Here is a 72,089-nt window from a genome sequence, read left to right as displayed (position 1 = left end):
TCGAAATTTCCGGAGTTCTCCACTACGGCGTCTTGTAGCCTGAGTCGCTATGGGACGTTAAATTCTACAAGCCTGTAGACTGAAAAACAAATCAGGAGGTTCAGAGCCTAGAAAAATTTATTAAACGTTTGCATGTATAAAAAAAGAACGTTTAGGAAAATTTTTCTAGGCTCTGAACCTCCTGATTTAGTTTGCGCGTGGGAGGTGGTGAAGGATAGCTGTTTCTGGCCCTACGGGGCTGGGCCTAGTAGGTCAACGCCGCTTGCGGCAGGGACTAGCCTGCCAGCGAGGTTTTTTGTGTTATAGTCCGTCCTTGCACCTGCCACCGCTTAGATGGTGAACGATGGCTGTTGCGGCGCTCGTCTTTCTCTCCCTCTTCTTTGTCTTTCTTCTCTACTTTCTCTCTTCTGTCCGCACGAGGCAGCGGAGGTGGCTCAGCTACCGAGCCAGTAGCAGGCCCGTGCATTTTGTTTCGTTCTTGCTACAGCCACAACCGGTGGCTCAGCTACAGAGCCAGTAGCAAGCCCGTGCATTTTTTTGTTCTTCTTACAGCCACAACAGGTGGCTCAGCTACAGAGCCAGTAGCAGGCCCGTGCATTTTCTTTTCCGTCTTCCTACAGTCGCAACAACGCCGACATACAGACGTCACCGCGTTGCACCTCCACCGAAACGCAGCCGCCGGAAGAGCGTAAAAAGTGATTGATTTATTGATTTATAGGAAGGAAAAGGCGCGGTAACGGCCTCACTTGGTTTCTGTGGACACCTCAACCGCGCCGAAAGGGTAGGGAGGAAAATGGCAGTGGAAGTGAAAAGGGAGAAAGAAGAGTCGTAGTAGAGTGCTACTGAGTAATTTCGGCCACCTGGGGATCTTTATCATGCACTGACATCGTACAGCACACGGACGCCTCTTCGTTTCGCCTCCATCGAAACGCAGCCGCCGAGGTCGGGTTAGAGCCCGGGTACTCCGGCACAGTAGTTGGCCGTCTTAACACTGCACCATGAGCGGCCCATAGTACCAGCAAAGCGAGAATGAGAGTGAGAAGGCGAGGACAGCAGCGGAGACGCCCGACCCCGAGAGCGGGACGACTTCTGAAACAGTGATGTCAGACTGCCTAGCGTAGTAAAGGAGCATAACCGCCTGGATAGGGCCTATGGAAGAGTTCAGTCAATGGGAACCAACTGAAGGGAATCCGACTCATCCACCCATTTCCAAACATATATAACCACAACAAGCTGAGCTAGAGAAACGTCCCTCTCGCTGCGTATATCCTGGTATAGCTGAGCTAATCTACTCCCAAATTTTGTAGTTCAGCGGCCTTAACTGGATCTGCAGTTTTTTTATATGATCATTTTCATCACCAAAATTTCTTTAAGGTTAGGCTGCCAATAGTGAAAACGACAGTGTAAGCCCTGCTTACTAGATCCCATGCCTGGAAAACTTCCCCGCAATTGTAACGCAGTGGTTATGGGGCTGGACTACTGCTCCCAAGGACGCGGGATTGAATCCCGGCTGCGGCTGCTTTTCGATGAAAACGAAAAGCAAGACGCCCGTGTGCTGTGCGATGCTAGTGCACGTTAAAGAACCTCAGGTGGTCGAAATTTTCAGAGCCCTTCACTATACGGTGTCTCTCATAGGCTGAGACACTTTGGGACTTTACACTTCACAAATTAAATGGCATGAAAAAAAAAATTGGTCATACGTAGGAGTCGAAGTTACCGGCCTTAATGTTATTGACTATAATGGGAGATCATTGTGGTGTCTGTCGTATCTTGGTAACTTGGTAAAATGGTACCTTCCATATAATTTTATCCTATAACAATGTACACTAGATACCCCTTTCAAACAAAAATGTTCATAGGCTTTTGCTTAAACGTGTACTTTAGTTGATTTGGCAACACAAACTCTTTATATGCTTGGTCTCAAAGCTATTTCATATATAGCATCACCACCATATTGTCACCAACCCGCCTTTATCTGCCATTTTTTTTTGTCTTTGTCTCGATTGTGCAAGCTTTCTGCAACATCGATTGGTGGGTGTTTCGGCTAACGTACTCACGAAGGACGGTCTATGTGCTTGTTGAAACGGGAATTCATTAGGAAATCACAAGGATTAGTCACCACATTAGCAATGAATAGCTTCATCACCCCTTTCTTGACCAGCTTTGCATGTGCCGAAGCAGAGATCAGAAAAAAGGTTTTTTTAGGTTCTTACATCCATCAAACTCTGTTCGAGGTAGTTAATTTGAGGTCTAGATAATAATTGAGTCTGTGTGCAGGTGAAGCAAATGACTAAGCGTCAGTGGCCGCAGGATCTTGCAAAGGTGAACGCCGTACTCTCTGCTGCTCCACAAAAGTATTTAGTACTGCACCATAGTACGACCATGCACTCATCCACAAATCTGAAACTTCTTATTACATGCCTACTGCCATGACTTCAGTTAAGCGGGAAGTTTAGCTAGTTGCTACATATTAGCGGACAAAATAACGCAGAGACTAGGGACAAAGTCCTCCTTTATCATTTTCTTTCTCCCTCTTTTGTCCCTCTTCTCATTTGGTAATTCCCATTATTACTGTTAAGATACCTTTAGGGCCCATTGTGCAGGTTCGCCTTGTGCAGGTCAGTAGGACAGTAGCACTATAGAAGGCAATAGACAAGTCATGCTTTTTTGCACCAAGGAATTTATATTCCTTTCTATACGGAACATTGCACAGACGGGTCATAGGCAAAATAACGACAGATAACGGCCAGGCGACGAAAAATTGCTTGTGATGCCATACATGCACACGCTGTTGCATGCACTTAAAAATATTGCCAGAAAGTGGGAGCCAACACTGTAACGTCTTCTCTAGAAAGTGTCACGTGTGTGCAGGTGGCGCACCAGCCCTGACATCTGCCACCAACAGCGACGCTCATTACGGCATCAGAAGTCGATTGTTTGCATGGTCGGTAACGCAGTGTAAACAACCATACCGCTTTCATGTGGCAAGTTGTATAAATGTAATGCAGGGCTTTGCTGAAATAGGCGCAGAAGTGAGCACCGCAGTTATTCGAAGGCAGGGCACATTGCCGTTGACAATTGTAGCTTTAATAAATATGCACGAAGGTAGACAGTTAGGCTGGTTGGGGGGAGGGGAAGGATCTTCTGTTGTCTTTCTTGTCCCGTTCTTTGCGCTGTTTGTTAAGATGATCCCACACCAATTAGTCCAGCTGTCTGCCCTCATGCATTATAAGTCTCTTACATTAGGCCCTTCACTTCGGTCCTTTCTCATTTTTCTGAAACCAGACTTTGTGCACAGAGCTGCTGGTTAGCGCCAGTCTTGTTGCCTTTCTGGTCTCATCCTTTGCCCTGTTTGTTATGGTCAAAAGATATCTTCGGATAGGAAAAAAATGTAATATATAAACATTAGCAGGGCTCAACGCTGCTGAACCAGATATTGAGCGAAAGAATTAGCTGCGGGTGACCGAGCGTTCTTCTTCTCGTTTTCTTCTTCCTCACCCCACATATAAAGCCCCGCTTTAACCAAGCCGTATGAACGTCCCTTAGTGGCCTATAGAGGTAACGTGAATGCCAGGGTCCTAGCAGGCAGATTCTGACATAAAAGTCCCATGTGAATATAGAGACCCAAGTTGGCAGCTCCTACCAGCCCACATGGGGTGTGACGGCACAGCGTTACGTGGGTAAGACGTTGCTACCGGCAGCGCTATGCCGAAGGCTCGAGACCTAGAGTAGTATTGCGTTCGCAATAAAGCAAGAGAGAATACCGAGGCCGCTGCAATGCAGAAATCTGGAATTGGAATTGTGTTTGGGTTACTTTTTTATCACCAGATACCAAACACAATACCAGATAACGAATGCAGGGCAGTATTAGAATTTCTGACAGAAGCTAACTAATTTTATAATGTATTTCATTTTCGCTCGGATATGTGTTCATCTATTAGCCTCATTACCATCGAGGGGTTTTCCTCCCCAAATCTTGTTTGTTCGCTCATAAAAAAATAAAAAAATCTTAACAAAAATTTTTATTTCAGGGAGTATACTGCGGAGACAGGGACTAAAGTATAATATTGCCAGATGAGGCGCCTGTCCCTGATAAGCTCGTATGGCATTCCTCCTTTAACACATGGGGTCCACTCATACAGAAAATGCGAATTTCATTCGATATACAACAGAAAGGTGTTACAGCACTAGAAGTAAAATACAATAAAAAATACCTAGAACATGTATACATAGTGTTGAAACAGAAGGCATGCACCCAGATAAAGTTAGTCGACATCTTTGAATGAATTACAGTATTTAGAAAATAGTAACGGAGCGCTACATAGCGCGCATCAAAAGCAAAATATAGTCAAACAAAAAAGGAGCACTTTGGAGCTGACTACATTATATATGGTGTTGATACAAGAAAAACTTTACACATTCTTTTGAGTTTGCGCGGGCTATCTGTCCAGTTTATAATACCTCACATGTTTGTTCAGACGCTGTATAACTGGGTAGTACAATGACTGTTTCCCTTAAGTACTTCTGGTTTTCACAAGCCTCCTTGACTGGCGCGGGAAATCGTACTGGTGATCAACCGCCGTGCAGAAATCTGTGTTTGTGGCACTTATATGTTCGATAAATTTGTACAAATAAATCTGACTGTTCATGAGCATGTCATGTTTCGCGTATAGCTCACTGACATGTAAATCACGGACATCTACCCAATTTTCTAAAATACGTAGCATTCGCTTTTGTAGTACCATTACTCTGTTGTAGTTGCGCTGAGTAGTAGTGTCCCATACTAGCGAATAGTAGGCGAACTTTGAATAAATTAAGGTATAATAAACACTTTTCTTTGGCAAAAGAGGTATTAGTGAAGAAATACTTCTAATACGTTCAGTTCATTGGGCTATATCAGTTACTGGGTGCTCTACATGACATGTTCATGTCAGCGTCTCTTAGAACCAAACACCTTGAAATTTATGCTCAGATGCTTGTTAAATCATGTGTGTCTTGTACATAAGGCGCATCACGTACTGATCATGCTTATTTGAAGGAGGTGATATGATATACTTAGTTTTAGAGGCGTTCAGTTGTAGATGGTTTTCATTTAGCCATCGAGAAAGGTTTTGTAGATACTTATTGGCGATTTCCTCGAGTTCGCGTTTTTTACGTGAGGTAAAGAATACATTGACATCGACCACTAACATTACTATTTAGGCAGTGTTGGTAATTTCAACTAGGTCGTCGATGTATAGCAAGAACAAGGTAGACCCCAATACTGATCCCTGAGGTATTTTATTAGTTACGTTTAACCAAGGGGAGAAATAGTTATTGACATTTGTACACTGAAAACGTTTTTGAGGTAGTCCTTTATTAGATACAGTGACACGGCACGTATTCCGCAGCATTCTACCTTACGGGGAAGTATACTGGGATTTAAAGGGCCAAACGCCTTTCCTAGTCTAGAAACAGTTCTAATGTATAAGCCTTGCTTTCAATACTTTCTATGATTATCTGCTTCACGCGAAGTATCGCTTGTTCAGCTTATTTCCGTGTTTGAAATCCAAACTGAGAGCTAGATATAATATTGTACTTCTCTAAAAACGTTTCACATGGTAATTACTTGCCATCTCAACAACAATCAATAAAACAGGTAATATCGATATTGGTCGATAGTGCTTATGCGCTTTTTTGTCTCTTGATTTGTGCATTGGAATAACCTTTGCTATCTTCAACTGGTCAGGGAAGACGCCAGTGTCGGACATTAGGTTAATTATATGTGCAAGGACAGTTTTTAGTAACTAGGTTCCATATTTAATTGGTTCAGGCTTAATTTCATCATGGCCAGAAGCAACATCAGTCTTTATTCTGCCAAATAAGTGTTCAGTGTCTTGCGGCGAAACATGGTAGAGAGCAAAAACAATTTGTAGGGAGGTAATGTGTCTCGTCTGCAGTTCACCGCCGGCCATTGCTTTATCTGGCTTTCCTGACAGCACAAAATACCCATTTATTGTGTCAGCCAAATACTTCCCGGCTATCACATTCCCATTTATCTCAACCTCTTCTAGGCTTGATTTTGCACCTTCCTGCTCATAAGTCTATTAACAGCTTCCCATACCTTTTTTGAATTGTTGTCGTAGCGGTTGAGCAAGTTTTTAGGCCTCTTTTGCTTTCTTTAAGACTGAAGTGCGTTCATTTCGGACCGAAAAAAAAAAAAAAAACATTTCGTGGAAGTTACCGTCTGTGTCTTGTCGTCGTATGGTCCGAGCTTTGCATCCTAAATATAGAAAGTTAAAGCAGCCTGTGATAGCATGTCTTTCTATAAAGAGTACTTTGGTCGAGTGAGTCGAGGACTGCGCCTTGACTAAATAGAAACAAAGCTGTCTTGGGCGGTGTCCGCATTTGCCGCTGGAGATCCTGATGTGCTTAGGAATAAGATTTTCGGCCCAGATGGAGTACGCTATTTTTGGAAAAACTCAAAATAGTATTCAGAAAGCACACGGAAGTCGCAAGCTTGCGTGCAACGTTCTCAGCTCTATGATCAAGCCAAGTGTGATTAAGGCACTAAAAGCGTGCGAGGGCTTCGGCCTTAATTATTTACAGCACAGTGCGCGCGAGTGGAAAAGGCGTTTATACAAATATTATAGATAACAATTTTAAGCGGCTTGAATCCTATGATGAAAATATCAAAGGCGATATAGAAAGAAGCAGGGTTTCTGCAACGAACCCCCCTGGTTTCAAGCGGCGTGAGGGAAATGGTCATGGTCTTGTGTGGAGTCACCCTTCCCGTGTGAAGGTGTTGTTATTCGACCTGCCCCTTCGTCTATGAGGAAGTACTCGGCTAAAACTCCACCGTTTCTTGGCGAGATCAACGTGTTTTTAGGTGCTTTCGGGCGACACGTGTGTTAAAGTTTCGACAGAGCGTCTTGTGATTTTAAAAACAAACGTTCTTTCACAAATGTGCTTTTTGCAGCCTGAGCAGCATTTCCTAAGCTTAAAGGTGGTTCCCATGGGAAACCAGCAAAGGGCCGAGGAATATAAACCTCCACAACATTTGCAGGAGTGCGACGCTATGCTTTTTAGGCGCTGATCTAGACCATGACAAGGAAGTGACTCGAAAATTCAGATTTTGATGAAGCAAATTTTGAAAGTACGTGGAGGTCGTGATTATCAGCTCACCTGTATCGCACAAAGGAATGTATACAGCTGGACGTTGCCGGCACTCACCTATGGGGCGTAAATGTGGATGCTGACGAAATAGGCTCAACTTATGGCGAGGAAAAGCAGACAGCTACGGGCTATGGGTAAGATGCTATGGGCAACAATAAGAGACAGCCAAGATACTTTGTTGGGCGAGTTGGTACACATTCGTTATTAATTTAAACAGTGCGAACAAGAAGACAAAGGACAAGATCTTGTCCTTTGTCTTTTTGTTCGCGCTGTTTAAATTACTAATGAATAACAGACAGGTGGCATACTTAGTGAGTAAAGGTATAAACTCGAGTTAATTACTTCCTAGCACAAATCAAGGAGGAGGAATGGGCATGGATAAGACATGTAATGTAAGTGGAGGAACAGGAAGTCATGGAACAGGATTTCATGGCAAGCTGAGCATAACTGGAGGCTGCAGAAGGTATATGGAGGGGTTAGATTAAGACGTTTGCGGGGACCTATTAACACAGTCCTGTGCTGCTAGCACAGGACTGTGTTAATTGAGAGAGGCCTTTGTCGTGGTGTGTGTATAGCCCGGCTGATGGTGATAATTGTTTTTGTTTTGCACATGCGTGGAAGTGTGGTCAATAAATAAAGCATATAACATGTTAACAGCATACGGCCGTGAACATGAATTGAACCCATGGCGGAGCGCGCAGGTGTGCTTCTCTAGCCGCTGCATTAGGCAACTAAGCCATTGTCGCATTCTGAGATTGCACTTGTTAAAGAGCCATTTTCTCCCGTTGTGCGCCGCCGCCTTCATCGACTGCCACTGGTACTTAAGTAAGTCTCGAAAAAGGACTCTGTTGTCTCTTGCCCGTGCGAACCAAAATTTGAACTAGTGGTCGCCTCCACTTGGGCAGCCAAGCCACTCCACACGCGCTCACTTCCGCACTGATCTCTGCCGTTGATGTGGGAAAGAGTAAGAATAGAGGGCAAAGCCTGACATCTACATTTTACGCATAGATTCTAAGACATTGACGACTCCGTACATTTCGGCGGCAAATGGGAATTAGTTCACTCACACTAGTTAGTAGATTAGTTACGCTGAGCCACTAAACGTATACCTTTACCATTTTGGACAGTGTTTTTGTCAGCGGAATATAAAGCGCTGTTTGTGTTGTGTTGAGTTTAATGGCGCATAAGCAACTGAGGTTATCATGCACCAAGATGGAATTTAAAAACCAGTTTGGTGTATCTATTGATTGTAATTGTGTTGGGCTATACTATGTGTATGATATTGTCGCGTAAACAGCGACCTTTACAGTTGCGTCCGAGGTCCAAGACGTGGCAAAGGTTCTACAAACAGCGTCAGAGTTCAGGCTCGTGGTTAGCACACTTCTTCCTCTCACACTTCTGCGCTTCTTTGTCGTCAACGCATGCTACATTAGCCCCCCCGTGCGAAAAGCATCGTCCCGATGCTATATTGAAAGAGGGACAAAGTAAAAGGGGCCGCTATCTGGCATGAAAAGGCTTCAAGCGGACCACGTGGACCACTTCAGAACGCTTGGGACGCCGGGGCTCTGGTTCCTTGTGCGGAACGACTTCATAGTCCAGTTCACTGACGCGTCGAAGAACGCGGTAGGGGCCGAAATAACGGCGCAAGAGTTTTTCGCTAAGTCCGCGTCGTCGAATGGGGTACCAAACCCAGACAAGGTCACCTGGCAGATAGTCTGCAGTCCGCCGCCGCAGGTTGTAGCGTTGTGCATCTCGGCCTTGCTGCTGCTGTATTCGCACCCGTGCAAGTTGACGGGCCTCTTCGGCACGCTGTAGAAAAGAGGCGACATCATCATTTGGACCTTCGTCTATGTGGGGCAGCATGGCGTCGAGCGTGGTCGTCACTTGTCGGCCGTAAACTAGGCTGAATGGAGTCATGCTGGTAGTTTCCTGAACGGCGGTATTGTATGCGAATGTTACATACGGCAATACTTCGTCCCATGTCTTGTGATGGACGTCCACATACACTGACAACATATCGGCAATGGTCTTGTTCAAACGTTCTGTCAGGCCGTTTGTTTGCGGGTGGTATGCAGTCGTGCGACGATGATTGGTGCGACTAAGAACAAGGATATGCTGGATGAGCTATGCAGAAAATGCAGCTCCTCTGTCAGTAATGAGTACTTCTGGTGCGCCATGTCTCAGGACAATTTGAAGAACGAAAAATTTCGCAACTTCAAAAGCGGTAGCACAAGGAAGAGCAGCGGTTTCTGCGTAGCGAGTCAGGTAGTCAGTAGCTACTATAATACACCTGTTCCCACAGGTGGAAGTAGGGAACGGTCCGAGCAAGTCCATCCCTATTAGCTGGAATGGTCTGGACGGTGGCGTAATGGGCTTTAAAAGACCGGCTGGCCTCAGAGGCGGAACCTTTCGACGTTGGCAGTCACGGCAACTTCGAACATAATGCGTTACATCGCTTGGCAAACGAGGCCAGTAATACCGTTCTTTAATTCTGGATATCGTCCGAGTGACTCCCAGGTGGCCGGATGTGGGTTCGTCGTGGCAGGCTTGAAAAATCTCATCCCTTAAGCTTGCTGGTACAACGAGGAGGTATTGGCGACTGTTGGCTGTAAAATTCTTCTTGACGAGAACGCCATCACGGAGACACAGAGAAGACAAAGTACGACGGAAAGGGCTAGGGACCATGCTGCCGGCACCTTGAAGAAAGTCGATTACCTGGCGAAGTTCGGGATCATTCCGTTGGGCATCGGCAAAATTGTCTGAACTAATTGCACTCAGAAATGCGTCGTCGTCACCTGAGGCGTCCGAAGCTGGTTGTACAGGAGCACGAGACAGGCAGTCAGCGTCTAAATGCTTACGACCTGACTTGTAGGTTACAGTGATGTCGTATTCTTGAAGTTGTAGGCTCCACCTGGCGAGACGTGCAGAAGGATCTTTAAGGCTTGTCAGCCAACAAAGCGCGTGATGGTCGGTCACCACTTTGAAGGGTCTGCCGTACAGGTATGGTCGAAACTTCGAAATAGACCACACGATGGCCAGGCATTCCTTTTCAGTGGCAGAGTAGTTTGTCTCAGCCCTAGACAAAGCCCGACTAGCGTAGGCGATCACACGTTGTTCACTGTTCCGTATCTGTACTAGGACAGCGCCCAAACCGACATTGCTTGCATCCGTGTGGAGTTCGGTGTCTGCGGTTTCATCGAAATGTGCTAGAACTGGAGGTGACTGCAGGCGACGTTGAAGCTCCTGAAATGCGTCCATTTGCTGGTCGCCCCATGTGAACGGCATATCAGCCTTAGTAAGAAGTGTAAGGGGGGCGGCTAATTTAGAAAAGTTTTTCACGAAACGTCGATAATATGCACATAGTCCAAGAAAGCGTCGCACCTCTTTCTGGTCCCGCGGCGTCGGAAAATTGGCGATGGCAACTGTTTTTTCAGGATCCGGCAGAACTCCCGCTTGGTTCACGACATGGCCCAAAAACTTCAGCTCTTCATAAGCAAAATGGCATTTTTCGGCTTTCAGAGTGAGGCCCGACGTTTGGATGGCGTCTAGTACTGCGTCTAGGCGACGGAGGTGCTCCTCGAAATTCGGGGCAAACACAATTACGTCGTCCAAGTATACAAGACATGTCGTCCACTTCAGATCTCCAAGAACGCTGTCCATGAGTCTCTGAAAGGTTGCGGGCGCGGAGCAAAGGCCGAAGGGCATGACCTGGAATTCGTATAGCCCGTCAGGTGTAATGAAAGCAGTCTTTTCGCGGTCCCTTTCATCGACCTCTATCTGCCAGTATCCAGACTTGAGATCCATGGAGGAGAAGTATCTTGTGTTGCACAGACGATCTAAGGCGTCATCTATTCTGGGCAAAGGGTAAACATCTTTTTTCGTAACGTTGTTCAGTCGGCGATAGTCTACGCAGAAACGAAGTGTGCCATCTTTTTTCTTCACAAGTACCACAGGTGCAGCCCAGGGGCTGCGGGAAGGGCGAATGACATCGTTATCGAGCATTTCCTTCACTTGGTCTCGGATGGCAGTACGTTCTTTAGGGGAAACTCGATAAGGCGACTGGCGGAGTGGTCGAACAGTTTCGTCTGTAATGACGCGGTGCTTTGCAAGGTGGGTTCGACCGACGCGTGATGATTTGGCAAATGCATTAGAGTAGCGACGGAGGAGGTGCCGTAGTTTCTCTCGATACTTTCGAGGTAAGGCCGGATTTATATCGTACAGAGGTTCAGTGTTGTCGGAGGGTTCTGTTGCTGAAGCGCTGGTGAAATTGCATTCATAACTAGTGTCAGTTATGGCGTCGAGATATGCGACAGTTGTCCCTCTGTTCAGATGTTGATGTTCATTGCTGAAGTTCGTGAGAAGAACATCAACTTTGCCATTTTCAACAAAAACAACTGCCCTGGCAACGGCGATGCCTCTTTCAATAAGCAGTTTCTGTTTTGTCTCGACGACGCCTTCTGTATCTTGGATTGGGAGGGAACCCACGGAGACCATAATGCTTGAACGTGGGGGCACACTAACATGGTCATCAATAATGTGGAGTGCAGCGGGGAGCAGGCTGTTGGATTCGATAGCATTCTCAACTGAAAATCTCACGGACTTATTCTGCAGATCGATAATGGCGCCATTTTCGGTTAAAAAGTCCATACCGAGGATGACGTCACGGGAACACTGAGCCAATACGATGAACGTCGCCAGAAAAGTTTGCCCTTGTACAGTGATCCTCGACGTGCACACTCCCGTGGGCATAATTAAATGTCCGCCAGCTGTGCGTATTTGCGGGCCACCCCATGATGTTGTGACCTTTCTGAGAGCTTTGGCGAAGTGTGCACTTAGAATTGAATAATCAGCGCCAGTGTCGACTAGAGCAGTGACGTCTACGCCATCAACGGAGATCTGTAGGTCGGCAGTTTGTTGTGTCGGGCGGCGACAGCTTCGTGGGGTTCGGTCTCGACTTCGATGCTCTGAAGGAGTGGTGGGGCAACTGTCGGCGTCGTGGTTACGTTGAGGATCAGCGGAATTTCGTAGCGGCGTCGATTCTGCTGGTGGCCGTATGTAACGAACTGTAGTTTGCAGTGAAGAACTGTCGTGGGTCTGTGGAGGATCTTGAAATTTTCGCACTGTAGCAGCCGCACCTCCAGAGGCTGCTGCATCTAGTTTCCCCTATGGGGACTTTGGAGTTGCTCCTGGCGTCCAGGAGAGCTGTAACGGCGAGGCGACGGCGATCGGAGGCGGCTTGGGCCTGTGTTGGAACGCGAAATGTATTCTGCGATTTCGCGTGGCTGCTGACCAGGCAACGGACGACGGGCATCAAAAGAAAACCCACGGAGGCCGAGTTCCCTGTAGGGGCAGCGGCGACACAGGTGTCCAGCTTCGCCGCAATGGTAGCACAACGGTTGGTGATCGGGCGTTCGCCAGATATCGGTCCTTCGGCGGCGTACGCTCGGCCGTGAAGACACATGGGCGACCGGTGCGCGAGGCTCGTAGGATGCTGTCGAAGGCGGCAGGTAGCGGCTGGTGACCGCGGCGTAGCTCAGGGTCTGGGGCAGCGGTGTAGCTACGACGGGTTCAGGCGCGGCGACGGGTGCGGGCCCGGTGACGGGTGCGTGCACGGTGACGGGTGCGGGAACACCCAGCGCCTGTTGTACTTCCTCACTGATGATATCGGAAACTGTGGCAACCTGTGGCTGTGGAGGAATCCGCAGGTATTTGGCCACCTCTTCCCGGACTATCGCCCGGATCGTATCACGCAGCGATTCTGACGAAAACTGTACGGCTTCACCTGCACTCGCGGCGTTCATAGACACTGTAGTGCACTGGTATTGCCGGGCGCGCATGTCAAGTGCCTTCTCGATGGTAGACGCCTCACTTATGAATTCGGCGACAGTTGTTGGTGGACTTCGCACCAGGCCTGCAAATAGCTGCTCTTTAACACCTTGCATCAAAAAGCGCACTTTTTTCTCTTCCGACATGGTTGGGTCCGCGCGTCGAAAGAGTCGCTTCATCTCTTCGGCGTAGGCCGTAACAGTTTCATTCGGATGTTGTATACGGCTATTTAAAAGCAATTGCGCTTTTTCCTTGAGAAGCGTGTTGGTAAACATACGCAAGAATTCTGCCTTGAATGTATCCCACGTTCGGAGTACGGCTTCTTGATTTTCGAACCATGTCCTCGCAGAATCCTCCAGTGCGAAGTAGACATGGCGAAGCTTCGAGTCAGCGTTCCAGGCGTTGAAGGCAGCCACCCGGTCGAACTGCTCCAGCCAGTCTTCAGCATCCTCATGTGGCAGACCGTGGAAATGTGGTGGATCCCGCTGGTGGTTGAGCAGGACAGGAGTTGTCAATACCGGGGGATTCATCGCGCTGAGAGAAACGCTCCTTGTTGGTCTGTGGTCAGGGAGAGGACCACACTCGGGAGGCAGACCTTGCAGTCGGCGGCTGCTCTGGTGTACTGGGGTCTCCACCTTAGGGGTGCGTCCTGGGCTTGTAGGGGGCGTCCGGCTCATGAAAATCGTACCCGGCAGCTCCACCAGATGTCGCGTAAACAGCGACCTTTACAGTTGTGTCCGAGGTCCAAGGCGTGGCAAAGGTTCTACAAACAGCGTCAGAGTTCAGGCTCGTGGTTAGCACACTTCTTCCTCTCACACTTCTGCGCTTCTTTGTCGTCAACGCATGCTACAATATTAGCTTCTTTTAAAAAACTACTTATATACAAAGGTTCATACGTAAGTATTCGCGATTCAAAAAAGAAATATTGCGCTTTTTTTCTTTGTTAGCAAGCACTATACTATAAGCTCTGGAGACGGTTCAGTGGTTATAGCGGCAGCGACTGAACCCAAAATGTACTAGTTGGAAACCGATCGTCGGTGACTGCTTTTCGAAGGAGGCAAAAAGAAACGGGGCTCGTGTGCTAGCTGGGCACTGCCTAACGTTAAGGAACCTCATGCAGTTGAAATTTCAAGAGCCCTCTATATATAGTCCCTAATAACCTTAACCGCTTTGTGAAGTGAAACACTCTAAACCAGCCACATTATTATGGTGCCTTTCACTTAACTTGAACCAAGGATTTAAAAACAAAGCGCTGAAGTATAGCTTGGGAAAACCAACGGGATAATTCTTGATATCGTTTAGTGCTCCTTGGAGTATATTTATATTCAGCTCACTTAGTTAATTAACTGTGGGTATTTACGCATTAAGTAAGGTTATTTACGCAAAATTATTATTATTTACTTTAGGGTCAAGCTCCTTTCATTAAGTTCTGGAGGAGGCTCAGACCCAACCGGAGACGCTTTTTCTTTGAACGTGCTTCCTACGTGATAATTACTACTAGAATTTAAAGAAAGCTCACGAGATATGCAAATAAATACCGCGTGACTGCTGGTCTTGCGCTACCGTATTACACTGCAGCCAAACGCGTTTTGATTCATTCAAGCGCGCACGCTGGCCGTCAGGAAAGAGCTGCTGACGCTACCGTTACCATAGGACCATAGGACCATAGTCTCAAAACTGCGTCAGCACATTATGCCCGTGCTCAGAAAGCCTGTGCGATCAGCGATAAGCGACAGGCAGTCACCGACAGCCAACTCGGACGGAGCTTTTATCGAGTTACTCTACTGACAAAATTAAAACTAAAGGAAGGTGCTAAAGTGTGCGTGTGTATGTGTTAGTGTAAACTAGCCTAGTTTCGGCGAAGAGGTTGCCCTAACAGAAAAAAAAGAAAAACCATAGCCTCCTTTATATAGCGGCTATGAAAAAACAAAGATAGGTTCGCGCCGTATATCCTGACTTCAACAAATCGTTCGACCTAGTTAGCAATGCGTCCCATATAGAAAGGCTTTAAGTGGGCGCGAAATTGCCGTACTCCTTCGAACATGCCCATACTTACCTTAATCGGTCCTATATGAGCATTTAAAAATGAATTCAAATCTAACTAGTTACCTTATCACTTGTTTCATACCGCAAAGTTTAAATGGGCCGCCGGTGTCATCAAGTATTAGTGATGAGCGACACTGTTATTGCAACAAGTAGATGCTGCAGTTTGCATATGACCCGAAAATATTTCATGCAGCTGATTTAGTTGTTCTTTACGGAATGGAAAAAGATTTTGTGGGCAAACACGGTAAATGCATGGACATATTTATTCATGTTATCCAAATATAGAGCGGATTTTTTTTTTTTTAGTGAACAAAATTACAAACATTTTTCAAACTCTGTCAATAAAGCTCTTATACGGAGTTTCAATATTGTTCACGACTTGAAGGCCGATGAAAAGCTCTTTACAAAAACAGTAAAATGCGCAGGAGCATTAGGTACCGCATCAATCTTCTCTGCAGTGCAAAAAAAAAAAAAAGACAAGCTAGCTTTATTAGCACCGAACATGTGAGCGATTGAAAATAAAGCGCCTCCTCGCCCTCCTCAACTCAACTCACGTGACGCGAAAGAAAACAAGTCACGACGGCGCCTAACCACGCTCCGTTCTTGCCTCGTAACCTGGGAACGTCCAATGAGCGGGCGCATCCAGCAGCCCCACTGACGTGAGTGGGAAGGTTTGTTGCGTGAAGAGTAAGACAGTAACCCCGTCATGAAGAGCCAGCCAGTAAAACCGAGCTCGAAACATGCCTAATACATTTTTCTTAGTCATATAGCTTGTCACATATTTATCGTCAACGACTTCAATACGCGGGATCAATATCTTTGTAACAAAACTTGTCTCCGATATATCATACATGCTGGGGCGTAGATAAGAATACGAATCACTGTATTCCCCTAAAAATGTAATAATGCTTTCTTTATCTGATATAAAAAAAACGCTGCTTGTTTCTCCGAAAGAGCGCTACCGTTCACTAGCCGCAGTACGTGGAATAACTGCCAATTTCGACTAGCCAACGAGCTAAAAATATAAGTACCCAATCGTGTCTCGTTTACTTCTATCCAGCCCTTTAAAATGGTGTTCCACAGGACATTGTGTTGTGCTGTTTAAGGGAACCCGGAATATGCAGATATATGAATAGATTACAAGAAACTATTTTAATCAGTACAAATTTGGCAGGCACGAAGACAAGGCAGGAGGAGGTTGTAGCAGAGGCATATGCGAAGACATTAGAAAATTTCCATACCGGCTGTACCGTCGCTGCCGGAAAGAGGCATTACTTCTTTAGCAGTATTCCCTCAGGGATCAGAACTGGGAAGAGATGGCGATAAATGCAAACAGAGGATAGGTTGAAGTTATGAATATTTTTATTATTTGCGAATTACATCACCATCATTATCATCACCATCATCATCATTATCAGCCTGACTATACCCACTGCAGTGCGAAGCCCCTCCCCTCCCCCCCCTCCCATGTTCCTCCAATTAACCCGGTCCCGCGATAGCTGTATCCACTTGACCCCTGCGAACTTCTTAACCTTATTCGACCAGCTAACTTTCTGCCGCCATCCTGTTGCGCTTTCCTTCCCTTCGAATCAAGTTTGTTACCCTAAAACGACCATTGGTTATCCTCTCTTCGCACTCTTCCGACATTTATATACGACAAAGATTTGCTAAATAACTCAAGGGAGTAACTGAAAAACACTCGTGGGCATAGAAATGCGAAAAAAAAAATAAAAGCTTGACTAAAATTTAGTAAGCAAACAAGAAAAGCACCGCTCAGAAGTTCCAGGAAGGAAACAGTGTACGACGATAGACAGTGAAGCGTTAGAAGTGCTAAGGGGTGTAAGTTTTATTACTGATTATAACTTTCCGAATATAATATGGAACACTCAACCTCCGTCTTTGCATTCCTTCTCATCACTAGCCGGTGAATCTTTGAACATCAACTTCTTCTATTCATTTTCACATGTCAAATTACTTAGGAGTACAATATCTCCCGCGAATACCTGTTACCTTGCATAAACATTTTGGCCTGATCTTATTTCTGTTATCGCGTACATACACAGACTGAACGATCACTCGGTTCTGTCTTTGCACGTTAATCTATTACAGCCAAAAACTATTTAAATATTTGAAGCGATTCTAAACTATGCAACTGCAAGCTTTGAAGCCACTGGCTATGAACTATGAACATTTTTACGTCTTATAAAATACTTTCGGTGCCGTAGCGTTCCATCGAACTGGAATATATTCACTACTAAAACTGCAGAACTAACAAATAAGTACATCCCACTTTACACCATTGTATGAAACCATAACGCTTCGCAGTGTAACTCCCGCTTCAAGTGCCTTTCTGACAAAAAAGGCCTTTGTATAAGCCCGCTAAAAGTTCTTCTAACCCTTTTGCTGGACAGCTTATATATTGAGGCTCGATCAATACGTAGCAGCACTTACACAAGCCAAGGATAATTTCCGTATTACTAAGTTGACATCTATGCTGAGAATCGACACTAAAATTCTGGCTCGTCAATTACCGAAAAAGGATGTTTTTATAACACTAGAAACACAGCTGGAAATGTTATTGCAAACAAGCGAATGTGCGTCTGTACCCAGGAAGTTTAATATCCCTTTAAGAAAGAAACTTATTTACACATTAGAAATGGTACAGAACAACTCACTGCATTTTATTCTTTCTAATTATAACCCAACTACCCGCATATCTGCTTTGAAATGAAGCCTTAATCTGCCACCTTAGCATCTTGCCATAGAAGCCTTAGAATTTCATTTTTTTCATTAGGTATTGGACCATACCTCAATTCATGATGAGCTGATCTCACTCCCAAAAAACTGATAATCGAGATTAGATCCCGTCAAAAGAGTCCGTAAGCCATTATGCCCAATTAACGCTTTATTTCACTCGTTCCTACCACGCACACTTGTTGAGTGAATTTACCTTCCCACTTCAATCGCTGATTTAGTTATTTATTTTTTAGTTATTTATTTATTCCAGTTATCTTCTTGGCCCGGTGGGCATTATAGAGGGGAGTGCGACTTGGCAAAAAAAAAAAAGGAGGGGAGGAAAGAACATGGGTACATGGCATTGTAGGTTATGAAGGCAAAATATGTTTACAATGCAGAATTCACACAATAAAATAATAACAGCAAACAAAACAAATTATACAGGTTGCAAATTATTGAATGCATAAATACAAGATAAAAAAACAACAAAACAATGACGCTCACAATATCGCACACAAACAGCAGCACTCGATAAAAGAAAAGGGAAGCAGATAAGAAGTCGCGTACAACGCACAACATGATCGCTGGAAGGCCAAAGTGCACAACTTAACCTATAAAACTATGGAACAAAAATAAATACTACTATCAATCGTTGCTGCACAATACACACAGCTTTCTTTTAAATTCATCGACATTGTCAGCAAGCATTGCTGATAACCAATGTTTCAGAGCCGTTTAAGATAACTTTGTTCAAGTAGGATTATTTGTGTTTGTATTACCAATTATTATGCTGTATTTCCCACTTGACGCCTTGCATTGCGTATTTTTAACGTAATTTCAGTAGTTCATTATAAAGTACTGTGTAAATAGAAGCCATCTATTTTTTTAACACGAATTATTTTGCTCCACTTTATGTTTTTCTACTTTTTGCAAGCACTTTCCTCTCTAATTCCTCTGGCCCTGACGGAATAGAAAATAAAAAATAAATAAATAAGAGAATGCTCACTGCAGAGATGAGACTAAAAGCTTATTTTGACCGCAATACTGAAATCAGCAGTAAAGGAAAAATGAGGCGAAGTGCATTTGACTGCTATCAGATCCTGAGCGGTAGTTTCCCAATATAGGAGGAAACTATGTCACGCTCTATGACGGGGCCAAACCAGAGGCATAACGAAAAAAACAAAATGATAAGTGACGCGTGACGAATGAGGAAAACACCAGACTAAGTCACGGAACAATCGATCGGTAATAACTGCATAGTTGAAATAATGACAGAATGGCTAGCGGCAGGTTTGGTAGTGCGGAGGAAGGATATTCGTCCTACTTTAAGGGTAACTGGTTGGATTGCAAGAGAAGCCAAGTGGAGGAGGATAAAAGTCTGGTTGGCGGGTGGCATCACGAGGTTTGTGTGTATAAGCACGCCGGTGTTGGGATGGATAAAACGTGGGTCATTTGTTTACTCATGCGACATCGTTAACGGCTCGATTCTCTAAAACGTTCGGCGCGCGCTGTGAGGGAAAAATCCAAGTTTACATTGAAGCTGGTAGTTGGCAGTGATGTAGCCGGGTCCTGAGAGGTCGGCGAGTTCTGGGACGCCACGAAACCATGTGACATGGGCGTATTGGCAAGGGTCGAGAGCAGAAGAGTTGGAAGAAAAAGGGAATCAAATCATGGACTCTATGATCCCGAGACTGACACGCTAACTTTCGGTCATGTAAGCACGTTAGCACGAATTGAATAAAGTGGAGCTTTGTATCAATTTTGGCGGTCTTGCACATAATGCTGTAGCTTATGACTGTGCGCGAATGCGTAAGTGAGAGATCATAGAAGGGCCAATTAAGGGGCTAGTGACTAATCGCGTAAAAACTGCATAATTTGAACCAGGATCCAAAAATTAAACCGCAGAAGGGTAATATTTATGCGGTTTCGTAGTGGTTAAGATGTCCGACTACTGTGCTGGCTTAACCGGGATCGAACCTGACCCCCGGCGGCTGCGATTAGATGGAGGCGAAACGGAGAGGCGTCCATGTGCTGCACGATGCCAACGCGCAATAAAGATCCCAGGCTGGTCGAAATTACTCCGGAGCCCTCCATTACGGAACCTTTTTCTCTCTTTCCGCTTTGACTCCCACCTTCCTCGTTTTCTTTACGGTGTGGTTAGGAGTGCACAGATGGAGGCGAAACAAGGAGACGTCCGTCGCTGTGCGATGTCAGCGCACATTAAAGATCCCCAGGTGGTCTAAATTGCTCAGTAGCCCTCCACTATGGCACCCCCTTCTCTCTTTCCGCTTTCAATCCAACGATCCTCTCTTCCCTTACGGTGCGGTTCTGTGGACAGATACTGCGCCTCTGAACCGCACCGTAAAGGAAGGGAGGATGGTGGGAGTGAAAGCGGAAAGAGATAAGGGGGTGCCGTAGTGGAGGGCTACGGAGCAATTTTGACCACCTGGGGTTCTTTAATGTGCGCTGACATCGCATAGCGTACGGACGCCTCTTCGATCCGCCTCCATCTGTGCGCTCCTAACCACACCGTAAAGAAAACGAGGAAGGTGGGAGTCAAAGCGGGAAGAGAGAAAGAGGTACCGTAATGGAGGGCTCCGGGGTAATTTCCCTTCCCTTACGGCGCGGTTGAGGTGTCCACAGAAAACAAGTGAAACAACGCGCCTTTCCCTTCCTATAAATAAACCACTGCGCCTTTGCTTTCCTGCGAACCAATTAATATTATTAGATCTCTGAGAACACCCAGTACCTGAACGAGTTTTTATTTCTTTAGCTACGAAGCTGTAACTTTGTTGTTAAAAAAAATTAAAAACTCGTCCAGGTGCTGGGTTTTCTCAGGGATTTAACTACAAAGTGTGTGACGAAGCTGTATAACGTTCCGTTGTATCCATGTGGCTGCGCTTGGTTGGATGACAATGAGTAGAAACTACATTCACAGAAAGCTGTATAGATCTTTTTTGTAGCCGTATGGTTGCGAATGGTGGATGTCTAGGAGTAATCATTGGTTACTCCCTGATTATAAAACTATTTTAGAGGAAAAATTCTTTCTTGTCTGCGGCTTCCTAAGTTCTTTTCTTTACTACGATATTTCTCAGAAATCTCTATATATCTTTCCTTAAAAGCCGTGTGGCTCCGCTTGGGTAGACGTCAATGATTAATTACTTCCTTTTTGTTAGTGCAAGCGAAATCCAGAATAGATTGGATTGTTAGGCAAATGTTTAGTACGTTCACACATGCAGACACCCATACGTCGCTGGTCGGCTCCACTTTTCAAATTTTTCAAAAAGCGCTTCAGTCCGTTGAACAGACAGGAAGGCATCGTCATCAAAATATTTATTCATCATGCATATGAATAGTTTTTATTCGTTTTTCTAAAAAGAAAAAACGAACAAAATCACCTATTCGTCTCCTGAGTTGTATGGTACGCATTTCTCCATTAACAGGTACGCAGCTTTGGCTTGTCTAACCTTGTGCGGCACGCATGCAACTGAGGCCATAGCATTCCTATAGAGTCTGGCGGTGAACTTTTAGTTATTAATAATGGGTACTGTCACTCAGATAAAATGCGACAATGCTCGAGATATGCCTTTAAGGGATGATTCTGCATTGTAAAAGACCCCTGAAATGGTACTTGCTCTAATATTTTAGTAGACGAAATATATTCCGATTAACATAGTGCATATTCGAGACAGATTAGAAGCTTTGCGTGGATCTGCTAATTTAAAAACAATTTTTAAATCGTGCTCCTGGTGACCGCTCACAACCAATTACGGGATATGTTCCCCTAAGTAACCCCCCATTACTATGCAAACCTCCCAAATTGCGTCATCAGGACTTGCTGTGTTTGAAGCTCCGAAGCGACTAGGTCGGAACGGAACGTGGTGGGACGCTGTCGTCGATTCTTTTCTTCACTTTTTTGTCTTCCGTCGCGGCATGCTTTGAGTTGAGGGAGAATAGGAGGAGGGCAATTTTCGATCGCCTATATTTTTGGTATGAGTGACGCTAGCTTAAAACGTTTGGCGTTACGGAGAGGACTGATGGGATATCCGTTAGTATGTGCGTTTTATAGGTTTAATAAATAGGTTTTCATGGGCCCTTAAGGTCTCCACCTTGCGTTTCTTCGTTCGCGTACATGCACTTTACTAATCCATTTACTCACTGGTCCCTTAACCAGCACCTCTATTATCTCACACATACTCTTTGGTATAAAGTCATAAGCTCCCATCTATCTGAAAGACCACCTGACTTAGTTATCGAACCTTTCTTCAGCCAAGCCGCGTGAACGTTTCAGTTCAAGGGAATGGCCTCAGATTGCAGCTCGTGCCTTCACAGCGATGTCGTGTGATCTCGCTACGGTGTACAACTAGCTTATATGTCGGTAATCTGCCATGAGACTTGCCACCTTTTAGAGGCATTGTCGCGTTAATTCGCTTAACGTACCGACGGCGTTGACGTCGGCTGTTCTAAAAAAGAAAGGGAGTACATAACGTTCTCACGTTGAACCAATCGTTCTTGCAGAGCTTCATGCGGTTCGTGTCTGCAGAGAGGATAGCTGAAAAGGCGCCCTCAAAACAACGGCCAAATCCAGAATTTCGGCCAGTACTTTATGGGACCTGACTTAGAAGAGTTTGCCCATATCCAAAAATTCACTGTTTTCGCCTTTTTATTTAATCAAATATGACATGAGTGCTGCTTTTCCCGTTCTCCCTCTACTGCGCCTTTACTGCTGCAGCGAAATCTGAACAGAATATAACGAAGCGGAGATTTCGAACAAATTATTTAAAGGTGCAATTTTAATAGACAGATAAAAGCCACAGCTACCTCTTAAAATGGCAACGTTTTAATTTATGCCTCGAATAACTCTTCCAAAGCATTGCAGAGGGCGGCCGAGCAAATGCAGTCATTGACATATATGCATTAAGCCAGGCAACTGAGTTCCTTGGACACGTGCAAAATGGAGGGCAAAAATTGCTCCTAGCTCCTGCGTACCCTAGTGAAAATCACTGAACGTTTTTCTCCTATTACGTTCTAACTTTTTCGTCTCTATATACATATATACTAGACTACCCCCTCCCTCCTCCAAGGACACACACACACTCTGTGGTTGGTTTCGAGTCCCTCCTCGAAATATATTTAGTATACGGCCAAGGTCACCAGCGCCTATTTTTCTTTGGTCACTGCCCCTTCTCCGCTCTGAATGACCAAGCAGATTGTATTACACACAAAGGGGGGCTTTAACGCGAACAAATGTCTCGGTGTACAATTTATTGCGCCATCAACCTTGTTTGAGGCGCTTGCTGTAACAATAAAGTGGTCTCGAATTTGAGTCCGCTCTCTTCCTTCCCGCTCCGTACTTGTCTTGTTGCAGGGACCGATCATCAGTTTCGCGGCAGTGCAAGGTTACAGGCCATCTGTCCTTGTGCTTTTCACGTCATATAAATCACTTTATGTTTTTCAGTACCGGGATTTGACCGTACATACGGGGCTAATAACCTCATACGCATTTTGCCGCCCTGTAAATGACTTGGTCGTACCTGCGTCAGAGGGCGGGAGAGGCGAACTTCAAGGCCATGGCAGCAAATTTGGTAGAGATCTGAGAAAACGCATCCGCCTTTGCTTTATATGAGCCATGGTGTGCGCGAGTTCTATTTTGTTGCGAAATTGCAAAAAAACATGATGCGAAAGTTGCCCAATATGAGTTTCCATCTCAGCTCTGTACACGCCTTCAGAGTTCTACTTGTGTTATTTGCACGAAATAGCAAGAACAGAGCAGAAGACGCATAATTTTCAACGAAGTTACATAAGTCAACTAACCACAGCACCAACACAAAAACTGGCAAGCCTCTTAATTGGATTAATTGGTTGCTAGGTTCAGACATGGTGGCTAGGGCACAATGTCACATGCTAGCGGGCATCGGTGTGTGCTGCGGCGACAGGACAGCACTAGCGTGTGTCCTGTCTTGATACCTTCTGTGTGCGTATTTGTATTAACCAAACGTGACCGACAAAGCAAAGTGAATTGACAAGATTGCTGCCACCTCTTAACTTGTGCGGAGCATTCATGTGCCTTGGACACGAGTCTAAGTTAACTGGGGACTAGAATTACTGTATTCACTAGAAGACATCCTCAAATATCGCGTTGGCAAGGGGTTCCTAATTTGCTCGATATCCAAATCAGCGCATTCTCATGAATGGATCAAGGCGTTGGTTGGAAACCCTGCAATAATCATTGAGACTTACGTCCCTGGCTGATGTGTAGGATACGTTACCATGGCAGGATGTTGGGCAAGGTAATAACGCCTAGCACACCTACAAGCTTAACTTTAACATTCACCTTACGTCATGCTCTTGTGCTGGGCTGCCTCCACGCTGCTGCATTTTTTTATTATAAAGTTCTAAAGCAAATAGTGCGGGACATATGTAACTCATTAAATGAATGCAATGAGAATATTTTTCAACTCCGAGAGAAGGATAAGGAATGCTTCCTTCTGCTGTAGCATAGTTTAGTCAATTCCTGTACAGACATAAGCGCAGAAGACAATTGGGCAAAATAATGCAATAAATTGATGAGATGTGCACATTCAGTACTGCTCAAACCAATTTGTGTAGCTTAAGGTCGCTTGCTGACGCGAATGCGCCTATTGCTGTGGTAACAATGGTATTTACAAAATGTGCCACAGGACGGCGGGAATGTAGGCCACATGCGATCGAAAATTGCGGGAATTTACTGAATGATGGCATGATGGTTGTTTAGAGACAGGAGTGAAAGTCGGATATGTTACGGTAGCAATTGTTAGATTTAGTCATTTCTCACATGGCAATTCTCGTTATTTATTTTTTTAATTTGTTCTTATTTATACACATTACAGCCTCGGCGAGGCTGTTGCAGGAGTGGGCAGAGAGATAAAAGGCATAAGAAAAATACAAACATATACAGATCAAAGCAAATCAAAATGGCACTAAGAAGCGGTGACCATCAGAAACTCTTTCATGTGTCGCGGGCGGACGTTTCCAGGCATCGAATTCCAGAGTTCGATGGGCATAGAAAATAAGCTGTTTGAAAGTTTCAGTGATGGAGAAGAGGAACAATGTTAGGCTAGGGGAACTTCTAGTGATAGAAGGCTTGGTGAAATTCAAATAGTTATTCAGCGAGGGAACGCACTGAGAATTAAACAGCATATGCAAAAATTTAAAACATTCTAATCGTCAGCGAGTTGATGGTGCTGTTAGACCTAAATCTACATAATGAGAAGGAGAAAAATCACGCCAGAGCTTCGAAAAATGAAGCGTACTGATTTCTTTTGAACTCATTGTAAATTTTTAATATCGGATTTCGTATGAAGATTCCATACAATACAGTCATAATCAAGAATTGGGCGGATGAGAGTTTTATATGTGAGGAGTTTGTTGCCCTTTGATGGCTTGCTCAATGAACGATGGAGGTACTCGTGACGTTTAAAAGCTTTGTCACATGTGATATCAATGTTCTTGGACAATGAAATGTCATGAGAACATTGAAGACTGAGGTATTTGAGTTTCGTGACACATTTAAACTCTTACTGTGAGCAGTGTACGTGAAAAGTGAAGGATATGTACGTCTAGAAAAGGCATGAAAACAGTCTTAGGGAAATTGATATTTATTTGCTTTTCTTCGTAGAAAGTTTACTAAATGAGTTATTGAGCAATTCATGGCCGAGCGGTGTGTTAATGCAGCGATACAGAACGTAATCATCCTTTGAAAACGAATTTTAACAGATATTCAATGTGGCAGGTCTTAAAAATAAACCAAGAAAAGAAAAGGGCCTAAAACAGAACTTTGTTGAACTCTTAAATACCCACTAAAAGGAGATGGAATTAATGAATTAAAGTGTACAGACTAAGAACGCTGGGTCAGAAAGCTGAATATCCCATCAACCAGGGAAGGGTTATTTAAAATAGAGTCAAGTTTGGGGAGAAGTTCTGGGTGTGGGACAGTGTCAAAAGCTTTGAACAAATCAACGAAAATGTTGTCAAACTGGCCACCTAGATCTAGTGACTGACAAATATCGTGCGTAAATTCGATCATTTGGATAGTCGGGCTTAATCGTTGACGGAAGCCATGCTGGCAATTGTTTAGGATGTTGTGGCTTTCAAGAATTTCCATGACGTGCTAAAAATAATACGTTTGAGTAACCGCATCAATAGGCAGTTAGCGAAATAGGTTTGCAGATCGGCAGTTATTCAGTGCTACCGAATTTGAACAACTGGATTAGCTTGCGAGCTCCCAGGAGGGTGGTATAGTGAATTTGCGTATTATTACTGTAAGGTATCAGCTTGTCTGAAGCATGTACCGAACAAGAAAGGAGTTATTTAGGCCGCCTGGACAACAGCTGTTTTAGTGTAGGATTGGAGGATCATGTTCAGAACTCCTGCACAAAAGACGACGATGCCTTCAAAAGGAAGGTATGAGACATAGGTAAAAGGAGACACTGAGGAATTACTGAATGTGAATACGGACTAATAATATATAAAAGCAGAAACAATTTCAGTGAATCTGAAGCAGTTTAGTCAATTTTTAAAAGCTACTGAAATTGGAGTTGATGGGTAAAATTGGTTTCCAAAACTTGCGAGGGATCATTCTCATTAATTTGGCAATGTAAAACCATAGTGCAAATCCTTGGAAAACGTCAAATTCAGGTGAAGCTCCTCCTTGGCATCACTGAACTATATAATGTTCACAGGACGGCCATCTCGTTTCGCCTGACGCAATATAGAAACACGGTGTGATATATGAAGCAAGTCTCTTGACACCCACGCCAAAAATCTTTGTTTTCAGCGGAGTAAATCGATTACTACATGTTTTAACAATTTAATAAAACACTCCTATACGGCATCAACATCATTGCTCGAAGATAATTCTTCAAACTTCTCAAACGATTCATTATTGTGTCAATAATAGCAGCATCATTGGCGCTGATGAAATCCCGAAACGTGCTGTACTCAATCCGGGATTTTGCAACTATGCAGCTAACCGAGAATAATACACCCTTATGGTCAGATACGCCACCAACAATGGATCACTACTCTCGGATAAACTAGAGCTGTGAAAAACTAGATATAGGACCGCCGTCTGTCTGGTATTCACATGGACTATTTGTTATGATGTTTAGAAAGCTGCAATGATGGTTTGAACAACTCATGGCCGGTAGTGCTAAGAGCAGGCCAGTGAACGTGGGGCGTAATGAAATCTCATAAGTATTATTTTGTTGCGCTGAAATCATCTAAATGTTTGCAGAGAAAAATAACTGATGAGAGTACGATACTGGAGGCAGGTATATTAACCTGGATGAGCTTTCCACATTGACCTTACACAAAAGCAGTTAAATTTCACCTGGGGATTTGCGGAAAGAAAACATCAATTGGGACAATATAATACCACCACCCTTGCCATTTTGTCTGTCAGCTTTCACTAACGTGAATCCGCTTAACGCAACTTTGGAGTCCTATATGTAATCACGTAAACAATTTTCACCAACACCGACAATGCACGCTGCATGAGCAGTTATCAAGGCGTTAAAGTCGATTAGTTTATTGAGAAAGCTTCTCGCGTTTAAATTTAACAGACGAGGTTATTGTTGCTGTGACGAGGCAGTCTGAACGGAGTGGCAGGATCTTCAGTAGCATTTTTTTCTGACGTGTTACGGTGTGCCTTCTCCAATGTTTTAGAAGCGCTATTCCATTTGCACGGAACTTTATCTATAAATAGGTCGACAAACCGCATTTTTACCGTGTTGCCGTATTTCCTGAATCTTGCACACGCTTCCCAAAGCTTCTTGTAGATATTGCGAACTTCTATTGGAAAATGCTCCGATATACGGCACTAGGAATCCTTAAGTTGGTGGCCATTTGATCCCGTTGTTATTCCGTAGAATATCAGTCTTAAGGAGACAGTTTTGAATGACTGTGATGTGAAAACAGGGGCTCACACTCATGTAAATTCTTCTGTCTACCGTCTTTGTTTGAAATGCTTTTAACCGATTGCGAAATTCTAAGTAAAGGGATGCTTTACTTAGCTTTTGTATCGCGGCTTATCAGAATATATCGCGAGATTTCTAGCCACCACGTGCGCGGTAACCAGAGAGGGTCATGCTGACTTCATTCCAAAATTTATGCCTTGCTCAGTGTAATATGTCTTGCGCGACATCGCGGCAGTCTAAACCCTTTTATTTAATGCTGGCCTCGGGGCCTCGGAATGTGCATTACGTTTCCTGTGCAACTGAATCGAGGCCGTGTTACATAATGCATAAACATTCTGACGTATGGTCCACAGCTACAGGCTAGACGGAATTGATGAGATGCGTTGCCCTGAAATGTACCAGACTCATGAGCAGCAGAACACCTGCAAAGAAAGAGTGCTGCACCAACTGGTTTCGGTGGGGTTCTTGGCCGCAAGATGAAATTAATATTGATTCCCGTACGACTCTTCAACATAATGGGACTTCAGGAAAACTTGAAACAACATGCGTTTACTAAGCGCCGTAGCTTGTTTACTGCTCCTCGAGTAAGAGTCGCTTCTTCGTAATTCCGAACACGCTCTCGTTATCTGCTATTTTCTGGGTCGTTGCCGAGAAGCACAGTGACCTTGACCGGCTCAGCATTCTGCTTCGAATTGCTGATTGTCATCTCTACTTCCTCAATGTCATCTTTAACAGCGAGTAATTCCTGAAATCCGTGTGGATTTTTTTCTTACTTTTCCTCGTGTATATTGTTGGCGTCTACAAATCACTCATCATTTGCTACGCAGGAGCGTCTATACTTTATTGGGTGTCTTTGGGCCGAAATATTCTCATGTATTCGTCTTGTATTTCTATTCTGTTCTTGAAATACCCCATAAAAAATTACGGGGAATTTTAGCGGCTAAAATAGTGAAAGGCAGAAGCCTGAGTGCCGGCTTCTGCTACGCAACTGGCGCTAATTACTAATTATTAATAATGTTTCATTAGAAAACTAATTGAGTAATCATTAAGCAGGTAATCATTGATTAATTTATTTATTAACGAATTACTTACGTAGTCATCAGTTACTATTTAAATAAATATTTCATTAGTCATTATTAGTAATTGGTCATTGCTAGGCATATAGCAATATAAGGCACGCATTTTCGCATACTGTGGTGGTGCTCTGTGATTGGTCGAGACCTCTATGACGTCGTCCCTCCTCGGCCAATCAGAGCCGCTGCGAAAGCTGGACACATTTTGTCGACGACAGCATGAGCCATTAAAGTGTTTCACCTTAATACAGCCTCTCAGTGTACCTGGTTCAAGACATAATGATGGCTTGCAGAATATACCTGTGTTATCACCGTCGTCAGCATCAGCCGGACTATACCCACTGTTGGGAAGGCCTCTTCCATATTCCTAATATTTAACTGATCCTGTGCTAGATGCGTTTACTTTACTTCTAAAATTCTAACCTCATCCTTCAAGCTTTTTCCTGCCCTTTTGTAAACTTTCCTTCTCTTAAATCTCAATTTCTTACATTACCGACGATCGGTTATCCTCTCTTCAAGCTGCATCCCCTGGCCATGCCCATTTCTTCTTCTTGATTTCGAACAGAATATCCTTATCTCAAGTTAATTATCTGACCCACTCTCCGCAATTTCTAGCTCTAAATGTTACACGTGTCATTCTGCCTTCCATAGCTATGTGCGTTGCCCTTAACCTAAGTAAAATCTTTTTATAGGTGAACTCCGCTAAGAGGCAACTGTTATATACTTTCCTCCTGAGACGGTACACATTAATGGAAAAGCCTCACCGCGAAGGAGGAGCACAAGTCGAATATGTAAACATTTGCCTGAAGTTCCGCATCATCGTACTGCACAGAATAAGGATTTCACTCAAGCCGGCACGTTTATACGCAAGACGCGGCGAAAGGCATGTGCGAGTAGCCATCCGAGCAACGAAGGGCTACTGCGCTGGGTCTACCACAGAGACCTGTTCGGGCGATAATAAGCACCCATCGTCTGGGACGCGCATTCGCTAGGCATAAAGTAGTAATAAATTTCACATTCACCCATCCCTTTCTTATTTTTTACCTCACTTGTCTCGGTACTCGAAGTCGCGCTCTTGACCCAGCTGCCCTGGTACGCAATAATTATCGCAACAATTATGAATGCATAATCCGGATGCTTGTCCCCGGTTTATGCATGTGTAATACTGTGATTAATGTTCCCTCTCTAGGCAGCGGCAAAATGGAGCCGTTGATATCGCAACAACTATGGGAGACGGGAAAGTGGGTGCGATATTTTTTTAGACATCATCATCACTATCGGCTATTTCTTTCATTGCACCTCCATACTGCCTCCATACCCAAGTAGGTTTCTCCGATAAATTTGTCATATTTGTCAGAATAGCTAGATGACCCTGATGTCACATTATTGTTAGGGACAGTTGCACATGCGAGAAAAAGAAAAACATACGGCAGTAAAAGAATACAGAACAAATGTCAGTTATTACGGAACGTGCTCATACAGACACAAAAATAAAAGTAAAACAAATAATGGTGCCAACTAATGCTTACCAACCATCTGTAGCTTAAGATAGATTGGCTTCAATATGCAAGAAGCGAAATATGGGTCATGCATGCTTTATAACAGCGTGCCTAGTGCGAACGGTATCTGCGAGTCGGCGAACGGTATCTGTAGTTCCAGGGTGGGATGTTGATTATGAAAGTTTTCGCATTTCAACTTTTGAAGTTGCATGCTTTTTCACATTACGTAAAATTGCCTACAAAAAGTGCCTTCATAACCATAAAGCTTCCTGCTTGTCAAGTCCTTTTCCAGTTTCAGCCCTTTTCTTTTGTGTAAAAGCTTCCTGCTTCGCCAGTCGCAGCGAGGGGCTGTCACTGCTTATGAATGGAACAGTCAGATATCGTTTATACGTGCTAGAGTGAAGTCTCTGATGGATTCTGCTGTTTGTGCTCTCTTAATTTGTGCGGTGACCACAGATTGGGTCCAAAAGTCGTAGCGCTACGCGTTTTATGCAAGGTGAGTAGCAGCAACGCAGGTCGTCTTTTCAATCAGAAGAATGTACGAGAAGTTCAGGGAGCAATAGTCAATCACCATCGCTTTCATTTTTGTCAGTGTATCTAACGACTGCTATTCATGGCTAACTTTTTTCTTTATCTCAGTCGGCAGCTCATCAGTTGCTCTTTTCTTTTCTCTGCAGGTTTTAGTGCGGGCTAGGATTTAGTTCAATCTATTAGGACCATACCCATCCTTTTGAGCCCCTGCGCATTGAATTTGGCTAATAAGGAACCATAGAAGTAGGTCATAGCGAGCAGAGGCATGGCAAAGGTGTACAGTAGGTAGCAGCTAACCAGAGTGTACTCTCGTCCGTTTCCGTCTACATTGACAAGTTAAAATTTTTCTTCAACAATCTAAAACTAGTTACTATGAGAAAAGGAAGGAGCGTTGATACCTTTTCGGCCATTTCAGAAATGGTCAGTTATTTCGGTGCGGCTTTTCATTTGAAGTTTTTGATAGAGCGTGTTCAAGCGAACAATTGAAAAAATTCTAAAGGTAAGGTATTCAACGCTGGAAATTTTTAGTGGTACTTCTGGCATGAGCGGACACAAAATACTGTTGCGCGCTTCAACGTATAGAATCAAACAACAATAGCTTCTAAATAACTTTTTAATTAGCGCATTTCGGTAGCTAATGCGGAAGGGCAATTCGAAGCCGTGAACAAGATGCCATATCAGTTTCTTCAAGCGCAGAAAAACTCACTTTTTTTTTTTTTACAGCGCCGCATCGTAAGGAAATCAGGTGCTTTTTCCACATGAAATCAAAACAGAGAGCTCGGTACGTGCAGGAAGGTCGACGTTGACGGGATTTCTGCTGCCTAAAGGTTGCATGTACTAGAGCACCAAATTTTAACTTGTTTTTTCATTGCGCCGTATCATGCACATTGTTTTATTTCATTGCCCTCAAAATATCAAGCTCGCAGCTGGCAATGACTGAGTTTTTCCTTCCATCAAGCTGTAGAATGGAATATTGTGCGTGACATCACAAAATAACGCTTGCAGTTCGAATTTGGCGCCGCAGTCATAGAAACGTGTCATTAGCGAATAATGCGTCTGCTTCAACTTCCTGCGTATTTAATGCGTAAAGTTTTGTTTTATGCTCTTAAGGAATGGCGGAACTCTTCCTCGTGAAAGGTTTCAGAAAGTGAAGCTTTCGTAGTTTCAAAAACTGATATAATTATTTTTACCATAGCTTTCAACTGCACAAGCACACTAAAAACCAGTCTGGGTTAATTAAAATTTATCAAGAGATTTTCAGTTAATTTAGTATGTATTTAGGTCACTTGCAGCAAATGATGTCCATAAGGGTCATAGTGTTTCGACCTAAATTTTTCGCCTTTTAGAAACTTCCATCTTTGTACTATTTAAAGTATTGCTGAAACAACCGGTATAATAGGGGTGACTATATTTACTGATAATTAGCTTAACAAAAATAGAAGTACAAAAATTGTTTTCATACCAGTACTTTACCTTCGAGCCGCAATTATCCGTTAAGGTTCATGCAAGTGCATTATTTTTCGTTTGTTTTTGTCTGAAAGTTTCTACAAGGCGTCCAGTCCGGCAGTGCCTGACTCAGGTCTGGAGCACGGCTGGCAGTACAGGCTGAGCGCTCATCGTAGGCCCATGGCCGCGTCTCCTCTTCGCTGCTCAAAATCGACGACCAACAGGATACGCAGCTATTTACAAGAAAAAACGTGTGCATGCGTGGCTGATCGTTCAGTTCACGATTGGGGGCTGCACATTCTGTGTACCATGACACTCAAGGCCATGCGCTCAAAATCTGCTTGAAGTCGGTAGAGTTGCCATCGGATACACGGCGACTGTTATAACCTGTAAGCCATTCTGAAGACCAATCCTCAAAACGAAGGCCGACATGGAATAATTTACAACAATAGAAAAGCGGAAAATATCGCTTACAGAGCAAACTCATTTGCCCACTAGGGGCCTTGATTTGTAGATTGAGACTAAAAGAACAATAAAAATAATTGCTTCTCCATACAGTATAAGCATTGGCCACCCCAGCGTTGCAGCAATAACTCATTAGTGAGTAGTCATCGTCCATTGAACGCTCGCTATACCGCGATCTTGGAAGGAACTCGTGTCATACAGAGAGAGTTAAGCAGCTTATATTCAGCCACAAAAATAGAAAAAAACCACCTCCTCTGGCAAAGCTTTTTGAAGGGATAAATGTTCTTTTCCTCATTTCAAAAGCATAGTTGCCTCCTTTTCGAAGAAACTCCGTGCCCTTTCTTGAAAGCCTAAATGTAAACTTTGTGTTTTCGACCTGATTAATCTCATTCCTCAAAAACCGAAGCCCAAGCAGTCTGTTCAAAAAAGTGAGTATGATTGCCATTTCCGAGATTTGTTTTCGACTTGCGTCAGCGCCGACGTCGCTTCCAGCTGGGCGGACCTTGAATGACTAGAACCAAGACTTCCCAGTGGCATGGCCTTCCCGCCGCGTTTCGTAGATGCAATACGTAGCAAAGAAGTGGTCGCTGTAGCTGCCAAGAGTGTATCATTAGTAGCGAGGAGGAGACAGCGGCTTGTCCAGTGTGTCCTCGCACGTGTTTGTATATTTCGTGAGATGAGTGTTTATCGGCTTGGAAAGGGCAACCAGACGTGAGGAGACTCCTCGCGTCTTTTCGGCGTAGCGGGCTATCCTGCGAGTACGTTCGTGGGTATTCACGGGCGACCTTGGCTGATCACACCGCTTGATATCGGCTCTCGGCCCTCTATATAAAGTGGGCGCCGCGTCTCGATTCAGTATCACTTTGCTTTTTTGGACGAAAAGATCTAAAGGTGAGCACATTCGGAAACGATTTCTTACGAGCGTAAAGGTTGAATTTGGCTGTAAAAAATTATGGCGTTAGGTTGGGCATCAAGGCTCCTCAGTTGACTCTCTATGCACGGAATAATCACTTCGCGTGCTTTTAGATTGTATGCCTTCAATATGCCCTGAGTATCAAGTGCCTTCAATATCTTCGACGGAAAAATAACGCACCTAAATTTTAGCCAATGCGAAAAATGCAAACAATAATATGCTTACACTCTATAAACCTACAGGTTAGACTAAAGCACAGCAGGTTTCACCTAGCATTATTAATTGCAAGAAATGTCCCGAAAATCAATCGGCAGGTTAATATCAAGAGAAACGCATTAACATTCCACGCACAAACCAGAATGCTAAGACGGCAACACCCCTGTAATTTTGCGCCTGCTTTACAACTGAAACTGTACGAATGCTCATTTTAGGGTAAACAAATCGTGATCATAGGGGATGCGGATTTCACAATCTTACGTAAAGCGTAGGGTTTGGCAAACTGATGTTATTTGAAGTGTATGAATTAGGTATGCCTGCCCGAATGTAATTTTCTTCCCATAGATAGCTTTGTAAACTGTCAGCCTAAGACGGCGGCCGTGCCTTTTGCTTGTATATTTTGAACACCGCCACCTCCTCCGACAAGGCGCCTCGTTACTTTTGCGGTCCCTTTTCCCCAATGCAGCATCTATGGCGGTCTTGTCAACCTCTTCAGCTTTACTCTTGTCTTTAGCATTTCTCAGTTTGTGACCGTGTGACCGCTTTCTGAACGTAAATGTAAAATCCTTCTTAGTAGTGAAGAAAAGACAAAAGGTGTTTAGATTTTGTGCGGATAATCGTATTGGCATTTATTAATTTGGCAGCGCGTTTTTACGCAGTAGTAGAGGCAAAAGAATCTCTTTTACTTGAATATTGGACTGCTATTTGCATGAGATGCATGATTGCAATACATAAGGAGGAGAGAAGTTTCTATTATCGAAGCCTTAGCAGTGACCTTTCGGTACAATGTCTAAAATGTTATGAGAGCGTGAGCTCCCCGAGTAATGCATTTCTGTCGGGCATTTAGCGATTCGAATTGGTATTTGCAGAAAATCGTTCGAAATGTCATCGCCACAAAAGCAGATAATCTGATGTCCTCAAATCCTTTGCTCTCTTGTAGCTACAACATGATCAGCACCAAGACCCTCCTGGTTGGCCTCCTTGTCCTGGCCCTCATCTGCTCAATCGCCTACGCACAGGGAGGCTACGGACGTGGCTTCGGCGGCGGTCGTGGCTTCGGCGGTGGTCGTGGCTTCGGAGGCGGACGGGGCTTCGGTGGTGGACGTGGCTTCGGCGGCGGACGCGGCTTTGGCGGAGGTCGTGGTTTCGGCGGCGGACGCGGCTTTGGGGGTGGTTACAGAGGATGATTCGAAGCCGTCGTGTGAGTGCTCCACGTCGTGATAGGACAATGTGTTGAGGAATCGGGCTGGACCTGCGATTCTGCAGTTTGGACGGAACGATGCGCCTCTGGAAGACGCAAACGAGTGTTTGAATAAACATCGCCGTCTGTGACTGGCACCTGTAAAATTTTCCTGAGTCAGGAGTTCTTCATGGCTAAGCTTCCCATTACAAAACAAAACAAAAAAATTCTCACATGAAGCGTTTATCATGCGAAAACATGCCATGTATAATAAATAGTGTACTCTACCTGTCCTCAGATCATATGGATAGGAGCTGACACTTAAAAAAATTGTGTCAATGCCACTAATCAACCACCATACGAAGATATACTCCTTTGACCAGGCACGGCAGTGCTGTAATTCGCCGTAATATATTTTCCATAAATGGTATTTGTTAGATGTGGTTGTGCACAAAAAGGTTATATATACAGACTATTTAGAAAGCACTTAGCCGCTACTCAGGTTCAAGATCATCAGAGACAACTTTAACAAAATTAGGAAGGCGTCGTTTTAAAGAGGGCGATGACCGGGTCGTTCGATATATCGCCATTCTATACTTCTGTGAACAATGTACAAGTCTGTGATTCTACTCAGAAAGTTTTAGTTTCTAGCGTGCAGCGCATAGTACAAAAAAAAAATGCGATGGAAATCGCAATCGAGAAGCTCCTTCCACCGAGAACGGACGTCGTATTAAAGAACGCATCTGTTTCTTTTGTGGACGATTAACACAGTGCTCTCCCCTCATGTAGAAGTGATTGATAAAGATGTTATCGGACGAAAGCGATATAGAGTAAGCATGAAGCGTGGTCACAGTCAGTGGGCTGCACGGTTAGGTTCATTGGCTTACGCATTGATCTGTTGCAGTACACCGGTGACGACGCCAACACGACCAGAGTCGCCTATAACCATAGGTTAAGGGTTTTGGCCCCGCGACGCTGACGGAACTGATCAGAGGACGGTAGCCCGATCTGGTTTGGTCGGATCGGAGGCCGAGCGAGAATTTGACACCCGGTGGGTTGAACAGCTGCGCCTGAACTGCTTGAACGGATTGAACAGCTGCGCTTGTCCGTAGCTTAAGTGAGAAAAAGAAAACCAAGCAGCTACACTTTATATGTATGTTCCCCCTTCTCATCAGCAATGACCTTGTCCATAAATGTTAGTCGGCGGTCACCTGCCCGCCCGTGCTGCGAGTAGCGAGGTCGAGGTCTATCGTTACGGCAATTACGGAGCGCGCATACACAAGCTTTAACGTTTGTGTTTGGCCATCGAGTGTAGTCCTGGCAGTAGTGACCCCGAATAAACAACTTCTTACATCACAAAGCGCGTGCACATTGAGTGGGAAGCGGCGATGGGACCCTGCTCGGAGAGCGCAGCCGGTAGCTGTCGGCGCTGCCTGCGTGTACCCGGCGCAGGCAGGGTACGTAGCATCCACGGTGCTTCTTTCGGAGCAGTTGTAGATTGTGAACAAATAAAAATGCAACCGGTGCGAAAAGAAGTGGATAGTTTTGGTATTGCTAGCTCAGATTGCATTTTATGTCGTTCGAATGAGCAGCATTGCAGCATACATCCGTGTCATTACGAAAGCTATGTAGACGAACACGCTGGGGGAGCAGCGCTAATCTGTGAATCGACGCATTCCTAAGGGAGGTTTTATAATATCGAAAAATATTTATTTCCAGTAATATACAGGAAATGACCTCGGGCGAAAAGCTCCAACGATAGCTTGAGAAATTCCCGAGGCCGAGTAATGGCAGAGCAACAAGACGTGGGACATTAAGGCGAAGATGTATATATATAACATGAAAATTATGAAGCACAGAAAGAGCACATCTATACAAATGAAACAGCAAGTTAAAAACCAGCACAGTAAATTAACGGCCCACAATAATGTAATGGTATGCACGAAACGTGGTAAAACGTAATGAAAATGAAGTGTCTATTCTTATAATAATGTTTAAGGCAAGGAACGGAAAGTACAGAGAGACAGTGCGCAATTGATAAAATTTAGCTTAAAGTCCTTAATTGAGGTGGTAAAGACGTTCGGGTTGTGTATGCTATAATTATGGAATATGCATGGTGAAGTGAAACGAAGGCTCTGGTTACCGTGCAACGTCCTCGTTCGAGGAACGTCCCATATTTGTTTACTTCTGGTGTGAAAGGGTTTTTCGTAAGGCTTAAGTCCCGATATAGTCTTCAAGAAGTCCGTTAAGCATTGAAGTGACAATTTAAGACAGTGAAGTAGACGATACTCAAGCATGATATGCACGCGATGAATTCTATATTGCGGAAATGATGTTTCTAGTGGGCAGTGTAGCATGCGCCAGCGATCAGTCTAATTGCCTTCTTTTGCAGACCGAGTATGATGTCAAGATTTGTTTTGGATGTTGTACCCCAAACTAGGTGACAGTAGTTTATGTGTAAATGAATTATAGCGTGATAAATAAGAAGCTTATGCTTTCGGGAAAATTCGTTACGCAGTCTCGAGAGGAAACCAACAGATCTAGTAAGCTTGCTTTCAATATACATTATATGGTCAGACCACCTCATGAGAGATTTGAATACAACACCGAGTGATTTGAACTTAACTACAATTTCTATAACGTTATTTTCTAGATGCAGAGTAGTGTTCATTCTAATATCCAGGCTAAGGGGACGAAAAAAGACTGCTTTGGTCTTATTATAGTTAAATATCAAACCATTAGCTGTGGACCATTTGTGGAGAGCACAAGGAACCAGATTTGCACTATTGATTAGTTCATCGGCAGAAGATCCCCTAAGAAAAAAACATGTCGTCAGCGTACTGAATACAACTTGTATGATAGGCTATGCTCGCAAGGTCGTTAGCATAGACATTAAAGAGGGACGGGCTGAGAAGGCTACCTTGCGGGACACCACATTCAATGAAAAGGGAGCTAGACTTGTGATTATAGACCGAAACGACCTGCTGGCGCATGTTTAAATAAGAACGAATGAGTTGGAGGGATAGACCACGGACACCATAGTTTTCAAGTTTGCAGAGTAGTATTTCATGATTAAGAAGGTCGAAAGCTTTTGTAAAGTCGATGAAAATACCAAGGGTCAAACGTTTAGCTTCGATATTATCTAAAAGAATTTCCTTTTGCAAGAGTAAAGCAGATTCCGTGGACTTGCCTTTCCGAAATCCAAACTGACTGGAATTTATGAAGGCATGTTTAAAAAAGAAACGATTCTCTTGAGCATTATTATTTCAAGAGCCTTTGAAGAAACAGGAAGAATAGAAATTGGCCTATAGTTTGTCATCTTGTTCCCATCGCCTCCTTTGAATCGTTTCTATCGCCTCCTTTGAAATAGCCCGCATCAGCGTCTTCTTTCTTAGGGCTCACACCACGAAATCCTAATGGTGTATGTTTACTGTGTTTACGAGGAAGCACTCATGTCATCTGCTGGACAAGCCCGAGCAAAACGCAAGGTGAGGCTCGGGATTTGATCGCAGTGCGCGCCATACGGGGGAGGCGAGAGGATGACGGCGGCTGATGGGAGGCTGTTGATCGTTCGGTTGTGGCAGTGAAGCGCATTCGAATCGCGTTGGGTTTTGCAATGACGGGAGTGAAGCGGCGGTGGCGGCGGCGGCTCAATGATTTCGTGCGCTGGCTGTTGCTAGACTTAAAATAATTTTGCAAACATGATTTACCAGCCGGCCGAAAATAATTAAGTTTGGTTAAAATGCGCATATAACAGCAAGTAAATATGTACCGCTTCGTTAAACGTTTTGCCTGCTCCTTTAATGTCGCAATGTCTGTTCTCCAGTCAACGTATTCTTGTTTGGGATTTCCTCTTAGTTTGTAGACCGAAAAAGCGACGGGCAATAGCTCAGTGTTGCGCAACACAACGATATTCCTTCCCCCCTTTCGCCGAGCACACGGCAGAAGGAAATGTTGGACATGTGCAATTATATATTCGAGAGCTCTCGTTGCTAAACAAGCTAACTCTCATAACGTAAGAATAATATGCTTCTAATTGCATGCCTAAATAATACAGCATGAGCCCATCGATTCCGGCATCGTCGATAAGCTCTAGACGAAGCCCAAGAGAAGTTCGAGGATCTTTAAGGCCGCATTTTATGGTGAAGGCTTGTAGAACAAAAAAGAATATGAGAATAAAATATTTTTGCTGAAGAAAAAAAAAAATACTCTTAGTGACCACCATCCACGGCGTGCATGCAAGCAGGCTGCCAAATCCGGGAATAGCAGACGACATGGGGATGATGATATCTCGTTGTGACGTTCGCGGCCGTTGGTTGCCAGAACAGGAAGCTGCTTTTAATATTAACAATAAAAACTCATTTTAAAACTACATATCGTGCCGAATAGACTTGAATTTTTAGGATTTATAATCTATCCTGTCTGGAGTGCAATACAATAATCAGTTTATGATCAAATGTTACCTGTCATTACCGCTTTAAATGCGAAGCTCCTTTGACATCGCCTTTTCATTCACCGAATTCTTCTTTGTATATTTCAAATATACCAATACTCTAATAATTATTACTGTAGCAGCTGTGCACATACTCAACGCATATTAGTGAGTCATACACCCACAGCTCGTTCACTGTACTAAGGAACCTTCGTTGCATATGCATAGGCCATCGGCCATTATAATGTTCTTTTTTTCGTATTTTTGAAATAAAGGCATTTAAGACAAAGACAAGCCTTAATGGCCTATGCTTTATGTGCCTGTCTGAAATGCAGAGGAGTTGGATTGAACCTCATGAAGGAAAATTTATTTCATTATATATACTACGAAACATTATTTTAAATATGAAAAGTTTGAAATTCCCACATGAGGTCAAGTGGTTGAAACGTCATCACCCTATCGACCAATCAGGATATTCCCTCCAGGAATATTTCCAGCACGCTGGTACCGACAACTACTACTACCACTGCGACGTCAACATTTCGAAAGAACGAACTGTTCGCGCACCGCGCAAAAGGGTGGCAAACATAAACACCGCGTCAACAGCGTAGACTGCTCTGACTGAAAGTCATTCTCCTCTTAAATGCCTTTTAGTTGCAGCATCATTCCACTAAAATTAATTCTTGGTGGCTCAACAGGTTAAGCGTTTCAGCCCAACGTGTGTACCTTCCGGAGGCTTATGCGATCTAATAAGGTGAGTTATGCCATATTCTTCGTAGTTAGGCTAAGTAGGAAATATCCCAGACTATGCGCCGCTCGTCCCAAAAGGTAAATGCTTTCTTTCAATAAATGATACAGCGTTTAATTGTTTTTTTTCTGGCCCATCGCAATGACGGAAGTGGACGGAAGATACAAATGTATTGTTACGGGAAATATTCACAGTACGGCAGTTGTCCACACCACTGAGGATGATCACAGCACAGCACTCACAAAGCAAAGCACTCGTCTGCGTCTTCTTCTTCTGGGAGTTCTGTCGCACTTCTTTTTCGTCAGCACGGCCAGCGAATACCGCTCATCGAAGCGCCCAGCGCCCCAAACGGCCTGTAGGATCTTTGAGGGAGGAAAGCCAACACAAGGCATGTTGGTCTGTTATAACAGTAAAATGCCGGCCAAACAAATAAGAGCGGAATTTTGTAATAGCCCAAACGAGTGCCAGGCACTCTCGCTCTGTTATAGAGTAATTTTGTTCGGATGTAGATAAGAGGCGGCTAGCATACGCAGTCACCCTTGTGTGGCCGTGTTGTTGCTGGGCAAGTATAGCTTCAATTCCATGGCCACTTGCGTCGGTGCGGAGTTCAGTATTGGCAGATGGGTTGAAATGGGCCAAGACGGGTGGAGTTGTGAGAGCAGCAATAAGTTCCGAGAAAGCTGCCACTTCTTCAGGCCCCCAGGAGAATGAAACGTCTTTCTTTAGGAGTTTGGTGAGAGGACGAGCTAGCGCTGCGAAATTCGGGACGAATCGTCGGAAATAAGAACATAGGCCAATAAAGCTTCGAACATCGCCGGATGAACGTGGAGTGGGAAAATCTCTGACGGCACGAAACTTGTCGGGGTCAGGCTGAACGCCGGCAGCATTAACCAAGTGACCAAGGACTTTGATTTGTCGGTGACCAAAGCTGCACTTTTTGGAGTTTAGTTGCAGTCCTGCGGGGCGAAAAAGCGCTAGGATTGTAGAAAGGCGACGGAGATGGCTTTCAAATGTAGACGAGAAAACTATTACATCGTCAAGATAGCACAAGCAAGTGGTCCACTTCAAGCATCGGAGCAAAGAGTCAATCATATGTTCGAAGGTTGCTGGGACATTGCAAAGGCCAAAAGGCATGACTTTGAATTGATAAAGGCCATCAGCGGTGATGAACGCTGTTTTTTCACGGTCTCTCTCGTCGACAGAGATCTGCCAGTCGCCGGAACGAAGATCGATGGACAAAAAGTAGCTGGCTCCGTGCAAAGTATCAAGCGCGTCGTCTATACGCGGAAGAGGATACACATCTTTTCTGGTTATCTTATTTAAATGACGATAGTCGACGCAGAATCTCCAACTGTTATCTTTCTTTTTGACGAACACAGCAGGGGATGCCCAGGGGCTACTGGAAGGCTCAATTATGTCGTTCGCCAACATTTTGTCGACCTCTGTTTAGATGACGCGTCGCTCGGCAAGCGAAACACGATAGGGCCGCCTGTGAATAGGACTGGCGTTCCCGGTGTTAATGCGGTGACTGACAACTGTGGTATGGGCGGGTACCGAAATCAAAAAGGTCACTGTAGGTGAGAAAACACTGTTTTAACTCAGCGGCGAATTCAGGCTGGAGATCAGCTGCAATCATGCTTTTAACAGGATCAGGGCGCGATGCAAAGGACGAGGGAGATGTTGCAGGGACGGCATTGGGATTATTGGTAGTCAAAGCTTAAATGGCACAATCGGTCATCGGCGACAGCTCTGCTAGTGAAATTCCTTCGGGCAGAACTTGAGTTGATAAGCTGATGTTAAGGACCGGGAGAGTGGCACGGTTCTGGGAGATATGCACAATCAGATGAGGAATGGTGACGTGCCGCTGCAAGACATCAGTAATGGGACACGCGAGATAGTCGCCGTCTGGGACGGGTGGGAATGGTGACATAGGGATGTAGACAGCAGCTTCAGGAGGAAGGCGGCAGAACTGTGCTGACCGAAGGCGGGGTGAGTAGGAGGGGTCTTCAGAGCAGAGCGGAAGGTCCTAGCGAAGTAGGCCGGTAGAGCAGTCAGTGAGGGCAGGGTGGGTTGTTAAAAAGTCCATGCCAAGGATAACGTCGTGGGGGCATTCTTGGAGGACGGTGAACAACACTGGAGCATGACGACCACCAATGGTAACTCGCGCTGTGCACATGCTAACCACGGCAGCAGGGCTTCCATTGGCGATGCGAACTGTGGGCGAGACGGCTGGAGTACGGACGTTTTTGAGGAGACGGCGAAATGAGGAGCTCAGAACGGACAGTTGTGCGCCGGTATCAATGAGAGCAGAAACGGGAACACCATCCACATGGACGTCGATGCGATTAGTTTGTAGGGGGGTCAGCAGAGGTTTTTCAGTCCGGATCACAAATGCAGCGTCACCTTCGGGAGCTGCATTGGCTAGTTTTCCGGTATGTGGCTGGAATAGGACGGGGACAAACGGCGGCGAGGAAGAGGAGAACGCGAGCGTCGGGTCTGCGGGGATGGTGAACGGTTGGCAGCATGAGCAGGGACATCGGGGTCAACAGTGGTCTGGTCGGGGCGAGGTGAGGTATAGCGAGGGGCATAGTCTCCGCGGCGGTCGACGTAGGTGAATTGACGAGATGGCGTGTACCAACGGCTACGGCAGTGACGGGAAATGTGGCCAACGCGGGAACAAGTAAAGCAGATGGGACGATTGTCATGGGTACACCACTCATTCGGATTGCGGTACCGATATCGGGGCGAGAAACCGGCGGTGGGTGAGGCAGCTGCAATTAGTGGAGGGGCAGGTCCTGAATCCACGGTGTCGGTGCGGCAGGTAGAAGGAAGACCCATATTGGCAACCTCTTGGCGAACAACAGCCTGAATGAATGATATTGTAGCCGAGGTATTGTCGGGGGTATGCGAGAGTGAAGCTGCAGAAGTCATTGCCTCGAGGTCTTGGCGGACAATGGGGTCAAAGTAGTGTTATTAGTTGGCGGTCGAGGAGGCGGAAGATCGACACAGGAAGAGCTTGCAGCCGTGTTCGGTAGACGGTCGAAACGATGAGATATGCGCCTCTGTTTCGCTTGTTCGAAACGTCGGCACACTTGTAGTACAGAGTCCACAGTGGAACAATCCCTGCATAAAAGGAGGTTGAAAGCATCGTCGGCAATGCCTTTTACTATGTGGCCGACTTTATCCTCCTCAGGCGTGGTCGACTTTGCGGCACAGGGATAGGACGTCCTGTATATAAGTGATGTAAGACTCTGTAGACGTTCGCGCGCGAGAAGCGAGCGCCTTTTTGGCGGCAAGGTGACGGCCAATGGGCTTTCCGAAGAGGTCGTGAAGCTTTTGCTTACAGATGTCCCAAGATGTGAGGTCCTCTTCATGGGTCTTAAACCAGACCCGCGCTGTTCCAGTCAAGTAAAAGATGATATTAGCAAGCATAAGTGTGGGATCCCACCTGTTGTGCTTGCTGACTCGTTCGTATAAGGCCAGGCACTCGTCGACATCAACGTCGTCGGTCCCACAGAAGGTACCGGGGTCACGGGGATGGGCCATGACGACAGCAGGTGCGGCAGCAGTAGATGTAGCGGCGTCAGTAGTCAGTGGTGGTAATGATGCGTCGGCCACTGCGGAGATCCAGCTTGGGACAGGGATCTAAAGATTCACCTCCACCAAGAGATGTTACGGGAAATATTCACAGTACGGCAGTTGTCCACACCACTGAGGATGATCACAACACAGCATTCGCACAGCAAAGCACTCGTCTGCGTCTTCTTCTGCTGGGAGTCTGTCACACTTCTTTTTCGTCAGCACGGCCAGCGAATACCGCTCAGTAACAATATTTTTAATATGTCCCCATGCCATTACAAGCAGTGCTTCAGTCTGCAGTTTGAGAGAAACGTTTCCGCACACGTGAAAATTGACATTTTGTGCACTTGCTTCACCAGATCGTCCTTAAGACGAAAGTATAAGGACCGATACAATGGTGTCAAAAAGGGCATTGATAACAGTTCCTTATATAAACTTTTATGAGAAATCTACTCAATTAAAATCTAGGTGATCAGAGACCGCAAGTAAGCATAAACTACCTGCATAAAACGTAATAAACAGGGATGTAAGAAACATTTTAAGAAAGTACAAAGTTCAGAAACAGAGACATAAAATCAATGTTCAGCATTGTTCTAATAGACGGATGAAAATAATCGCAAAAAAAAGAAGAAATGGCCAACTGCCTCACATCAAGGTGCACTAATCTCAACTCCTACCATCTCTTTCCCTCGCACGAACAGGGCAATATCACGTTGCATTGCCTAATTTGTGACCAAATAAACATCGCAAAGTGGGACACTTGAGCTCCGCGTTAGGGTATGATGCGATAGCGAGCACTCTCGGATGACGGTTTTTCACATTTTTTATTTTTCTTTGCTAACATTTATTTCTGCTATATATTTTTTTCACCAATAGCCGGCTGGGAGTGGACGTCACCGGCATGCTCGGAAGCCTCTTCTTGAAACTTGATGCGTCCCTGTGCGCGCTCAGCGGAATGCGTTGTATGCGTTCGATGTAATGCCTTTGCAAAGCCGATGAACGCAAAACACTGAATGACGAGTCCGCCCTTTCTAATAAATAACTATTCACTTCAATGCAACTGGCGGAACGGTAATATTCAGTATTCAACTTCCGTTTTTCAGTATTCAACTGTACCTCCAAAGACTGGGTCCATGCGGCTATGGTGTTTAAAACTTCCTGCAGAATTTTTATATCGCAGATAGTGAAAATTGTTCTATATATTACACAATTGTAGCCAAATTATCTAATTTGAGAAGATATGTTGGTTTCGACGTCATTGATATATATTAAAAACCTCATTTGTCCGAAAATAGATCCCTGTGGCTCTCCAGAGTTCATGTCTATGCATTCGGACTTACTGCCACTGATGATCACACAGTGTTTTCTTTCAGTAAGATAGTTTTCAAGGACCCTGAGGTCTTTATCGTCAATTGGTAGGTTCTTCATTTTGAATTTTATTAGGTGACGTGAAACAGAGTCTAATTCTTTCCGAAAATCTAGAAAAACGACATCTTATTCATATCCGTCCTCTAAAGCCGTGCCTAAAGCTGATTATAGCAAGACACGCCGTTTCTAAAGCCTTGCTGATTCCGAAAAAGAAAATATTTGATTCTAAGTGCTTGACTATATGTATTACTGTAAATAATATGTTAAAATATTTTACAGAAAGCAAAGCACTAGGGGATTGACCTATAATTTGCTACAGATGTTTTAGAGCCGTTTTGATGCATCAGAACATCAAAGGTTTGTTTAAATTCTAAAGAAAGAACTTCCAAATCAAGTTCTTTGCTGAATATTATATAAAAGTATCGGGATACTATGAGGGAACAGGCTTTTGATACATTGGGAGATTTTTGTTACTTTCATCCTGGCCAGCGGATTTACCTTCATCTAGCGAGGTTGTGCATTTTCTGACACCCTCAAGTGTATTTATAAGGGGAGGTACTTCAGATTCAACACTGCTCATGTAAGTAAGTAGCGCTGGATTAGCTATCTTTGCATAAAAATCTTATTTGAAGTACTTATTGGTTTGGTTTGTGGGCTTTAACGTCCCAAAGCGACTAAGGCTATGGAAGATGCCGTAGTGCAGGACTCCGGAAATTTCGACCACCAGGAGATCTTTAACGTGCACTGACATCGCACAGCACACGTACGCCACTCCGTTTCGCCTCCATCGAAACGCAGCCGCCGAGGTCGGTTTCGAACCCGGGTACTCCGGCACAGTAGTCGGGCGTCGTACCATTCAAACACGAAAAAGTACTTCTTAGCAGAGCTTACAGCTCCGTTTGCATTCGCTGAGTTTCTATTTGGCGACATTTTGTACTTTGTATGAACGCGTTCTTTGTTTTTTTTTTTTCATTTTTTTTCACTTTACTAATTTATCCGCGGCTTTTCAGCTTTGGGCTTTTCTGATACATATCTAGAAAGGACTTGTCTGTGTCTGATGACAACAGCAAGTTTAAAAAATAACACCAACAAGGTGTTAACACCTTCTTGGATCGATTTGGCTTGAAAATGTTCAAATTTTATTTTCAGCTGATTCTTTAATTCACTGTAATTAGCCCTGTGGTAGGAATAGACCTTTCTCGTGTCGTAGGCATAAAGAGCCACTTCTGGTAAGGTAAGCTCAGCAGAAACAATCCTGTGGTCTCCAATTCCCAGAAATGTACATACATGTGCGGTCATACTTAACTCATTGCGCAAAATTAAATATAGGATGTGTCACGCGAGTTGCACTACCAACAGTATGTCCGAATGTCAGTATGTCTGTTCAAAGCCATATGCAGCAATCACGCCATAGAATGTTGATGAGATTTCTGTAGGTCGAGAATTTTCTGCCTAGGTAAAGTTGGGAAAATTGAAATCTCCGACAAGAATGACGCGGTCATCAGGGAGGCAGGCCAAGATAGAATCGAAGGATTTAATAACATCCACGCCTGAGCTTGGTGGGCGGTAAAACGCACTCAAAGGCAGCGTTCCATCTTCGCGGGTACGTATTCTGGTATCCTCCCTTGAAGAATTCATCATACATTAATCTACAAAACTGGCGACGATTTCCCAAATAATAGTCTTTTTCACTACAACATTATCGAGAAGTTACGTCGTTTCTTACAAAGCTGCCAAAATCGTCAGGGGTGAAGGTAAATTCTCATGTTGTTCTAGATTTTTCGACCTTGCGGGCGTCGAGAAACGGCGCTGCAATGCCCAGAAGCTTCCTCCGCAGTTCGAATACTCCGAAGTAACTTACAACGCCTCTACACAACGGAACAAGTGGCGAATGCGTTGGGGATTGAATGCATGTGCGGTCGTTGCTCGTTTCGTATTGCAATGTGCGGCACTCGTCTTACCTGCTCGGAGTTCGTTTTAGAATCCGATATGCGAATAGCAGCAAGTTTGTTTCTTTTGTTAAGGAACGGCGCTTTCATCGCTGGCTGAAACGGTATAAATTAACTCTACAGAAAGCAACCGATAAGGAGGAACGAGCAAGAAATACCCACAAAAGACGATAAAGGCGTGGAAGCAACGTTTGGCTTCTACTGACAGCGTACGTGCGGCATGTTCTTAAGTTGCCGAGTTCGATCACCTGTGGCGAAACCTTGGCGCTTTGCCCACACAGATATTCTACAGCAAGGAAGAGAGGCTGCTTCAATGAAGCTTCCCTTAACGTCTGCACTTGGGCAGCACGTGCGGCTTGCTTAACATGCCAGTGACGTTTGCTGCATAAAATGTATTGCAGCTCAGATGGCATAGAAATGGTTGTTTTTCATCGGGCAAAAAGCGTAGTTGCAAGCTCATTCTTTTATTTAAGATCAAACTTTGCATGAATGCGAATGTTGGCGAAATGCATAAGGACATGTTTAGTTTTGACTAGGCCTTAGAGTGTTTGGTTTAAACCCAAAATCATCTAGAACGGTAAGCCAAATTCATTATCATAAATTTACGTTTAACCAAAAGTCTTCTTCACACTGAAGCGATATCTGGGTGTTGAGTACGAGCTGGAATAAAGCATAGAAGAAAACCAACGGAGAAGTTAAACCGTCGTCTTAAGGTATACGTATGATAGAGCCTTGAACACCGCCTTCCCATTTTGCGATTTATTTGTACATCTTTTAAGCTGGTTTTAGGGGGAAAGAAGGTGCATATCTGCCGCACTTCTGGCAAACTAGGCTCCAACGTGAGCGGTGGATGGGCGCTAAATGGCAAAGTAAATAGTATGACACCACTCCGAACACTGAACAAGGAACGGCTGCATGAGATGTTTTATACAGAATCACGGGCGTGTAACCGACTTGGGTTCCGTGGGTCTGCAAGACATTTAATTTTTTTTTGCTTCCAGCGATTTTCGCGGTGCAAACTTGGTAATGCTGGCACCGGCTTTTCTCAATGGTCGGGTGCCCTCAGTCCAAGGTTCCGCTGGCTACTGCCGCCCGTCGAGCTCGCTGTACCAAATCTTGCTGGTCTTCGAAGCGGTCACTGGACAGCCGAGTCTCCCATTGCTCCGCACTCGGGTTTCGAAATTTGGGGATCACATCTATATTTTGACAGGCCCATGTGATGTGATATAGTCTGGGTTTTTCATCGCACCGCGGACATGTGTCCGCGTATATGGTAGGGTGCATTTTGTTTAGTATGGGTAGGTTTGGGTATGAACCCGTCTTTAACTGTCTCCAAATGGCAGCTTCCTCTCTGTTGAGAGAAATGTGCGGTGGGGAATATCGCATTCTTCTGCCTCTATAGTTTTCTAGTATGGCCGAGTACGCCTTGGGTGCTGGCAAAAGTTCCGCTGACTCGTCGGATGCTCGGAACGTAGTGTATGCTCGAGCTATCCTGTCGGCCTCTTGGTCCCTGTCACCCCCATGTGCCCTGGTACCCACATAATTTTTTGCCTATCTTGTTTTCTTCGTCGTTTATAATTATCTCGCTCACTTCGAGGAGTATGCGGAGCGCGTGACGATCTATTCTACCATTCATATAATTTCGTTCTTGTTGAGGCACTGGTAGTGTAGGCTGTACATAATTCGGCTAACTTCCAAGTTTCTAACTAGTTTTAGTGTGTCCTCTTCGCGCAATGCCATGCCGCCTGTTGGTGATGCAGGTGATCATTCGTGTCACTTGTAGCGTTGTTGCTTTGAGCATGGTAAACGTGTGACTACTGCGTGTGTTGGATTGAGCCCACATATCCAATATTCTTATTGTTGTCATTTCTGAGATGGGCATTCCTTCCAGGTTAGTGTTGAGTTTCAGGTCCTCACTGGTTGGGACGGTCCGGTTTTGTTTGCCTTTCCAAACTCGGAGCAGTTACGATTTCTCCGTCGAGCATGCGAGTCCTCTTTCTCCGAGGTATTTCTGTACTTAGGAGGCCGCTTCCTTTAGTTTTTCTTCCTTCTTCCCGAGGGAACCGGTGTTAGTCCACACTGTTATGTCGACCGCATACATGGCATGCCTGATGCCTTCAATCTTCTATAGTTTTCGTGCTAGATCTATCACAGCTATATTGAAGAGGATAGGTGATATGACTGATCTTTGGGGTGTTCCTTTGTTTGGCGTGTGAATTTTTGTCGATCGAAGGTCTCCCATGCCGATGGTGGCAGTTCTATCTGACAGGAAGGCTTTGACGTACCCGTGGATTCTGCGTTCTCAGTGCAAGTCGTCTAGGCGTGTAAGGATTGTTTCGTGACTGACGTTATCAAATGCTCCTTTGATGTCGCGGGCCCTGATGACATTTTCACCCGGTTGGGTTACGTTGCGGCGGACATCTTGTATTTTAAGGAGCACGCCCTGCATCGAGAGTTTTGCTCTGAAGCCGAACATGGTATGGGGTTTCACGGTCATTATCTTCTATGTAATTTTGCAGTCTGAGCATCACCACCCACTCGTAAAGCTTGCCAAGACACGACATGAGCGAGATGGGCCTGAGATTTTAAATTTGGAGCTTTTTTTCCAGGTTTATGAATCATAATTACTTTGGCGTGTTTGCAGTCTTCGGGAACTGTCTCCGCCTTCCAGTGTTTGTTTAGAAAGGTTACGAGCTCTGGTATGAGGTCGTCACTCAGGTTGCGGATCAGGGCGTTGTCGATTCTGTCCGCACCTGCCGCCGTGTTTCTGGTCGTATTCCTTATGGCCGCGTAAACTTCTTCCACAGTTACTGGGAGGTCGAGTTTCTCGCTTTTGGCTCCGCGATAGGTTTCGTGGTATCGTGAGGGGTTTTGATCACCGAACACGTTTTTAGCGCCTTCTCTAAAAGGTCGGTATCCTAACCCTCAAAGGAGTGAATGAATGTGTGTATGCTTTTATTGTCTTCTAATTTTGATTTTGGTCGGATCGGTCAGTGTTTTTATGAGATTCCAGGTTCTGGCCGTGCCCAAGGTTCCCTTAAGCGAAAGCGAAAACGCCGAACCCCAAGCCAAGCTAAACAGTGTGGGATGCGCTGTTTGCAGCATAGTCCTATGCGCCGAGATGTCGAATTACACCGAACTTGTCCTTCCAATCCTGTTCTGCGGGCGCTGGAGCGATATTTCTTGGAAGGTTTCTTGCCTGGCATACCAGTTGGGAAATATTGCTTCGCCCATCTAACATAGTTGAGAGCGTGAAAAGTAATCGTCGCACTATTCGAGCACCGGCGAACTGTGTTTTTTGAACTTCAGCTCCGGCTCAGTTCCAAAGCTTTTAGTCGGGCAACACAATTTTCCTATGGCTGTGTAGTTTACGTTCCCCTATGAAAGCAATAAAAGTGGAGTATTGATGGATAGCTCTCGAAGAGCGTAATAGAGATTTAATAACAGCATATTGGAATTATTCACAACAAATTAGCTAACTGTGATAAATTTATGCTTTGCGCTAAATATCAAGTCACATTGTGGATAGCTTATCTTCGAGTATAACTTTCCTTGACACAGTGTATGTCTCACTTACCTCTAACTAAATATCTGTTAGCATAAATGGGGTTTATATCTTTGCATACAGCTTATACTGAGTAGGAATGCATCACACTATTTGCTCCTCCTATATAAATGCAAGTAATTAATGAATTGTGAACGAAAGTGAAAAATACAACTTCAAATAAATATTGCTTAAGATATCTCAATGACTGAAATTTAAGAAAGCGAGGCCCAAATAACGCAAAACCATACAAAACCTAGCACGCCTAATTCGGTTTAACTATGCTCAACTCGCTTCTATTTTTTTTTTATTCTTATAAACCGCTACTGGTGACAGACGGATGAAGCTCATCTTATTATTTCACAAAAGTAGAATGAGAGGCAATCGAAAACACAGTAGTAATAACTGTCAGTGGACGACGAGATAGATGATGTCCGGCTTCGTGCTAGGTTACACTACCAAAAAGATCACTTCTTCTTCAAAAGTTGAGAGTACATAAAAGCATGAAAGGAGGCCGGCGCTCTTCTCTCGTCTGCGTGTTTTACTAGGCTTAAGCAGTTCTGACTTCGAGACCATTAGCTAAGTTCGATTAAAACACATTGACCTTGCCTATACAGGGCAATGCGCTCACTGGGGGAGATGCCTTCGTAAATCTACCACATCATGTGGGCATGTCAATCAAACCGGGACCTCGAACCAGGGAGGACTGGGGGCAGCCCTGCTCGGCTGCTTCGACCTTGCGAGCCTAATGGCCGTGGTCGACTGAGCCCGAGCCCCCTGATGGGGCTGGGACTGGTGGCTGGCCTGCCACGGATTTTTTATCTGTTGTAGGCCGTCATTGCTCCCGCCACCGCTTTGGTGGTGGACGACGGCTGTTGTTGCGGCGCGCGCTTTTCTCTCCCTCTTTCTTTTCGTTTTTATTTTCTCTTCTGTCTGCACGAGGCAGCGGAGGTGGCTCAGCTACGGAGCCAGTAGCAGGCCCGTGCATTTTCTTTTCCTTCTTCCTACAGCCACAGCAACAACAACCCGAGCCACGTGGCCGGCAATGAGCTCCTGTAATGAGGAGCCTACCTGAGTGTGGCTCACTGTAACATACCTGAAATAAAGTTTTTCAGACACACTGACAAGCGACATCCTCACGCCAACCCTGCCGTAATGATGCGTGGACATGCTGACAGGGAGGTCGCCTGGTCAGACGGCACTGAACGCAGGAGCATGATCCATACGCACTGCGGCGGACCGTTGCAGGCGTGTATTTCATGCATACAACCGCCTTGACCTTGATGTGCATGCGTGCGGCGTCAGTAATAGTGGTGGGTGCGCAGTGCTGATGCAGTGACTGATGGAGAGTTAACAGTGCTGTCTTAAAGTCGTGCCGCGACGAAGGCCGTCTCAGATCTGCTTAATGTAGTGTACACTGAATTATGGGAAATGTAAGGCGCAGTATCTCTCACAGGGGAAATGTGGGATTGAAAGAAGAAAGAGGTGGAGAGCTTCTAAATATTCTCGATCACCCGGGAGTATTCAACGTGCACTGATATAGCGAAGCGCCAGGACACCTTTTGTGTTTAGCCTCCATTGAAACTTTGCCTCTGCAGTCTGCTTTCATTCCGGGTACTCAAGTCCAGTACCCGAGATAATTAACTAGTCAGAAACCGAGGCGCGTCCTTCAGTACGTCTCCACTGCCGATGGGGTTAAGGTGCCCACCGAGGCCCGGTTTAACAGACTTGCGCCTTTTCAGTTTTCCGAAACTTTGTTAAGGTTCGCGTTCGAGACTACGCTGAGTTTCAGGTACGCACCCATCAAAACGTGGAACTGCTTTATGCCTTCTTAGCGTTCTGTCACTAAACGAGCGGGGATAGTTATGAGGATGCGGCAGTGGAATACTGCGGAATTTTCGATCCCTTGGAAATGTTTGCTGACACTGTACAGTATGCCGGGGCCTTACATTCACCTCCATTGAAGGGCGGCCGCTGTGGCCAGAATTTGATAGCGCATCGTCAGGTTAAGGAGTCGAGCAACCAAACCACTGCGGAAAATAGGGGGAGGGCGTAGGATCGAATGACTGACAATAACTTTATTAGGTGATATCGTACGAGTACAAGACTACAGAGACTCCAGCGGCATGCCTCTACTGAGCGTATTCGTGTTACTATGGCCATTTGGACCTCGAGCGCATAGCAGATACCTTTGGACGAATGCGTTTCTCCAGTGGCAGCGAACCTACGAAAGATCGAATAGCGTGAGGGTTCGCTTTCGCTTCGCCTCTCTGTTTTCGTCCGGTTTGGCACCATGTTGTCACCGTCACCCCGATAACAGCCGGTCAAAGCATTTCAATGTTAATACTCTCATGGGTTTCAATCTAAACTGCGGAGGCCGGGCAGTGATTTTATGTACAAATAAAGTAGTTTATCTGGCTGCAGCAGCTAGCATGCGTTCTCTCTAGCGCGTCCACCTTCTTTGCTCGGGTAAGGTAGATATTTTGATCAAAGAAAGCCGAACGAAGATTAAGGGGAAGGCTCAGCCCACAAGCCTTGCAGGCTGAGGCAAGAATGTGGACTGTGGCTCTCTCTCAACCTTTCTTCGCTTTCATTCGAAGCAGCGTGCGGAATGATGCCCCTGTGAACTCTCGTTTGGCTTTTTTGGTAATGTTATCCACTACGTTGCCATCTTCACCTCATTTTACATCATGGATGTCTGCTAACGTGTGTGTTTTGAATCTGACCTAATTTTGATATTCCATATGAGAAGATGCCATGCAATTTGTAATTTGAAAATTATCTTGTGATGTCATCAGCCTTGATATTTCGCGAATCTTTCACATATATTTGTGTTTTGAAAGGTGAAAATAATTACTTTGATAAAAGCCCTTCATCTCTGTTGCCACCATCTTTGTCAAGATGTGAAGGAAAGAGAGGTAATTCCGTAGCGTCGGTGTGGCTTGTGCGGAAATTCGTGCAGTTTATACTAGCATACCGGCACTGCGATAAACGGGTGAAGAAACAATGCACGATTTGCTTATTGTGGCACTAATTCCGTGTATAACATGCGACAGGGAGCGAGATTGTTCGTTGCAAAAAATATTTATTTAGCCCCAAGCACGACGTGATTCATGAGGCCGCTTTCATAGCTGAGTTGCTGTTTGTTTTGCTGCAAGATTACTGGTGCGTGATTGTGCCGACTCTTCTTTAAGGCTGCTTGATGAGCGACGTGGTTCTTGCAGATCTCTGGCCCAAACTCAGCGCCGGCCATACATTCCGAAGGCGTACGGGCTCATGCCGCCGTACGGGCCCTTGTAGATCGGTCGCATAGGCGCTACCTGCGGGCCCGCTGCATATGCTGGGTAGGCGGGCCCCGCGACCGGAGCAAACTGTGCGTTGACCATGGCGATAACGAGGATTACCACGATGGCTACGACCAAGATTATCTGGCTGGTGTTCATTGCGTCTGCATCGAAAAAAAGGACAAGATGTTGTGCAAAGAAACTGCTGGAGGCTGGTCAAAGAAACACTCAATATTGGGGATTGGTAAGCAGCGAAGTAAAACGGCAATTTGTAGTAATCCCGTAAAACGCCTAAAGTAGACTGCCACGGATATTTAGTGAAAAAAAACGCGCAAATGGTGCTGTGACGCGTGTAGCACCTGTAAATATAACACACGGAGTTGATGGAGTCAAGACGCAGGCCCTGTGCGCTGTGCAATGAAGTGCACATTAAATGCAGCAAAGGTGGCTGAAAATGTGTTCCACTACGGCGTCTCTTACAATCAGCGTTACTTTGCGACAATAAACCTTCATAAACTATAAGCCTTTGCAGTGAACACAGACAAACGTCCTTTAAGACACGAGTAATGAACACACTGTGGCACTTTTGTAAGGGCACCTCCTGATCACTTCGCCGCAGTGGGTCAGCTACAGCGCTAGATTATCAGGGTTCGAACACGCCGCGGTGTTACGTCTTTAACTGAGGCCAAACGCAGACCGGGCTTGTGTGCCGATGTCATAGCGTTCAGGTTGAAGGAAAGGAAGAAGCTGGTTTGCACGGTATAAAAAAGAAGAACCGAACAAGGGTAAATAGGGTACGCCTCAGGTCGCAGATGAGCCAACGTTTCGACAAGTAGACTTGTCTTCGTCTGGGCATAGCGTGTTATAGGCGTTCAGGTGGTTTAAAGTCATCCTGAGCAGTGTAATATGGCCTCGCTTACAGCCTGAGTCGCGGCGAGACGATCAACAGCTCATATCATACCGTACAATGGGACGCGACGCAAAAATAGAGATTGAAATTAAAGGCGTTATAAATGAACACACTTTAGTAGGTAGAAAAGTCTTGCTGTCGTCAGCCTAGAAGTCACTTGAATTTCCCTTTAAGTTTGTGCTACAACCAGCCATAGGAACAAATATGCGCCTCAGCCGTGGCACTGATGTAATGGTTCCGACGGCATCCAACAGAGCTTAACCGTTTATAAGTCACCGATCTCAGCAACGATTGAGTCTGAGCAGCAAGTAAAGACGGAGGCAAACCGGTATCTTTATACGAAATAAACTGGCTTAACGGCAAAGTTCATTTCAAGTGATTTTGGTATGGCCTTCATTGTAGCGATGGAGAACAGAGTGTGCAGGGGTTACCAAAAGTTCCTAGGTCGGCCTTGGTTCTGCTTCTGGACTGCATATTATGGCACTTGAGATTCCATCAAAGCTAACCAGTTATCTCAAAGGTTGAAATAATTCTCTTCTGCCCTCCACGAATATTTTCGGATTTGGGGGCCTCGTAGCTGTCTGAAAATGCTGCTCAGAAGCAGACCCTCTGGCCTGCAAACTGACTACCCCTGTACGTACATACCACTGTCACATGCAGAAGAACAGTTAATCAACGCACATATTTCGAAGTACTGATTACAGTTTGACTGCATTACATGAGTCAATGACGTGCTTTGTACCTAGTTAAGAGTACAGATGGAAAGTTATGCTCACGTACCTGCTGAGTCCGGTCACAAAAGAATGAGTTGTCGGGAGGGACAGCTGTGCGTCTTATATAAGCGCCCTTCTGTTCTTGATATGAACTACGCCCTAGAGAGGCGTTATCCGGGATGCGTCACTGCTGACACAAACCCAGAAGCAATGGTTGTATAAATAATCCTGGCCGCAAAGGTGTCGTTGCACCAAGCGTGCTCCGTCTTCATGTTTACAACAAAAGGAAGAAGTGAGTCTTCTATGACGTGGTTAACAATGTCCGGCTGTCTAGAAATGCTTGCGTATGGCGGGCATTCTACTGAAATTCGTTGATGAGAAGGGCAGGCTAGATGACCTCGCCTATCTTTATAACACTTCTTCATATTTTTGTTTCTCGGCTACCTCTACTGTGGGCAATCTAACTAGGGACAGGGATCCTCGGTGGTATCATCCCCATATAGATAACAGCGGTCGAGTGTCGCTTTATGACTGAAAGCAGACAGCGTGAGAGGTAAGGTCCGGTTTTCCAGTAGCGTGAAAGAGTAGTCTACCATTGGCAGTAAAGAAAAATGCGCCCATGTTAAGAACAAACAAGAGTTTTCAAAGGGCAACAAAATGAAGTGTATCGGACTAAAATTTGATTACAGCTTGAGCATAGATACAGACTGCTCACACAAGAATAAATGAACAGAATTTGGGCAATAGCATGGTTCTATGAAAGGCAGTGTCACTGACTGTAGTTGTTGCTTTGAAAGAAGCAATGACAACCCTCTCTGCAATAAACGTATGTCGTAGTGCAGAATGTGCAAATATACTTGTCACCCAGAACCTAGAACATTTGTATACTTATCGTGATGGTGCAGGTTGCATGTTAATGAAGCTGGTAGAGTTTCATGCGTAAAAAAACACGCGCGGGCTCCCAGTATATCACAACACGCGTCAAGCACTGTATCTGACAACCAGAACTACAGAAGATATTTTAAGGGAAAAAATAGACCTTTCACGGAGTATAACACAAATATACGAGGCTAACAAACGATCATTATTCACCAAAACCAAAAGAGTCATTTTTAAATCATAACATGCAAGAGGAGAGTAAGAAGGTATCGTTGTTGCATAAAGATGGGTGACCAGTAGTTGTCACGTGACAAGGTAAATATACAAAAACAGAAATTTAATAAAATTTTCCGGTGCATAGGGACTCACACGAAAAACATTCGCAGCACTAACAAGATAAATATGAGTTGAAATAGAGGGAAGATAAAATGATGCAAATTCTGAAGGTTATACACGTTCGAACAAGGACATGTTTCCAAAGATTATTGTGCTCATCTTGAAAATCAATAAACCTGTTGAACAAATTTACTTTAATTACTTCTCATCCTTAGAGTTGAGATGATTGAGTTTTGGCACCCTGCTGCACTGTACACGGAGATATTATGTTCGGTTATCCCAAGGCGCGCCTTGATGCCGGGTTAAATAAAGGAAGGGTTAAATTGGGCTGCGCCGGTTATGCGCGCAAAAATGGTCAAAAGCGGCAAAATAGAAAAGACTGAATAAAAACGCATTTTGTATTGTTTTTCCAAAACTGAACCTGAAGCTGCTCTTCCAAAACACGCATTTTTCTTTCACTGTCTTCAAACGACAATCCATTGCATTGACAAACCTTTAACGTGCAATTTATTTTTATTATTTTGGCAGCACGCTCCCGAACAGCCTTCGAAGCCCATAGCTACACATTTCGGGATCCTCGTGAGTTCTAAGGCTTTCACGTTCCGCCTACGTGCTGCCTCTGAAATGTATCTGGGAAATAGCTGCACGAGCGGAGGACTCACTCATTGACGGCAACTGGTTCAGGTAGAGTGGGGCTACGTGCTTGCTGGGTATAATATGGCAATCCGCAATAACTCCACCCTCCAACTCAACCCCACCCTCTCACTCCCTTACTCTTTTCAGAGCCCCGTTCACTTTAACAATGGAAAACAGCTTGAGCCGTGCAGGTAGGTGGTGAAGTGGCATCACAGATACGCTGTAAAAGCCATTGCTAAACATATGCTCGCATGCACGCCTTGGGGTCCTAAGCGCTGAAGGCAAACAGCTGGGACATAAACAGAAAACATTCAAGTCTAGTGTTTTATTTTGAAATTTTATCCTTCCACCACTACAGTCTTCGCACGTGACTAAGAGTTCCCACAGAACTGGAAAGAAGAAATTCGCATTGGACATGCAATTAAAGCTATTTAACACAACTTTACCACTCCGTATAGTGAAACGCAATGTTACAGTAATGGAAGCAGAGAAAACATGCTTAATTATTGTAAATATTAACATTTTTTTTCATGGTTTAGAAACGCAGCTTTTAAGAGTTCAAGGTGGACAATGTCTTAGGGCCGGAATTGGAGGTTTACTAGAACTGCCGTTCCTGCTACTTGATGTCTGGGTTGCTACGAAGGGTTTCTAGTTTGCAAATACTTTCACCTTATCGTGGTGTGCTCAGAAAAACTAGAGGTCGTCAATACTACACTGATGAAGTTGTCAGAGGCTGCGTCAGTTAAAATGTTTTTCTTAATGCCATTTTAATTGCTGCAGTGATATATTCCAAAAGTGGGGTAGGTGGACACTTAAACTCCACCATAAATGTATAATGCGACGGCGTCAATGGTTACCATCCTCTGCTCTTTCGGATCCCCACTCGCGTGCATACATTTGCAACTCGAGTATTCACTATAACTTTATGTGCCTTTATTATTTCTCAAATACCATTCGAGATTTGGAATGGGAGCAGTTAGGGATAGGGGTAGATGGAGAATACCTCAATAATCTGCGATTTGCTGATGACATTGCCTTGCTAAGTCACTCCGGGGATGAACTGCAAATAATGATTGATGACCTAGACAGGAAACGTAGAAAGGTAGGCTTGAAAATCAATATGCAGAAGACTAAGGTAATATTCAACAGCCTCAGGAAGGAACAGCAGTTTAAGTTAGGTAGCGATGTACTGGAAGTAGTAGGCGGATATGTCTACTTAGGACAGGTAGTAACCGCAGGTGCATACCATGAAAAGTAAATAAAAAGAAGAATAAGATTGGGATGGAGCGCATTTGGCAAGCACTCGCAGATTATGACTACCAGCTTACCTGTATCGCTCAAGCGGAAAGTATACAACCGTTCCATCTTACCTGTACTCACCTATGGGGCTGAAACGTGGAGTCTAACGAAAAGGGGTCTACCTAAGTTGAGGACAACGCAGAGGGCTATGGAAGGAAATATAGTAGGGGTAACGTTAAGATATAGGAAGCGTGTAGAGTGGGTCAGAGAAATATCTCGTTACTGGCATTCTAGTGGGAACCAAGAAGAAATGGGCATGGGCAGGAGATGTAGTGCGAAGAGAGGATAACCGATGGTCGCTTAGGGTAAGAAACCGAAATTCAATGGAAGGAAAGCGCAGCAGGGGGCGGCAGAAAGTTAGGTGGGTGGAGGAGGTTAAGAAGTTCGCAGGGGCAAAGTGAATGCAGCTTACATAAGACCAGGTTAATTCAAAGAATATGGGAGAGGCCTTCGTACTGCAATGGATATAGTCCGGCCGAGGATGACAATAATTACGATGAGTAAGCTACCATGATATATGAGACACCCAACATATACCAGTATCTGGTGTAGGGATATTTGGTCAATACTGACCAATGGAACGGCGCAAGGACTTGATCACAGGAAGAGAAGGAGAATAAAAAGAACCTCTATCCCCTTTGTTTTTCCCATTATTGTGCCCTTGCGCCGTTTAGTTGATCAACGTATACCAGCGGCTTCAGCGACCCCTTAAAGGATTCGTGAAAACTGATCTTAAAATGAAAATAATTGCAGAAACAAACTCCGAACCGCGGAAGACGCAGTATGCGGCGTCACTATTTTAATTATTCAGATAACTAACAATAACCAAGCACTTAGCTGTTTACGTGCCGCAGTTCTTTGGTTCGCCCAGTGAGGAGGTCTAAGCCGCGATGTATTGGATGTCAAATTTGTCTTTGAAACGAAGGAAAACTGATTTTCTAAAGCTTTGCAGGGCGAGGAAATCTGATCTCTGAGCTCAAGATACGCGCAGGAACACCGGTACAGGCGCGATCTCCGGCTCGAACTAAAACCGGTATAGAAGAAGAACAAACTGTATGGACGTATTTTTGACAGCTTCGATGCCACATACAGTGCACAGCACATCATAGTTGACCAGACAGTTCGAAGCTGACGCCGCAGCCATTGCATAACGTCACCGTCGGATGTCGCGTCTGTAACCATGCTTCCTGCGCGTGTATTTCGCTCCGTTCCATTTTTATGCGAAAAAATAGCTTGCTTTGATTGCGCTGTAGAGATTTACAAAATAAGTTTACCTTATTTCAAACACTGATATGGCACCGTATTTTTCACGACTTCGGACTCACGGTTGGGGCTAACTGGAAAATGCGACAATTAAAACGCTTTTTAGTGGGGTTTAGTCAAATAATTGTGCATTTAGAAGAGTGCTGTAGCAAGTTGTGTAAGTCAAGTCTGAGAGTCTGTTCCTGAAAATAGCTTTCCTAATTCAAAGTCTTCTTAGGCATTTTTAAAAGTGTTTGCTCAAACACCTGGCATATAAAGCGATGCTTAAACAAGCCGTATGAGAATACCGGTGTTGCCCAGAGGTACAATGTCTGATTTGGAATGCAAGGATTATTGAGGGTTCAGTTTGATCACTCGACTTTATGAATTGAGAATCCTGAGTTTGCAGATCCTGCAAGTAGGTCCCGTCTCCAAGGTACCGTGACATCACACAACCCTGCAACCAGACAGTGCATGATCATGTCAGCTATAACGGAGACAGGGCCCCGCCGCGGTGGTGCTGTGGTAAGACGCCCGACTACTGTGCCGGAGTACCCGGGTTCGAACCCGACCGCGGCGGCTGCATTTCGATGGAGGCGAAATGAAAAGGCTTCCATGTGCTGTGCGATGTCAGCGCACGTTGAAGATCCCCAGGTGGTCGAAATTACTTCGTAGCCCTCCACTACGGCTCCTCTTTCTCTCTTTACACTTTAACTCCCCCCTTCCCCCCCCTTCTCTTACGACGCGGTGCAGGTTTCCGCAGAAACAAGTGTGACAGATACTGCTGAACCAATTAATATTATGTCGGTGACTGAATGTTGAAACGCAGGAGGGGAAGAAAACTGCGGTCTTCTCTAGGCTGCAGCAACGATTCACATATTTTTGATAAGTAGGATGTTAAAGCATATTATATTTAGTCGTTATTGCAAAATTATTCGCAACAAATTTATAAAATTATGCAGCAATCGGTAAGCAGTTACCATTTTACCATAATGGGGAAGCCAGATGCGAGTGTTTAACGGATAGGTGCTCGAGAATATGTTAAAGTTAATTAATGGATATATTATTTATAATGGTGAAGATCGTAACGCGCAACGATTAGAAGGTGAAAAATCAGTGCAGCATGTGGAGAAGAAACGATCTGTAAGAAATCGAAACACATGCCTTCCTGCGGTCACTGTGGTCAAGATGTAATCACTGTCCGCCCAAAAGTTTCCGCAGAAACAAGTGTGACAGATACTGCTGAACCAATTAATATTATGTCGGTGACTGAATGTTGAAACGCAGGAGGGGAAGAAAACTGCGGTCTTCTCTAGGCTGCAGCAACGATTCACATATTTTTGATAAGTAGGATGTTAAAGCATATTATATTTAGTCGTTATTGCAAAATTATTCGCAACAAATTTATAAAATTATGCAGCAATCGGTAAGCAGTTACCATTTTACCATAATGGGGAAGCCAGATGCGAGTGTTTAACGGATAGGTGCTCGAGAATATATTAAAGTTAATTAATGGATATATTATTTATAATGGTGAAGATCGTAACGCGCAACGATTAGAAGGTGAAAAATCAGTGCAGCATGTGGAGAAGAAACGATCTGTAAGAAATCGAAACACATGCCTTCCTGCGGTCACTGTGGTCAAGATGTAATCACTGTCCGCCCAAAAGTTTTCGCGTTTTATTATTTAAATTGATCAACACTCAAGCAAACAATCTGTTGATCCCTGTTGTTAGATTGTTCTTTGTGACAATATTTGAAACTAGCTATTCTTATTCAGCTGCCATTAGGGACAAAAGAAATATCGCAGCGCTACTATATATCGCCCTGCGCAGCTTGAGCATGACGGAACGAGGGCTATATGCGCAACAACGGTAAATCTTTCAAGTCAGCTCGGGGACGCTGCCTGGTAAGTTAAATTTTTAGATGGGCAAACGATAGCACGGAAGTCAAGAAAGTTGACCATAAAGCCGCTCCTGTCAGCTACCAGGATTTGTTTTTAATTTGGACCACGCCGCTATTCTTTAATAACCAGATTTTGTTTACACTTTTATGTACGCTGTGCACCAGGAGCAACTCCTAAATTCTGTATCCAAATTGTATACGTCCTTCAGATGGCCAAGACGAGGTGAACATCTTAATCCAAACATTCGCTAACAGACTCAGGCCCCTGGGCCCCATGTGACTTTGTTTTGCATTGTCAAGCGCACAATCGTCCTCCATTCCCCTTGTTGCCACGTGCATTTGGTTTCTACAGATGTCGGTTCAATCTTCGTACCGTTCAGGTCCATAGTTTTACTAATTCTTCGGCTCACAATATGGCTCTTGATGAGGTGATTGCTAACTTCGGAAACTCCCATATTTTTTCACTTCACCTTTAAGGCACGAGATGTTCATGTAAAGACGCACTCGCCAAACTCCGTCATCGCCACTACAGAGCGCAGAAAGGAGTTCAACCGCTTAATCCCACAGCTCACCGTGTGTTTACATGGAGTTTCCCTATTGAGACATAGCCCGCGTGGCTACATTGTCTGAAATAGCCCACCTCTCCTTGGCCCTGGCACCATCCGTCCCTTTCCCCGGCTCTCTCGCAGGAAGCGGCACAGACAAGCCTTGGGGCAGCACACCGACGCCGCTGTTCGCCGGCACGTGTGGACGGCCGATTGTTGCCCTTGGAGAAGCTGGCGTCCTTCATGAGTAGAAAGCGAGACCTGCTGCCGACCCCGCGCACCCATGCTGGTTGCTCGCTGAAGAGCGTGCGCTAGATGGCGTGATTATGCCCTCGATGGTACGATTACGTCCGCAAACCGCGTCAAGTTGCAATGCAGCCGGTACCACACGCTGCATCCTACGATGTCATAATTAGTCCCAACTTCCGCACTGTCAAAAAGAAAACAAAATCTGCTGCAATCTCGCAATTTTTTTCTTCTTTGCCTGGTGGAAAAGCACTGATCGATATGGTGCCGGATTTGAATAACGCACGCTATCTTAATAACCAGGGCCCTGTGCACACCGTTAGATGTAGTCAGCTGCCGCCTGCCGTTTCACTGAATGGGAGTCGTGTGAGCAGAGCACTTTTACACTCAGTACTGGTTTCAACAGCACTTAACTGCTTTTCTCAAGTTCGTGAAATCTGTGGGTATAAATGATTACACTACGATTAATTTTATTCCGCTCGCCGGCGCGATACTTGGGCCCACTCGAATTGTGAATGCTAATGTATTTAGCGAAGATTTGCGGACGAGCTAGATAGTTCACAAGTTCAAGAAGCAGCACAGCACGTTCAAAAGTCCGGCACGAATGACAATGACAAGAAGGGATTGGAGGATTGAAACAGTTTAGGCGCCTTTATATAATCCCTTTTTCGCATAATCTTCATGGAGTGAAAAAGACGGTAATGTGTCAGTGTTTCGTCATTGACTCTGTTTACGAAAGAAATGATGCACACTGAGAGGTAAATGTGCCTGAATGACCATCGTACACGGTAATTCATAATACAGAGGTTTTGTTCATCCCTAACGCTCTCCCAGCTTTGACAGTAAATTAATTAAGACAAAACGGCAGCTATGGTGCCGTGCCGTTCTGCTCGTTTGTCGGTTATTTGAATACGCTATTGTGCTTCCTTGAAAATGCGCCGCGTCGTTGCGTCGAGACACTCGCCTGTCGGAAGCAGGCTGGAAGACTGGCGAGGAATTCAAATACAATCCTAATAGGTTCAAGCAGAGGTAGAGGTATAGTAGCAAACGTTATGGCAGACACTAAAAGCTCCGCCTTTAAGGGTATGACGCGGCAGCGTTGGCTACCAGCCCATATGTAAAGCCTCGCTTTAACCACGATGTATGAACATGGCTGCATGGCCTAGGCGCAACTTGAATTCAAGGGTCCCGGCCGGTTCAGTCTGATACTAACCTCCTATCTGAAAGGAGAGACCCGAGTTAGCAATTCCTGAACCTACGTTCAGTCAGTGCTCGGCGATGTAAGCTGCCAGCTACCAGTTGCCAGCGCCATGCTGGTGATTTCTCGCTCACAACGCCACCGCCGGCGGGCGGCCGCCGACGGCAGGTTTTTGGTGAACGGGCCCGTAACGATATCGCGTAAAAATGTCCATCTCTCGCGTCCAATATTTTGCGCGTCAATTAGTACACACCAGAATAAACTTCAGAAGAGCGTTCAGGCATCATAGAAGCGCTTGCGCTGGATCTTCATCATTGGCATTGGTCTCTGTTTATGTATACCTAGCGAGCAAAAGAATCTAAGCTGCCTCGCGTACATAATCTACTGCAACGAGAGTGATGGACACGAATGTTGTTTTCAATGAACATAAGTAAAATGGGGCATTCAAAGTATACCGGCTAATTAAGGATATAGTTTAGGAAGACAAATTAAAGGGTTGTGGCTTATTGTAGAGGAGCTTACAAGGAGATAAAATGCTATTTTCTGGTTCCATCGAGGTCTGATTCTTTCTTTGAGCCCACAGTTATAATAATTTGTATTAATGGCTAACACAGGTGTCACAATTTTTCTTTACCACGTAATAAAAACCAATTCTATGCTCCGCAGAGGGTGGCCATGTGAGGCTGTATATTAGGCAACAGCCGAATTGCTATATAAGTTCTTGCATTGCTTGTTTTCATTTGAGCCTAAGCTGCAAGAAAACAGTAAAATAACAAACATTAGTGGTGTACGTGTCAGTGGCGACATGTGTATTCCCTGCTGTACCGTTCTCGGCACAATCTGCCATGCAGTCTTCGTATACCTCAGGCAACCCGAAGACCAGTCAGTAATGGCCATGCCAGCCACTACCTGTCAGAGCCACGCCCTTGATGTTTTCCTCACAATTCCGGCGCTGGAACATCAGAAGCCTGATTATCTGGAGAACGAGGCCTTTAAAGCAATTGCGGTAAACTTAGCATTAAAGCTTCCACATAACTACACTGCGAAAAAAGACCACATTGTGAAGAAGAGCACACACGACACGAACAATCGTTGCTTTTCGGTTGTCCCTTTTTGCACGGCAGTTATGTGGAAGCTAAGTAATCAACTTGCCAAAAAAACCATTTTAATTTAGCATTATTGACGTATGGCCGTGTGTTGGACCCAGAGCCATTACCAAACCTTGTAGTTTGTCATGCCTCCCAACTGACCCGATGCGGCGGCTGTCTACTGATCTTAATTTTCAGTTTTTTCGCGTTGCGTGCAACCTAACCTTCAAATGTCCTACAGATCCCTACATATCACAGCGTCGTGAGCAATCAGAGACGCCGTAATTGTGGGCTACAGATTTACCGACACCATATGAGGCAGTTCAATGGACCCCGACATCACTCAACATATGAACGTTTTTGGAATTAATTAAACTTAAAAAGCACTGCTGTCGCAGCTACAATCTGAACCCGCATCATTTGGCGCAGCATGAGAGCTACAATGGCAGATTAACAAGAAAAGCAGCAGAACAAGCTATATTTTTTTTCGTCGAGCCAAGCACATTTTCTAACAATACCAAATATTTGCCCCTATTCTTTTCTAGGTACGGTAGATATATTACCATTAACGCTATTTCACCAGAAATATTGCGCTTGATCCTTACACGCTTAATAATAATAGCGCAAAGGCAGTTATTTCTCACAGAGAAATATAATGTGTGATGACGTGTAGCGGTGGCGAGGCTCAGAATGGCTGACTCAGACTACGTGTAACAAGAAGCACTCACGCCAAGCGTTTCTTGACGACCTCTGCATATGGCTGAAACAGAGATGCGAGGGCTACACGCAATACGACTATCCAGAGAGGACTTTATGACCCAATTCTGAGCGGGGACTGGGGTACTGTTACACTCTTCCCTGCCTTAGCCTCTCTCTAGGCATCCAGGCGCTGCAAGAAAACTGGGAATAAAAAATGCTTCATAAAGATGTCTACCTTTCTCCTAAGCGCACCTATGATGTTTCTTCTGATGTTGAGATAATTATAGGTTAGTTGCGGTTATGCAGTCAGGCTACCGTGGCACCTTTCTTTGCTAACGCATGTGCTTCAACAATTAGCGCGCTGGCACGACAACGCATTCAGTTAATAACAACTCTGTGGTCACTAAAAAGCCCATTGTGTTACTTTGATGTCTTCTTGGGATTCTGCTTTGCCTTAAAACATATTACAGTGGACCCTACCTTGAAAAATTTCCACTGTACTCTTACAGTGTTTAGTTTGTTTCTTCAAAGCTTATTTGACATCATCAATAACATTTCTCCGGTTAACAGGGTCCACCAGCTTCTGGAGCAGCGGAACATTGGATCACTATGCAACTACAAGCGACTGCCAATATATCTGGGCCTTTATCAGAGAACTGGTGGGGGATTAGCTTGAATAAGCCTGAATATCAGAAGCGAAAAGCTTCGGCGATGCCATGGCTTAGCTTGTGGTTTCTTGGCGTAGTTGTGGCTTACCTTATTGTTAGTGGCTGCAACTTATAGATTTTCTATTTCTTATGACCGCGGTGACACAGTGCGGCACCGCTAAAGGTCAAACGGCGGAGTCGCGGCGGTGGTTGCGGCGGCAGCGGCGGCTCCTACCACCTGTGCCTCTCCTGTGGCGTTACGTGGTTTGCGCATGCGCAGCTGTGGCTTTTTCTTACGACGGAGCACACGCGAGACTCGGAATTGACTAGCCTAGTGAAGCTTTTAGCTTCAAAACATTTTCTGTTTATCATACTGTTGTTACACAGTATAACCATATTTTGTTCAGGAATACGCTGCTCTCACTTGATGTCAGTAATTCATCCGTGTTTCGGAAGGCTTCTAAACGCTCGACAAATCCCCCCCCCCCCCCCTCTTTCATGTCTCCTAGGAATTTTAATGATGATATCTTTAGCAGCGCAGTAATTTGGTAAATAATGCGATCACATTACCTTTTGCGAATTCATCTGTTTCTTCGACACCATATTATCTAGCCGTGATCCATTCCCATTCGATGCTTTCGCGTGATTTTCTGTCGACATTGAGATCCAAAAGAAAGTTAATCTTTCTTCGTGTTGTATAATGAATGAGAATAAATCGAATTACCAGTCATGCTCATTCACTTATTGTCTTGTATACTGCTTCTATACTGAAAAGACTGGAAATTAATTTGCGATTTTGGAATCAGGAAATACCGAAACTTCTAGAAGCTAACCGATGCGTATAACGTTGGTTTGTTGAAAACTATTGTAACCTGTGATATGTTCTATACTTCTGTCTTTCTATGTAATCCTTCAGGCTTTTACATATATGCCATATGTGCGAAGCTCGACCTTTATTCATAATTACCAGCATTTCTACTTTATGTGTCTGCCTTACGCCTCCTTGCTTCACTGAACTGGCAAATTTCGCTTCACAAACTTTCCCTTGAGGTCTAGAACTTAGCTTATAGTGGTAACAGAAGAGCACTATATATGGTCTTTTGATCCAGTAACAGACACACAGCGGTGGCTCAGGGGTTATAGCGCTTGACTACTGAACACGTTAACACGGGATCGAACCCCGGACAAGGCGAGCACTTTTCGATAGAGGAGAAAAATACCGGTGCCGTGTACTGTGCGATATCAGTGCACGTTAAGCAATCCTAAACGGAGTAGATTTCGCGAATCCTCCATTACGGCGTCTCTTATGGGCCAAGTTGGTTTGCGACGTTTAACCCTACAAACCAAATTAATCTAATCCTTTCTTGCAGTAACCGCCCCATCAGTTCACTGCAGTTCTACTAGCCTAGTCTTCATGGCACATTTAGAGCTCCTCAATAAAAAATGTGTTTAAAATTTTCTTTCTACTGCTGAGCGGGCATAAAAGCAGCCACCGTGAAACCATGGGAAAGGTAATTAATTGTATTGTGCGCTCCTTGCGCATTCCTTATCAAGAAGGCTGCTTTGATGAATGCAATGTACGCCGGACCTCTCGCCATCGCCTAGCCAACGCCAACAAGCTAGGCAACATCATTCTTATGGTCCTCAGCCCACACGTTGATGAGGCTGATAATTATCTTCAGTCATTTGATAATATGGCTGATAAACCTACAGTTTCTGCTGTTCGTGATGATTACCTAAAAGCAGGATCGCATTTTGCTGGCGTCTTGAGTGCAAATGGTAGTGTCATCCTGAAAGAGTAGCTGACATTCTCACCTACGCTCGCTCCTCAGGTGCATAATCAAGGAGTTTGGAAGTATAAGAATTTGTTTTTGGTTTTTCTCCCTCAAAACGTGATAGCCGGATTTTTTTAGATGTTACGCTAGTGTTTTAACAGTGAACTTCTGCTGAGCTGCGGCGACGTTAAGTCTGAGTCCGGGGGCCCTATTCTCGACACACATGGCCGCCGTTCGGTGCCATTTTTTCTCTGATTGGTTCTCAGAACAGTCATGTGTTTCAAATTTGTGGCGCGAAATTTAGGTGCGTCAAAATGTCTTTTTTCGGTGACGTAAAAATGACGTGAGCCTGACAACGGATTTTCAGCAGCGGTATTCATGATGCATGGAGGGTATATGTAAGTAACTTTGGAGGGAAAACAGAGGTATATATGATAGAAAGGGAAGCACTTACGCTTGTATTACGAATGGGCTGAAATGAACCGCCCACTGTCAAGAGCCGACTCCTGAAATCTGATTGACTGATGTGGTGTGGCGGGAAATACGTCATGCATAAATATGTAATGATGACATCCAAATGACGTTTCATTACTCAACCGATGTTCTGCCAATGCTGCAAATAAACAAAGTTGGGCGCCGCATTTTGAACCACTTGAGGCGGCCTCTACAGCCGCGAAGAAAACATCGCGAATTCGACGTGTTTTCTTCGCACAGTTTGGTAGAGAGTTTGGTGGGTGGTGAAGTAAGTTGATACAGCTTGTGGCAATTCCAGAAAGCGCTGAAACGACGCCATAAGGGAACCTTTCAGCTGCGTCATCTTTTAGAGGATTAATAATGAAGACGCAGATTTACAGCCGCACGAGGGTCGTACCTACCCACCTGTTGCAAATGCTTTGCTCTCATAGAGAAACCATCGATCCGCGCCGTCGTTGCCAAGCGCAGAAATGCGGCCCGTTAACTCAAGCGGTTGATCTGCGCGAGACGAGGCATTTCAGAGAGCAGCAGAAGGGAAAGTTGGGCGATTGTAGGTTGTTCATGATGGTTTCTTGGGCGCTCTTTACGACAGAGACAAAGGAAAGAGAAATAAAGGCGCCAGTCCCGTGCTTTTTTTCTTTGTTTCTGTATTCAACAGCGCCCACCAAACCATCATGAATTGCAGAGAGCACCGCGATGCTTTCTAATTATCTGTCTGATCAGTTCCTGAGTACAACCTGAGTTCCTGAGTACAAATAGATGGCTCATGGGCAAAATATTTGTTATGAGGTTATGCTAGAAATGACACGTCAATGCCTCATGTAGCCCATATAGAGTACTACAACATAAAAAATGAGGCTTTATAATTCTATTTTGCCCTTTAAGGAATTTTGCTTGATCCACATGACACTTCTGTGGTGCGCATTGCTACACGACATCTCTCCAGGAAGTAAGTTGCTGCTGGCATGCGTTGACAACATCGCAGACTAGTTAAGACGCAATAATTTGATGTTGTTTGAACTGCCCGATTCACTCGAAACACGGACAGAAATTGAAGTGACAGTGCTGGCTACGCTCACGGAAGTACCAGGCTCTGACGTTCCATCAGCTTAAACTGAGCGCGCACATCGTATAGGCATATTTTGTTGTGCATAACTTGCTCAACAATTCTCTGACTTTATAATCCGGCATAAAAAAAAAAGAAACGGGGTGCCAGCCTGCTCAAAGCATAGAGATAACATAATAGAAATAGTTTTGCATTGCACTATACGCCAGAGCAAAGCCTGGTGAATTTAGGCAATGTCTTTCTGATTCACCTAAATTTCAGCTAAAATGATTAGTATCTGTTGCTGGGCTAGTTGGTGTGACATTGTGTTTAACCAAAGGAAAAAACACCGCTAAATGTTAGACAGAACACACAGAAAGACGAATGGGACAGGCGCTGACTCCAACTAAGTTTATTGAAAGATACATGTTTACAAATATATAGCCCAAAGACGGTGAACGCCTGCGCATGTCCTGAAAGGTAGGACGAAAAAAACAAAACAAAAAAGGGTGAGGTGAGTAGATTGCGTAAAGCAGGGTTCCCAGACCATGTTTTGGCTGGCGTCTCCGAAGCATTGCTGCATAACCTCAAGGGCAAGCCAAAGGGGCAACGCCGGAAAGAAACCTTTCGTGGAGCCAAGCCATTGGTGATACCTTATATCTACAAAGTGTCCCACAATTTTAAACGAGTTGGCAACAAGTACGGAGTCGCCATGGTCCTCTCCGCCCCCTGCAAATTGGGCAAGATATGCGCTCCAAGGTTACCAGCAGTGCTAAAGCAACATCGGTGTGTGGAAAGAAACACTCGAAGCCCTGCGTAAGGTGTGCCACGTGAGTGGTCTTCGAGATCCGCCTTACGTGTGGCAAGGTGTATGTCAGTCAGACCGGGCGCTGTGTTAATGAGCGTGCCGGTGAACATTACAGGTCTTTAGGGAACGCATCAGATTCGTTCCAAAACCTACCCGCCCATTGCTGCTCCTGCTTTGATGAAAACAAAAAAAAAACGGTGAACCACGATTTGGAGAGATTAAAATTTTAACCAGAAGTAAAGACATTAGCTCGCGACCTCGTAGAAGCCTTTTTTTTTATCAAAGAGAGGGGGGGCAGGCGTGTCAGCACCACTTCTATATCTCTGCATGAAAGCGAGCGTGGATTGTTGAAAGATGCGAGGTTTTGACAGGTTTCACCTGAGGGCGTTTTTTTTTTCCGTCCTACCTTTCAGGACAAGCGCAGGCGTTCACCGTCTTCGGGCTATATATTTGTACACATGTGTCTTTTAATAAACATGGAGTCAGCGCCTGTTCCGTTCATCTTTCTGTGTTCTGTCGAACATTTAGCGCTGTGTTTTCCTTTGGTTAAACACAATTCAGCTAAAATATATTGAATTTTGTGCACTCACGAATTAGATGTATGACGAAGTTAACGAGTATTAAACACCTAATCATTTCATTACTGTAAATTACGCTGGACACTAATTTCGGAATTATTCAGGCAAACTAAAATTTGTGAATCGGTGGACCAAATTGCGGGATTATCTCACCTAATTTAGAAGACAGCAATTCTCTGACCATTGCCATTTACTAAGTTGTTATCCCTATAACAATTAGTACTTATAGATTACCTCCTGATATAAATCTTATTAATCCGCGCCACCTATGCGCACCGACAGAAACTTTCCGTACAGTCTCCGGCGGATTTTTGCCCCATGATCCTATTGCCGTGAACAATTCAAAACTTTATTTGTTTCTTTTAAACAGCCGCTAGCTGCGGCCTTATCAGTTAAAGAAGGAACGATTCCGCACTCTGTTGATGCTCGTTGTCGCGAGACGCCGTGTTATCATTTTCTGTGTTGCGCAAGATGCGCCCAGCCCATGGAAGAAGGAAACAAGTTAGGGGAGGCCCTTGCCATTCCCAATGCATTGCAGAAAGTGTGGCGGAAGTGACGTCAAAATTTAAGGTTAGCCAAGTCGGGCCATTAGCAACGGCGACGCTGTTGCTATGAAAACTCGGGCCTCTAGCAACAGCGTTGCTAAGGGCCCTAGGTAGGTGAGCGTCGCGGAGAAAGAAAATGCGGAGGATAAAGGAGGAGGAGAGACGTTGCAGCGTCCGGTCGCGGCGCGGCCGAGCCGGCTTAAAAAAAAAATGACGTCAGGGCCTCTCCTAAGTTCTTTCCTTCCTCCATGGCCCAGATGCATCGCGAACGTTCCCAGCCACGAGGGTTTGTTTCTACAGCGTCCTTGGTTGTGCTAGTCACACCTTGCGTTTTTAGCTAGATGTTTCTGCGACGCCTATAATTTGAGCCTTGACAATGCACCGGTCATTCGTAGATCGACGATTGACGATCGACGATTGCTGCTATTGCGGCTGACGATTGCTTAGTGTTTTTGCTGGCGCAAGTCAGCCCAATAAGGAAATAATTTAAGCGCAACTCCAGTCTCCTGATTTGCCACCACTGGCTTTTGTATTAGGGCGCACGCATATTTAAAAACCTTTTCGCAAGCTTCGAA

General features: G+C 44.8%; 1 protein-coding gene and 2 long non-coding RNA genes across 3 annotated transcripts; 2 read left to right on the top strand and 1 right to left on the bottom strand.

Moving 5' to 3' along the window:
* The first annotated feature begins 33,601 nt into the window (after positions 1-33,601).
* LOC146192336 (uncharacterized) lies at positions 33,602-35,203 on the top strand. The gene is made up of 2 exons (XM_084600045.1): positions 33,602-33,624; positions 34,803-35,203. Exon 2 carries the CDS (start codon positions 34,810-34,812, stop codon positions 35,047-35,049), a length of 240 nt encoding a protein of 79 aa, XP_084456171.1. The 5' UTR covers positions 33,602-33,624; positions 34,803-34,809; the 3' UTR covers positions 35,050-35,203.
* A 4,809-nt stretch (positions 35,204-40,012) lies between these two features.
* Positions 40,013-66,764, top strand: LOC146192334 (uncharacterized). The gene is made up of 5 exons (XR_014706399.1): positions 40,013-40,228; positions 57,313-57,468; positions 57,568-57,611; positions 62,556-62,749; positions 66,213-66,764. It is a non-coding gene; the product is annotated as an uncharacterized LOC146192334 (long non-coding RNA).
* On the bottom strand, positions 53,728-55,894 carry LOC146192335 (uncharacterized). Its single transcript, XR_014706757.1, has 2 exons — positions 55,637-55,894; positions 53,728-54,110 (listed from the first exon to the last, which is right to left on the bottom strand). It is a non-coding gene; the product is annotated as an uncharacterized LOC146192335 (long non-coding RNA).
* Positions 66,765-72,089: the final 5,325 nt, after the last annotated feature.

The sequence above is a fragment of the Amblyomma maculatum genome, chromosome 4 (genome assembly GCF_055883805.1).
Source record: "Amblyomma maculatum isolate TAMU_Amacu chromosome 4, ASM5588380v1, whole genome shotgun sequence".
Lineage (NCBI taxonomy): Eukaryota > Metazoa > Arthropoda > Arachnida > Ixodida > Ixodidae > Amblyomma > Amblyomma maculatum.
Note: the sequence above shows the minus strand (reverse complement) of the source record. Positions and strands in the feature narration are given on the sequence as shown.

Excerpts from the sequence above, each read along its gene's own strand:
- LOC146192336 (XM_084600045.1), top strand. The coding sequence starts at position 34,810 with ATGATCAGCACCAAGACCCTCCTGGTTGGCCTCCTTGTCCTGGCCCTC.